General features: G+C 43.1%; 2 protein-coding genes and 1 pseudogene across 4 annotated transcripts in view; 2 read left to right on the top strand and 1 right to left on the bottom strand.

The window, feature by feature from the left end:
* The first annotated feature begins 1,239 nt into the window (after positions 1-1,239).
* Positions 1,240-9,601, top strand: LOC127228890 (serine protease FAM111A-like; annotated as a pseudogene).
* Positions 9,602-32,739: 23,138 nt separating this feature from the next.
* On the top strand, positions 32,740-64,445 carry Dtx4 (deltex E3 ubiquitin ligase 4). Of its 2 annotated transcripts, none has more exons than XM_051193995.1 (9): positions 32,740-32,798; positions 41,902-42,625; positions 47,893-47,954; positions 49,030-49,191; positions 51,268-51,329; positions 52,222-52,374; positions 56,194-56,355; positions 60,763-60,852; positions 64,032-64,445. In XM_051193995.1, exons 2-9 carry the CDS (start codon positions 42,009-42,011, stop codon positions 64,263-64,265), a joined length of 1,542 nt encoding a protein of 513 aa, XP_051049952.1. In that variant the 5' UTR covers positions 32,740-32,798; positions 41,902-42,008; the 3' UTR covers positions 64,266-64,445. The 2 variants fall into 2 exon arrangements, with proteins under 2 accessions (XP_051049952.1, XP_051049951.1); XM_051193994.1 differs by lacking the exon at positions 32,740-32,798 and adding an exon at positions 33,433-33,837.
* A 3,939-nt stretch (positions 64,446-68,384) lies between these two features.
* LOC127228886 (macrophage-expressed gene 1 protein) overlaps positions 68,385-72,089 on the bottom strand; it is a 4,975-nt gene continuing 1,270 nt past the window's right edge. For both annotated transcript variants that reach the window (XM_051193991.1, XM_051193992.1), the window contains exon 2: positions 68,385-72,089. This exon is cut by the window's right edge. In XM_051193991.1, coding sequence (XP_051049948.1) covers positions 70,773-72,089 — 1,317 coding nt within the window. In that variant the 3' untranslated portion in view covers positions 68,385-70,772.

Here is a 72,089-nt window from a genome sequence, read left to right as displayed (position 1 = left end):
TATTTAAAATAAGGGGCTTTTAAAGACAAGAACCACAACCTGATATCTTGTTCAGCAGCTGGAAGAGGAAGTTTACATAAGCAGGCATCTTGGCCTTGAGTCCTAGAATAGTTGGGTAATTTCCCATGGGATTTTTCATCAAAGACATCAAATTCAAGTTAAACCTAAAATGGCCTCAGCAGGAACACAAGATGAGGAACCTCTGCCCCGTCTTGCCCTGTCATATCTGCTTACTTTCTTTTTCTGAGTGAGTCCATCAAATGAGTAATTAGCAGATAGCAGTGATTCCCAAGCTGTCTGACTGATGGAGTAATACATTGTGCCCTCAGAAATCTTACAGCATTTGCTTCCCAACTCTTATTTCCTCAGAATTTCCAGTGTTCTAAGAGTTCTTGGTTAAGGGTATTGATAGCGGCACTAGCAGTAACATCCTCTGAGCAAATTGCAGCACATAGCTATTGTCTGAAGCCTCACCTACATTTTATTTACTATCTAATTATTTTTTGGAGAGGGTGTGTTTTATTTTGCTTTGAAGACAAGGTTTCTCTGTGTAACAACAGCTTTGGCTGTCCTGGAACTTGCTTTGCAAACCAGGCTGGCTTCAAACTCAAAGAAATCTGTTTGTCTCTGCCTCCCAAGTGCTGGGATTAAAGGTATGTGTGTGTGTCACCACCTCCCAGCTTCCTCTGTCTTTTCTATCAGAAAATGTTTTATTTTATGGCTAATGTGGGACTATTATTACTCATATCACAAGGTTGCAAGAACTGTGTAATGTATTTGTGGGAAGGCCCTTGGTATATGGCCTAGCCCATCACAGGCCTCCTCCTTGCCTTCCATGAATGTGTCTCTATGAATGTCCCAGAAGAGTCTGCCTTATGCTGGGTATTGTCCAGATGATGAGGGAATACAGAAATATTGATCCTCCTGATGGTATTTAGCACTACTAAAGGTTTCAATGTTTAATTTTAAATGCTCTCTTTTAGAGAGAGAGAGTAAAAGAAAGATACAGGGGAAAATGCCTCTTTGGACAGAAAAATATCCAAAATAACTAAAGTAGTAATTTAAGCAATTCTTTTAGATTTTTTTTTAACCAGATCTCATTTTTATATTTTTTCTTCTTTCTTTTGTCTTCAGGATACTGCCCAGTTCTTTGCCTACTTATTCCTCTGCAGATTTACCATAGCTTTACTCTCTCCTTAAAAGACCAGGGCTAAACATCAAGGTAAGTCGAAAACTTGAATTCCCTGACTACAAGCTGCTATGTGGGAGTTTTGTTTGTATTTGAATGGGATCTCTGCTTCAATTTCTAGGCTTGGGCATGTCATGCCTCTTGTCAGTGGTATACTTTCCTCCAAACAAAATCTAAAGAAAGCATGCTTTTCATGGCAATTGTGGGGCTAACGCTTACAGGTAATTTCTGTTAGAATCTCAGAGGAGTGCTTGACACATAATGTTCTTCTGTTGTTGGGGGTGATTATGCTTGGCCAGCCAGCTAGCTGCTTCCTAACTTAGTATACTGGAACACAAGGTAGGAGCTGAAGTGAGATATGGGGCCCCAGTGAGTCATTTCCTCTCTACAGATTCTGCCACCGCTGAATCATTTTGAAATTAGTGTTTCAGGTGAACCACCTGTTTCATCTTTAAGTTACCATGAGCTGTGAGGAGGGCAGGTCACAACGGGATCTCTGTGACACAAAGAAAAACATGAAAACTATGTGCCCTTATTCTCAGGTATGTCTCTATACCCTGCTATGGAATATACACTTGGTTCTAGATTGCATAGTTATTCCTGCCAGGAATACGCTTCCTTGTGTATTGTGAAATCACTTCTATTTGCCTGATTCTTTCTATTTTAGTGCATGGGATTGGGGAAGGCTTTTGTAATTCAAGTTTAAATCACATTAAAGTAGGGAAAATCCATTGTAATTTTGCCTAAAACACTAACAATGATGATAGTAAAAATAACAAATGCAATCTGTTAAGGTAAACTCTGGGAAAAATGAAATTAATACATTTTCACAGCATGGAAATATTTTGAGTACGGGTGATTTATTGAATCATTCTATGTTCTTATACTTCTTGAGTTTATAAAATGATTTTTTTTTTGTATGTTGATTCTTACTGTGATCTTGTTAGGCAGATGAGAAAGACTGTTTCCCATTTGTTTATGGACAGGAATGATGTGGGGGGGGGAATGGCCCTTTTCTGTATCTGTAAATCTCCTTGAATATATCAAGAAGGTTAGGTATTGACAGGCAATTGAGGAGGCCTCGTCAAAGCCTCTGCCTTGTTTCTTCTTATCCAAGTTCCATAAACTAGAAGACCCAAATAGCTAGAAATCCATGTCAAGCCTGGATCTGCCTCTGTCTTGTTCTATTATAGAGCAATAATCTAATAAGCACATGTACTATTTCCCTTTACTTTAAAAGTTTCAGGCCAAGCAAGACCTGTAACCCCAGCACTCTGTAAGCAGGGAGGAAATTTTCACGTTCCTGCCAAACCAGGGTTGTATAATGTTCCAAAAACAACAACAACAACAATAACCACAACACCACATACTCACAGGGAAAAGTATCTAAATTGCTCCAAATGTCTTTAAATAGTTGAAAATAATTTACAGTTCTCTACACAACATGACAGAGATATCGCTGGTAACACCATTTAGACTGCAGACATGATTTAGGGGACTTTCTTGGGATAGTCAGAATAAATTTACACTATTTTAAATTCTTTTTAATCTCTAAATCTGAGGATATTAGTATTATTTGAAATGATAACAGGTTTAATCTTTGTCATGATCCATTATTGTTACCCTTACTACCGGTGTGGAGCATTGCTGGAAGATGAACCATGACTGTTGGTTTCATTCTCATGATAACAAGACTTACAAATAAAGAACCTTTTAGACACAGGAGGCAGATGCTTTTGCTTACACTGTTTGGATCAATCCTCCTTAATCCCTGCTACCACAATTCTCTGCTTCTTGAGATAACATCTTATAAGATTGGAAACTGTGGACACAGAATTTACAAAAGAGAATGCATGGGCCAGTGGGAGATTGTTGGAAACTGAGTATGAAACATGCACACACTCAGTTCCTTTGTTGGTTATTATGTAACAAATAGGAAGGGAACTTATGAGTAAATGTTAAGTATGTCAATATGTTTATCAAGACATCAGGGAGGTCTTTTCCTTTCCCACCTATTGTAGGTGGAGTTTTCCATCTAGACAGCTGATCAGATCTGTCCTTCCAACTGATCCACAAATAACCACACAGAGACTTAATATTAATATAAATACTCAGTGGTAGCTTAGGCTTATCACTAGCTAATCTTACATTTTAAGTTAACCCATATTTCTTATCTATGCTGTGCCACGTGGCAGTACTTTGTGTGTGTGCATGTGCATGTACGTGTGTGTGTGTGTGTGTGTGTGTGTGTGTGTGTGTGTGTGTTTTATAAACACAGAAAGTTCACTTTGTTTCTCTCCGGATCTTCTAGAGCCCTCTAGACTTCTCCTCTTCTTCCCATTCTCTTTTTGTCTGCAAGTCTCACCTAATCTCTACCTGTGCAGCTATTAGCCAGTCAGCTTCTTTATTAACCCAACTACAGTGACATATATTCACACAGTGTAAAAAAAAAATTCCACATTTTCCCCTTTGTAATTAAAAACGAAGGTTTAACTTTAACATAGTAAAATTATATACAAGCAAAACAATTATCAAGTAAGAATTACAGTTACAATATCAAGTCTATTTCTATTTGGTAAAATAGAGAAAATACTCCATCAGTTGTCCTCTCCTGAAGAGTCAAGAGTATCACACCTAATTTACTTTCTGCCATGATTAGGGAGAACTGTGATGTGACTGCAACTATCTAGTCTTCAACCCCATCAAAAACATGAGAAAGATATAATATCACCTGAGTAAACAGGAACTGAAGAGCAAGAAACTTCCAAAATTAAGAGATGACAGAAACAGCTGGCTTCCTGGACAGTCACCCAAAGTTCTTCTGTAATATATATATTATGTGTGTTGTAGTTTTTCTAGGTTTATTTCTTAATGTATATAGTCAGGATTTTCGGAGGGGTCTTCCCCAATCAAATGATCCATATCAACCTGAAATGAATCCACAGCCTCTCACTTTCTATGGGCATAAAAACACAACCTCTCCCCTAAAACAACATACCTTTTGACTTCCATTTTGAAGTCAAGATATTTTTAGAATATATACAGGGCAATATACCACTGTGCTTGTCAAAGATGAGAATTATATTGTTTAAAATAATAAGCAAGACCTGAAGTACTCCATCAGGACGTTGGTAGATATAGAATATCTGGATAATACTTGTGTCTTCCCCTGTATTGGTTGGGAAACATACCATATGTAATGTGAGGAGATTATCTGACTAAGTCTGATCTTGTATTTTGGATCCCAAGTTAAACTCTGGTTATCTCTACTCACTGATTTTTTGAGATTAGTACTGAGTTTCCCATAGGAATTCTGTGAATTGTATACTAAAACTAGAAATATTAGACTATCTACCATTTATTTTTAGGTCCCCAAAGAAGAGCAGGGTGATTGCAATGCTGATAAAATTAAGGAAAAATGTAGAAAAAAGAGCAAGTGACAAAACCAACACACATGATCAATGGGCATATTCACCTAACAAATGTCGGCAAGATCAGACCACTTCCCCAAATAAGAGAATTAGCATCACATTAGATGGAAATCACAAGCAAAATAAAAAAATGAAATACAAGCTCACACATAGTGAGACAGATAACTTATACACAGCACTCAACACTCTCAGAGCTGTGAAAGAAGAGATAGAAAATCATCAGGGCAAAGAAATGCTGGTGTGTGGCAAAGAAGGGATCAAAGGCTACATAAACCTTGGCATGCCCCTCTGCTGTTTCCCAGAAGGCAGCCATGTGCACATTACTTTCTCTAAAACTGAAAGCGAGCACAGAGAATATAAGCAAGGGTTTGGTTCTCGGGAGCAGGTGTGTACAGACTGCATCAAATTTTACATTCATGCCCTTGGGAAGAAGAATGAAAGGATTCTCAAGTGTGGAGAACTTCACCAAGACAGGAACAAACTCTGTGTCTACGGCTTCAAGGGAGAGATCATTAAGGATGTTCTGAGGAAGGACGGCAGGTTTCTTTTTGCAGAAAGTGACCATTGGAAGCTCATTAATGAACTGGACACCATCATAGAAAACACCCAGCCAGTTGACGAGTTAGAGGGCAAACTCTTTCAGGTCGAAGTTGAAAGAACAAAATGTCCTCAGGCTGCAGACTCCACAGATTTAGAGAAGCCATCTTACTGCAAGTTAAAAGCACACATTGTGAAAGAGTACCCCACCTTGAAGAGAGAATGTGAAAAATTCAGAGCATACATCAAGGAAGAAAGTGAAAAACAAAGTAAGAAAACTTCCTCATTTGAAATGCATATAGCAAACTTCAGGAAATTGACAAAAAAACTCCACCCCAACTAAAGTGCTCAAACTTCTTTCACAGTTCAGTGACTCAGTTGGGCTCATCGTTTGGAACAACAATGGAAATGAGGGCTATGCCACCTGCTTCGTTTTTACAGGATTGTATGTTTTTACTTGTATGCATGTGATAAATGACATCGTGGGGGAAAGGCATAGAGCAAAGTGAGTGGGCAGAAAAATTAGTCAATGTGCAAAAGTCACTTTTGATTATGAAGAGTTCCTGGCAAGTGAAGATAACTGCTTTTCTTTTGAACCTTGGTTTAAGATATATGATGAAAGTCTTGACTATGCTGTGCTAAAACTGGAGGAAAATGGACAAGAACCCGCAGGGCTATATAATGGAATAACTCCTGTGCCATCTAGTGGATTGATTTATATTATTGGTCATCCTGATATAAAACAGAAGTTTAGTGATGGCTGTATTGTGATTTGTCGAGATGAGCACATTCCCAAAAGAGAAGCAGTGGGCGGCAGTAATCCCACACAGTATATCTATATGTACACCCAAAGAAGTTTCCAGGAAGCAGTCCGTGAACCTGGTGTGTCTACCTGTGGCAACATTTTTTATTGTGGGTCTTCAGGATCTCCTGTATTCGATTCTAAAGGATCATTGATAGCCATGCACACTGCTGGCTTCATTTGTGAGTATGAAAGTGGTGTACCCAGTATTGTAGTTTGGCTGTGCTATAGAATCCATACTCGCTCATATTAAGACAAAACATAAAGTGTGGTATGATGAGCAATGTGTGCATCAGCAGGATATAGAGATGAATAGTCTAGATTTTTGAGAACTGGAGAGAATTTAGTCTGTTTTCTTTTTAAAGAATAACATTTTTATTTGTTGAAAGGCTCACATATTTATACAATGTATATTGATCATATCTATCTACAGCCACCTTCTTTCAACTCATATAGTACCCCATCTCTATCTCATTTTCATGTCTTCTTTTTATTTTTTATTATTAATAACTGGGCCCAATTAATACTGCCCATATGCACATAACTATGTGGCCACCCATTGGGGCATAAAAACCTTACCAGCAGCCTTGTCCCAAAAGGAATGTGACTTTCCTTGTATCAGCAGCTATCAACTGTCAATAGCTCCTCACTCAGCGAGGGAGAGTGTCCGGAAGGCTCCACTTCATCCTTGCAGGAATTTTGTTTGATCTTCTTCAGGTAGCCATAGCTTCGGTGAGTAGATGCCTGCAACATCCTGTCATGTCTAGAGTCAGTATTCCAAGGCTCTCCTCTCCCTCTTCTGGCTTTTTTGTTCCCCCTTGTCCATGAAATTCCCTGAGATTATCAGGGTTGATACAGATGACCCATCCACAACTGAACACTCAAAGTTATTTATACTCAGCACTTGAACATTTTTATAAGTCTTCTCTAACCAGTGTTGAGTATGGTGCAAATCGCCCCATGTTAATAGCCTATTTTCTGCCTTTTCAAAATTCTTTAAAAATGTAAGGCATGCATACAACATATTTTGATCATATTGTCCTTTCTGTTCCTCTTCCTACCTTCTCCCCATAACTCCTCCCAGATTTACCCCACCCAACTTAACATCCTTACTTTTGTTTTTAAAGTAAAAAGTCCAATTTGTGCTACTCACACTGGCATGTGTTGGGGCATATACCAGAACATGGCTGAACTACCAGAGCCCAGAAGCTTAAGATTTTTTCCTTCCCAAGTAGTCATCAAGTGCAGAAAGCTCCTCACTAAAGGGTGGAGTGGGGGTCCCTAAGTCCCTTCCCTATCTGTTTCAACCGAAAATCAAATGGTAATATCTACACCTATAATTAACCCTACTTAAAGACCTTATGCTTTTATTTGGAGTTCATTAGCTTATACCAATTGTCCCATTTTCTGTTCCCAGAATCCATCCACATTTATATTTAATTACCATGTTTCCTTTAGGTTCTTGAAGGCTGTCATAGCCTTCCAGAGCTGCTGGTTTTGATGGCCCTGACAGTAGGAAGAGTACTGGTCAGACAGTTTTTAGGATGCACCTCTATTGGAGTTTACCTGATGTTGATGTTGTTGTTTTGGTTTTTGGAGACAGGGTTTTTCTGTGTCATTTTGGGTTCTGTCCTGGAACTCACTCTGTAGACCAGTCTGACCTCAAACTCACAGAGATCCACCTGCCTCTGCCTTCCAAGTGCTGGGATTAAAGGCGTGCACCACCACTGCCTGGCTACCTGATGATTTTCTGATGATTAGACAGAGGAGTGAGTTTTGAGGAGGCAGATCACAGTCAGGTGTCACACTATCACATCCAAGCTTCATTCATCCACATGATTCGTGCCTACTGTTATTGGCTCAGTTACCTGGCTGACGTGGTACTTGCGAGGCTTCTTCATTTTGACGGTATACTCCTTCTCCTTTCGCCACTTCCTGTATGGCACACTTGGGAAGGAAGTCTCTGTGCACAAGGAGTGGGGACCACGTTTCTCCTTCCTGGAATAGATAATCCTGGAGTACCTACATACTCCTTTGGGATGATTTTGCAATGGGAATTTCTCTCTTCCTATTCACTTAGTCATTCAGTTATTCAGGAATATCAATAAAGGCACAGAAACTGTGCCCCACTACCCTATACATGCGTGTCCCCCCTCAACTTATCCTCACTTGTGTGCAAACATGCCTACCTTGAGGAATGTGCCATACCTAACAAACCCCACACTTCTTTGCTGGAATTTGAATTCAGTACTTTATGAAAATAAGCATGTCTGTAGTACTGAGTGCCCCTGCTGGCCCCCACAAATTTTGAATAGTATATTCTTTTCTTTTGTATTTGTGTCTCCCCTATTCATGGGAAGAGTACTGTCCATTGTAAAAATACTGCATTAGAATAGGGCAAAGAAATATATGAATGTGTGATAACCTGAATAAATAGATAGGTAGATATATTTATGAATATTTGCATCCATAACCATTTGTAACTATAACAATTATCTACAGAATTATCATGGATGCCACCAAATATGATTCATAACTACATAGACCATTTCTGCCTCTTCTCAGTGCATCTCTATAAATTCTCATTCCAACTGTGGGAAATGTGAATCTACCATATCTCAGTCATTTAGTTAATTGATTAATGAGAGTATAGATAGATAAATACAGAGATTATATAGACATACAGATGGATGATAGATAGATACAAGTATAGATACATAGATAATAGCTACATATATAATTACATAGATGCATAGGTGATAAATACATAGGTAGATATATACATGATAATATACATAAACACAATATATGTATAGATAAATACATACATATAGACCCACATGTAAATAGCTAATACAGATAAACAAATGCATAGATATAAATATAGAGACATAAATTCATAGCTATATATTATAAAAACATAGACATAGCTACATGAATATATGCCTAAATATATAGTTGATAGGTACTGAACAATAGCATTTATGGCAAAATTGTTCATCTGTACTTGGATGAGAGATAACATTTCATCAACTAAATATTGTGCTCCTGTGCGATTCCTTTTGCTTCGATCTCACGTATGTCATTCCCTTCTGAAGTTGAGACAGGGCTTCCACCCACCCTACAGACACCATACACACATTAGGTGAGATTCCTTAAGCATTCAGAATAGTTACACAAACAAATAAATTCTCCTGAGATGTCCCACATTCATGCTGTCCTTTCAGTTCCTGAATGAGTTTATAAAATTGTATAACTTAAAGTTCACAGCGTGACATTCATTGGATTTAGCAGATGTTCAACGTCCCACAACTACTAGAATACCTAGAGAGTGCTTGTGGTGTCCTATCAAGTCCCTGCTCTGTCCTCTTCCTGAATGCTGGCAATCACCTTGCCTTTCATGGTCCTCTTCGTTTTATCTCCTTTAGAGTGTCACGTACGTGGAGTAGTGTGCTACGTACGTTTGAAGACTGCCAATACCCCACTGAAGTTGCTTTCATATATAGCTCATTTCTGTTCATTACTGCATAGTGATGCATGATGCATGGGTTTGCTGTAATTTGTTTATTTGCTTTCTTTTTCAAGAGATCTCTGTTGCTTCCAGCATTCAGTGGTTATGAATAAAACTGCTACAAACCTCTGTGTTTTGGTTTTTGTATGACACACATTTTCAATACTGTTGGCCAAATACCAAGCAAGCAAAGAGTATAATCGGAGTCTATACTCAGTGTTTAGCTTTGTAAAAATCTGCCAAAATTCTCGCAAAGTAATTACTATTTTGCATATTTCAGCAAAAACAAATGAGAGAGGACCTATCCCCCAACCCCAATATTTGGTATCATCTGGTTCTGTGTTGTGGTTTATTTGATTTGGATTTGAGACACACCACAGGGAAGGCTGGAGGCCTTCTGAGGATTACAAGATTTATTAAAGAAGTTGAGCCTAGTTTAGGAAAGCTAGGCAATAGTAGACGTTACAGAAACAAGAGGCTCTTTAAGTTTGAGAGGAGCAGGAGAGGACAGCTTCTGCAAAACTGCAGCAAAGGCATGTCACCCCAACTCCCTGGAGCAGAGAGAAAAGTTGTTGACAGGTGTAGATGTCTGAGGAGGCGCCATTTCTTGTCACTATGACACTACTAGTAATTTATGGAGAAATTTCAAAGCCACCATGTTAGACTCAGCTTACAAGTCAGATACTACAAACTCCTATCTGGCTTCCTTCCACAATCTTCCAAGAAATAAAATGGTTTCTACATTCCTACTTCTTTTCTTTTGTAAAATTAATATTTAATTTATTCCTCAAGGGTTTCACACACAAGTGCAATGTATTTTGATCATATCTACATCACAAATTCCATTTAACTTCTGGATCTCTCCCAACTTCATGTCTCCTCCTCCTCTTTCTTTTCCTTCCATTCTTCCTCACCCTCTTCTCCTTTTGGTTTTCATAACCCTCTGAGTCCAAAATTAGCACTACCAAAATGTACATGTATTTGAAACTATCTCCTCACCCAGTGCTTCTCAATGTTCGTAATGCTGCAACTCCTTAATACCCCCATGTCGTGGTGACCTCCAACACCAACATTATTTCATAACTGTTGCTACTTCATAACTGTAATTTTGCTACTGTTAGAAATGGTAATGCAAATATCAGATATGCAGGATATCAGATACTTGAAAGAGTTAGTCAAACCCCAAAAGGGGTCTTGACCCACAGGTTGAGAACCACTGTGCTGGAGCATGGTCAACCTACCTAGGGGCTACATCTCTTCATTTTTCCTGAACCCTGATGATCATGCTTTTATTTTATTTACTTTGTAGTTTTACCTTTTTCAAGAATGTCATACTACTGGAATTATATGGTGTGCACCCCCTCCTCCAGTAGCCATCAACTGCTAACAGCTTCTCAGCTGTAGGGGGAGTTCATTGGCCCATCTCTCACTGATACTTGCACGTGTTCTGGCTTGAACCTGTGCAAACAGTCATAGCTGCTGTGAGTGAGTTCATCAGCACAACAGCCATGTCATGTCCAGAAGATGTTGTTTCACAGCAGTCTGCTCTGACCTCTGGCGTTTAATCCTGTCTCCTCCTCTTCCACAATGTCCCCTAAGCTTTGAGGGAGGGCATAAAAAATATGTGTCCCATTTGTGGCTGAGCACTCCACAGGCTTTTGCTCTCTGCACTTTGACAACTTGTAAGTTTCTGCATTAACTACTGCACACTGCCAGAAGAAGCTTCTCTGATGGGGAATGAAAACTGGTTTTATCCATGGGTATAGAGGGATGCTTAGATGACAGTTTGTTATTACACAAGTTTAGCAAGATACAGAGTAATAGGTTCTCCTCTAAAACATAATGAGTTTTCCAACCACAGGTTCTTGGTCAAATTTACTACAATACCAAGCACGAGTTTCCTCCTGCGAAACAAGTCTTAAATCAAATCAGAAACTAGTTGGTAACTCTCATAACATACCATCATTGCACACACAGGCATATCTTATCAAACCAGTCATTGTTGCAGCTCACATGGTTCACACCCAAATGAGATTATTTCTGACTCCTCATCCCGTCAGAGACTTTCCAGTACTATGAAAGCTAACCCTCCAAGGACTAAGCTGACACTAGTTTGTTTTCTTCATGTCCTATGAACACAGTATGTTGTGTTTTTAGCAGTAGAGTCTTAATCAAGTTTCTTCAGGTAACCAAGAGCAATGGCAAAAGCCTGTATTATTTTGGGTGTCTCTGGGAACTCCCTGACCAACTTGGAAGTAGGTATTCCACACCTGGCACTCAGCATTTTGTTTACAAACTATGACTTCTGGGAGAAGCATTAGTCCGCATGTAGGGTGACTCCAGTTAAATCTCTCTCTCTCTCTCTCTCTCTCTCTCTCTCTCTCTCTCTCTCTCTCAGTGTGTGTGCTGTATCTCTCTCTTTCTCTCTATATATGTATATAGATATATGTCTATATATGCCAATATATCTGTTGATATATATGTTAATATGTCTGTATATATATGTCATATATCCCAATGAGAAAAGTATATAATATTAATGAGGGGATAGGTTAAAAAGGAAGGGGGATGGGAAGGTAGTAAAGACAGGAGGATGAAAAAAATAACACCAAGGATGTTTTGAAACACCAAAAACATCAAGCTATAATTGGAATATATATAGAATATATACATATATGCATGATGTATATCTATATATCATCCATTTCTTCCTTTCTCCTACTGAAATAATCCATGACCTACTTATTTTACATATTTGGTTGCTCTCTACATAGATATTTTAAGTGAAATCTAAAGGCTTTTCAATTTTATGTTCTATAATTTTGTTTGTATACTATTTACTCATATAGAGGCTAAATCTCAGGCTGACTTCAAGCTCATTGTGTAGCTGAGGGTGACTTTAAACTTCTCAGGGTATACTGTGTTTGTGTACACGGTGGGGGATGCTTATGTGTTGCATGAGTGAAGGCCAGAAATCTGGTCCCCTTGTATTCCTCAAACAATCTTTACTTTGTTTGAACCAGGATCCCTCCCTGAACCTGGAGACGGCTCATTTTTGCTAGAATGGATGGCCAGAAGGACACAGGAATTTTCTGTCAGCCTTCCCAGCACTTGGATAACATGCAAGTTAGGGGGCACCTAGCCTTTGTATGTTTGTTTTTTAATGGGAATTCTGGTGAATGGGATTAGGTCCTCAGGTTTACAAGGGTCTACAAGCTGAGCTTCTCCCCAACCCTTGAACTTCCGATCTTTATGCTTCCTCCTCACCAGTGCTTTCTGTGTCTAGTTTCCAAGTGCTGAGATTGTGCCAGCATATACAGTTTAGGAAATGCTAGGATCAAACCCAGGGCTTTGTACCACCCAAGCAAGCATTCTACAAACCAAGTTACACATGCCCAACTGTCTCCAAAAACCTGCTTGCCTTCCCTCCCCTCTGCTTCCCTTCCCTTCCCTTTACTTTCCTTCTCCCTCCTCTCTCCTCCCCTTTCCCTCCCCTCCCCTTCCTTCTCTCCCTTCACAAACTAACACATTGTCTAATAACACTTCATACATATTAAGTGTTGGTTGATTCTTATGCCCACACCCCCTTCCTTCCCCCTGCCCTCCCCAGTTGTCCTATGTCCTCAGGCTTTCTCTCACTTGTCATTTCTGCCATTATTATTTCCAAAATACTTGCTTTCACTACCTCACATTTACACATTTCATACCGAATCACAAGCTTAATATCATTTTGCCAAATTTCTTTATCCATATACAGTGTTTAAGATAACCAGGAAAAAAAAAGCTGAATTTCAAAAACTGAAAACAATCCCAATCTGTATACCCCATATTACTTAAAATTTTTATCTATAATTTACAAAAGAAATTAACAAAAAAATTTTAAAAAGCTAACCAATGAAGCTTGTTTATAGGGTAGGCACTTTTTATAAAAACACCATGTTTTGGCTTGAAGTCCTCACATGTGTTCCTCAGGAGTTGGGCTTGCTTGAGGAGAATGGAAGGGTGTGTGATCAGGACGCAATCTCATTACCACAATAAAGCATCACATGACACTGGAGCAAGGAGCTAAGGGAAGAAAGGAGGCTGCTAAATCAAACTCTGCCCCTTTCCACTGTCCGTCCTGCTGCACCCTAGCTGCACTTGGCCAACATCGCTGTATTCATTCCCTGGGCTCCTATGCATGGGGGGTTTCTAAGCTTCTGACTTTCCCAGTGACCCACTGGGGGAAAGAATTAGAAGTCAGCTGGCTTACCTGAGATTTGCAGTAGGGAAGGAAAGTAATGGGAGCTTTATGAACGGGACCACAGGGATGAATTCAAGTTGCTGTTGTGGGACGTTATGTTATGCGCTTCATCTCTCCATCTCAGAAGACATTCCCCTGTTTATCATTGGCTTCCGGTGGATATGTACATCACTGCCTCTCTGTGCAAACTCAAAAAAAGCAACCCATATACAAAGGATAACAGGAAAATCCCGCTGTGCTTAGTCCTAAAGGCTGCAAGTATATTCACAGGTTATTTATAGCACAATAGCACCCCTTGCGGGAGATGACCAGCAAATACATCCTTAAAAGGCCACTCTCCTGTAGAACCAACTGTTGAAATTGACTCCCAGGAAGCCTTCTTTTCCATGTGTTCTTTTCTTGGTAAGAATTACTGAGACTCACCAACTAGCAAAAGGAACATCCAAAAGGCCCTCGGTAGTTAACAGCAAATGACGTACCCAAGAGCTCAGTCACGACATTTGGTTTTGTTTTTTTAAAGGACAGTTGTCTTTCTGGAAGAAATTTTGTTCTTTATTTTACTCAGATGCTGTTAATTAATGGACTAGAGCCCCCAAACTTGCATGCATCTCAGGAGGTGAGAAATGAACCCAAGAATTATCATAAATTCACTAAGTTACCCATGCTAGGACCTTCTAACCATAGCAAAAGATAAACTATCAAATCTTGTTTACCCACCAGGAAGAGGGAATATATACTCCACGGGGCAGTGTGCCTTCTGATTGGCTACCAGCACTGAGCTGGGCCTACATTATAAAGGAGTTCTTCAGAAGCCATTGGTTGAGACTGCACTTCTGCTCTCTGGGCCTGCAGCCTGGACGCTCTGCAGGTACTAAAACTATTTGATGTCAGTAAGAGTACCACCAAGTGGAAAAAAAATCACAGCACAGATTCCTGGGGCTTTGAAGCAAGGCTGTTTTCTTTTTCCACAGGGGAGAACTTTACACTGAACCCATGGGTATTTATTTAGCCTTGGTTTGAATCAAGCGACTATACATTCAGAGATACCCATTTTGTGCAAGATTTATCAAATAATAATGTCAGAAGTAGCCAAAACACAATCTCTTAAAGATGTACAATGCAATCTCAGCCCTGAACAAAAGCAGCACAGAGACTCCATGGAGTTGTATAAGGAGCATGGGAGGAGATGCACAAAGACACACACCTGATCCCGAGAACCTGCAAGTGTGTTAGGCATCACAGAAGAGAGGAATTAAGGTTGCAAATGAAGTTAACAATGCAAATCAGTGGACTTTAAGATCGATGGTCTTGGATGACTGGGTTGGCACCATATAAGCATAGTGGAGCTTCCAGAAGGGAACGTAACCATCAGATAGCTTGATTTTAGCCTGGAGAGGCCTATATCACATTTCTGATATATCCCTGGGTAGCAAGAGATAAAGTCAGGAGAGATCCACTTATCTTTGCTTGCAGTGACACACTTCTGGTCCTTCTTCCTATTCCCCAGTGCAGAGATCTGCAGGCTGCCATGTCCTGGCCTCCTGTGGAGGGCAACACTTCTACTAGGAGACATGGAGAGATGCCACTGAACTCTAGAAGCTATAGCCTCTGCATGTCACTTCATAAATTTAGCATCTAATGATGACCAGCAGATTATCAACCCAGCTCATAGGGAGGATATAGAGCTGCTGTGACTCTGGGAGGGAAGGAAGGGATGTGACTGTCACTCGGGTTCTCCCTTTCCCATATTTGATAGTGAATTGACCGAGTTAACCACAACTGGAGAAAAATGTAACAGACAGGTCTGCAGATGGCCAAGGAAGGAAGATTTGGATCCGAACATCATGGAAGAGGACAATCCAGGAAGAACTGCTAGATAAAGGTGAGGGGGGGGGGGATGGAATGGATAACAACAGCAATGTAACTGAGATTTAAAACAGCATGTGATCATATTCCTGGGTATAGGAAGCATATGGCAAAATTCAACATAAGTTCACAGGAACTCTCAACAAACTAGAAATAGGTACAGGCTCTCCAGCTGAAAAAGAATACTAATAAAGAAACCCCTGTAGCTGTTGAAATTAATGATGGAAGATCTGAATGCCAAGATCAGATATAGGCAGTAGTATATATTCTCACCATTCTTATTCAATATCACACTAAATGTCCTAGCCAATGGAATAAAACAAGAAAAGATAAATAATAATGTGTATATTAGGAAGAAAGAAATAAAGCTATCAATACACATCCACTCTTGTCCAGGAGATATTTACAAACATCAAGGCATGAACAAAAATGTTTAAGACCCTCTGGAATGAAAAGAAATACTATTTTAATTCATTTCTGAATTCATTCTGAAGGCAGGTAATTTATAAATAGCAGATGTTTGCTGTAGAGGCTTCAACATATAAGATTTTACAGATTTGGTCTCTGGTGAAACCTTACTCTCAGCTTCTAAGATAGTACATTTGGATGCATCCCTAGATAACAGAATGTGGGAAGGCAAAGACAGAAGGGAACTAGTTTCTTCAAAGCCTTTTAGGAGATACTCATCTCACTCATGGCAACTCTACCTCTTAATGTGGGTCTTACATTTGAACATATGAGTTCTAGGGGACCCTTACATTCAACCCATAGCCATGATTAGAGCAATTGAAGAATTAACAGATGATAAACAGAGGTTGTTTTCTTATATATTGACAGAGAACAACTGGGACTTCATATTTAAACCAGCATATTTCTTTAGCAAATCTCTTCAAAATTACCTTGGTAGAATTCCCATAGGGATTTTACCATATTTATTAATCAAGCTAAAAAAAAAACTAGTAAGTTAACAAATATTGTCTTTCTGTGGTGCATAACTGCCAATTCACTTGGTTATTCACTGGTTTGGTTTGATTGCTTTCCTCACACAAACCTCATGCAGTATTTTTTAGATTTATGTATCAGTTGCCTTTTGCCAGTGAGGTGTATGGCTACTATGAGTGGATTGTCTACCTGGGAATCTCACTTAAACTGTAGTGTCAGAATATTTATTGGAGACTGACTGGCCATGTAGACGTGGCTGACTTTACTCTGCAGACACTACAGAGTCAGATCTGATATTGTGTGGCCCAAACTTATCACACAGATACTAGATAAAAGAGCCTTCCACTCAAAGAAAATTATGAGGACAAAACACCATTATCTAGTAATAAAAATATCTCACCTAGAAGACAGTAATCTTAAACATGGACACACCCAATAGCAGGGCATCAGAAAATGTGAAGCAAAACCTGTTAGAACTAAGAGGAGAAAAAGTCCACAACATCTCTTTCTCAGAAATTTGTAGGACAATTATGTAGAAGACCAGCCTGGAATAGATACAGGAGAACTAAACAAATGCCATGGCTAACACAATACAACAAACACTTCTAGGATCAACAATAGCACTTTGTTTTTTGGGTTTTTTTGTTTGTTTGTTTGTTTGTTTTTTTTGGTTCTCTTTTTTATGAGAAACCATTGCACATGGACAAAGAACACATTTCGAATCACAAAACACACCTCAATAAATATGAAAAAGTTGAATTGTTGACGAGGGATCTGACCCTCCCCTTTACCTACTTCTGCACTCAGGAAATCAGGCTCTGCACCTCACCTGGGCAGCACAATAAAGCTGACCCCTATTGACTGGGGTGCAGGTGAACTGGCCCCAATAATGCGAACATGGGAGAGCTGGCTCTGACCCTCATCAGCCATATGGTGGCATGAGCAGGAGAGATACACCCCTCAAGTCCTCCACCTTTTGCTGTCTGTGGTGGGTGGGAATCATAAAAGAGGGAGAGCTAGCTGTCCCTCCCCCTCACCACCTGAAGCACTCAGGAAAGTGGCCCCCGCACCTCACCTGGGCAACACAGCAGAGCTGGCCCTGATGGTGTAGGTGTGAGTGAGTCAAACCTGAAGGTGTGAAATTAGGAGAAGCAGTCTAGCCCCTTGTTCATTGCTGCAAAGGGTAAAGTAGCCAGGGCAATGCTGGAGGATGGGGCTGAGGATGGGGGAGAGCTGGCAGGCTGACCAACTCTTCAAATACCCAGGATCAGAACCAAAGTTGAGTTGGCCCACCCCATCTATGATCTGCTGGAGTATGAAAAGGGTAACTTTCTGCAGATCCAAAACTGCAAGATCTCCATGACTCAGGGCAACAACTGGATATCCAAGGGGAGTTCCAGTGAGGCCCCAGTATTGATGATGTAGCAGAAACCACAGGACTTGAACCAGAACAATGACTCATTGCAATGAACACTTGCAAGGAGAGATAAATGGATAAAAGGGATTGCTAAGTGACTCACTGGGTCACACTACAGTGTCTATGATGAATGTATGACCAAATTTTTCTTTTTACTTTTTTTTTATTTTATGTTTTTGGGGACCGGGATTGCAAGGGCAGAGGGAAGGGGAGATGAATAGGATCGAGATGTATGATGTGAAATCCACGAAGGATAAATAAAGAGAAAGTTAACAAAAAAGATGAAAAAAAAAGAGAGAGAGAGAAGATGTTATCCCATCCAGAAAACAAAAACAATGTTTTTTTTTTTTTTTTTTTAACTTTTTTTGTGGCATGGCTGGGAATGGTCTGAAGGCCTGGTGCAAACTAAGTAAGTGCCCTACAACTGAGGTACACCTCAGCATCCTATAGAACTTTTACCTAGCATTTTATTAAGTTAAAAGTCAATGGGTATGAATCTTCAATCAAAACTATAGTGGTCCTTGAAAAAATAAAGTGTGTACATAATACAAAAAAAAAAAAAAGCTGAATTTTATCACTCGCTTGATGACTGCAATGAAATCAAGATAGAAATTAGTAACTGGGAGATAGCAGGTCAATCTCCTCAGTGTTTTAATATTGGTGAAACACCTGCAGATAATGTGTGTGTCAAGGAAAATGTACCGAACTGAGTGACAGCCAGAATGAACACATCAAAAATTATGGGAGATACCTAAAGCAGTGTTGGGGGGCAAACTGAATGCGTAAATGCTTATATGTGAATACTAAAGTCTCAGCCTCAACCTGTAGAGCTTCTACCACAGGCATGTGGAAACAATAACTGGGGAGAAGACACTGTGGGTAAAACGCTACTGTGCAAGCAGGAGAACCTGAGTTTGGATCCCCAGCATCCACGTCAAAGTCAGGCACGATGACACATGCCATAACATGTGTCAGCAGTGGGGAGCAGTGTCAGTGGCAACAGCAGCTGTGGTGCTGAGACAGGCGGATCTTTGAAGATCATTGATAGCCAGCCTATCCAAATAGCTATAGGGCCAGGGAGAATACTTGATTCCAGAAATGAAGCTAAGAATGATTAAGGAAGATATTTGAAATAAGCTGTGACCTCCATATCTGCACATACACAAGCATACACACTTATAGCCACACACAGGATAAAAACATGCACACACAGAGAGAGAGAGCTTACAAAAAAGGAAATAATAAATGGACATATGAATGAACAATTGCTACTGATACTACTACTACTATTGATGATGATGATTAATAAAAAATGGGAAATATATAAAAAGATATGAATTTCCAATTACATGGAAGGAATCATATATATAACAAAGAGGGGCTGTGAAAAACTTCACATACATACATTCCACAACCATTCCATAACTTCAAAGAAATGAACTAAGGCCTTAAAACCTACAAGCAAAAATAAGAAAACAAAAGGAGATCAAGGGAATACAAATTGGAAAGGAAGAAGTCAAGGAAGATAGTTTACATAAGTGACCTGAAAAATTCTACCAGGCAGCTCCTACAACTGATAAACACCTTTAGCAATGTGGCAGGATACAAGATTAACAAAAAAAAATAAATAAATAAATAAATACAAATAAAAAAAATAAGTATCCTACTATATATAGATGATAAGGGGGCTGAGAAAGAAATCAGAAAAACAGAGAAACATCACCCTTTACAATAGTCACAAACCTCCAAGAGAACTCAGAACATCCAGAGTTACAGACATCAAACACCTGACCCACCTACCCACATCAGGAGAGCAGGGTAGAGAGAGAGAGACTCCACCTGTACCCACTGGAAGAAGCGATGGGAAGACTTGGAAAGACGGAAATACAAGAAAACATCCAACAGAATATAGGGACTTTACACCAACTAGACCTGAACACAACAAAACAGATGAAGCAGAAGAGAATGACCTAAAAATAACTTCAAGAAGATGATAGAGGCCCTCAAAGATGATATAAGAAAATCACTTAAAAATGGAAAAGAAAAAAAATTGGAAGAAATAGAGGAAAAGACCAAGCATAAAATGCAAAAAATGAACAAATCTCTTAAAGAAAGCAAGGAAAGCCAAGAAAAAAAAAAAACAATCAAACAGATACAGGAAACAATTCAAACAATTCAAGACCTGAAAACTTAAATAGAGACAATAAAGAAAAGACAAACCAAGGCAATGCTGGAAATAGAAAACCTGGAAAAAACAATCAGGAACTACAGATGCAAGCATACCCAACAGAATACAAGAGATCAAAGAGAGAATCCTCAGGTGCTGAAGATAAACTAGAGGAAATAGGTTCGTCGACCAAAGGAAATCTTAAATTGAAACAATACTTAACACAAAACATCCAGGAAATGTGGAACACCATGAAAAGACCAAACCTAAGAATAATAGGTATAGAAGAAGGCGAAGAAGCCCAGCTCAAAGGTGCAGAAAACATATTCAACAAAAAACGTTGAAGAAAACTTTCCCAATCTGAAGAAGGACATGCCTATGAAAGTATAAGAAGCATACCAAACATCAAATAGGCTGGACCAAAGAAAAAAGACCCCTCGACATATAATAATCAAAACACCTAACATACAGAATAAAGAAAGAGTATTAAGAGCAACTAAGGAAAAGGGCCAGATAACATATAAAGGTAGGCCTATCGAAATTACATCTGACTGTTCCATGGAAACTCAGAGCTACTGTACCCAGTAAAACTCTCAAACACTATACACGGAAAAAAAGAAGATGTTCAATGACAAAGCCAGACTTTCACAACACGTATCTACAAATCCAGCCCTACAGAAAGTTCAGGGAGGAAAACTCCAACCCAAGGAAGTTAACTATACCCACAAAGACATAGGCAATAGATAATCCTACTTTACCAGAACACAAAAGAAAAAGTGGGGCAAATTTACTCATAATACCACCACCACCACCAAATCTAAAACAAACAAGAATTAACAATCAATGGTCCTTACTTTCCCTCAACATTAATGATCTTAATTTGACTATAAATAGATACAGGCTAACAGAATGGATACAAAGACAGAGTCTATCCTTCTGCTGCATACAAGAAACACATCTAAGCTTCAAAAACAGATACTACCTCAGGGTAAATGGTTGGGAAAAGATCTTCCAATCAAATGGACCCAAGAAACAAGAAGGTGTGGCTATCCTAATATCTAACAAGTTAGACTTCACTAAAATCAATCAAAAGAGATTAAGATTGTCATATTCATCACAGGAGAAAACCATCAGTACAAAGTCTCAATTCTGAACATCTATGCCCCAAATACAAAGACACCCACATTTGTAAAAGAAACCCTACTAAAACTCAAAGCTCACATAAAACCTCACACACTCATAGTGGAAGACTTCAACACCCCACTCCCACCACTAGACAGGACCACCAGACAGAAACTTAACAAAGAAACAAAAGAACTAACAGAAGTTATGTCTCAACTGGGTTTAACAGACATCAATAGAACATTCCATCCAAACACAAAAGAATATACCTGCTTCTCAGCTCCACGTGGAATCTTCTCTAAAATCAGCCACATACTAGACAACATAATAAACCTCAACAGATACCAAAAAAAAAAAAAAAAAATTGGAATAGTCCCCTGTATCTTATCAGACCACCATGGTTTAAAGTTGGAATTCAAGAACAAAAATTACAGAAACCCTACAAACTCATAAAAATTGAATAATGCACAATTCCTGGGTCAAGGAAGAATAAAAAAAAGAAATTAAAGATTTCCTAGAACTCAGTGAGAATGAAGACACAACATACCCAAACTTATGGGACACTTTGAAAGCAGTGCTAAGAGGAAAGTTCATTGTACTAAGTGCCCATATGAAGAAAACGGAGGATAGTCACATTAGAGAATTAATAACACAACTGAAAGCCCTAGAACAAAAAGAAGTAAACTCACCCTGGAGGAGTAGATGCTAGGAAATAATCAATTTGAGGGCTGAAGTCAATAAAGTAGAAATTAGGAAAACAATAAAAAGAATCAATGTAACATAGAGTTGGTTATTTGAGAAAATCAACAAGATACACTAACCACTAACCAAAAAGCAGAGAGAGAACATGCAAATCAGCAAAATCAGAAATGAAAAGGGCAACATAACAATGGACACTGAAGAAATCCAGAGAATTTTCAGGTCATACTTTGAAAACCTGTACTCCACAAAATTTGAAAATTCAAGGGAAATGAACAAATTTCTGGATAGCTATACTTACCAAAATTAAATCAAGAACAGATAAGCAATTTAAACTGACCAATAACAACTAATGAAATAGAAGCAGTCATCAAAAGCCTCCCAACCAAAAAAAGCCCAGAGCCAGATGGCTTAAGTGCAGCATTCTACCAGAAATTCAAAAAATAGCTATATACCAATACTCCTTAAATTGTTCCACACAATAGAAGCAGAATGTTCATTACCAAACTCTTTTTATGAGGCTATAATTACATTGGTACCCAAGCCACACAAAGATACAACTAAGAAAGAGAACTACAAACCAATATCCCTTATAAACATTGATGCAAAAATACTCAATAAAATACTGGTGAATGGAATCCAAGAACACATCAGAGAAATCATCCACCATGACCAACTAGATTTCATTCCAGGGATGCAGGGATTTTCAGCATATGAAAACCTATCAATGTGATCCACCATATAAAGAAACTGGAAAAGAAAAATCATATGATCATCTCACTAGATGCTGAAAAAGCCTTTGATAAAATATATTACCCTTTCATGATAAAGGTCTTGGAGAGATCAGGGGTAACAGGAACATACATAAACATAGTAAAAGCAATATACAATAATATAACACCCAACATCAAACTGAATGGAGAGAAGCTCAAGACGATTCCTCTAAAATCAGGAACAAGACAAGGTTGTCCACTTTCTCGACATCTCTTCAATATTGTACTTCAAGTTCTAGCTAGAGTAATAAGACAACAAAAAGAGATTAAGGGGGTGCAAATTAAAAAAGGAAAAAGTCAAATTTTCACTATTTGCAGATGAAATGACAGTGATAAGTGACCCTAAAAACTCTACCAGGGAACTCCTACAGCTGATAAACACCTTCAGCAAAGTGGCAGGATACAAGATTAACAACAACAACAAAAAAAAGTCAGTAGCCCTACTACATACAGATGATAAAGGGACTGAGAAAGAAATCAGTGAAACAACATAAAATATCCTGGGGTAATGCTAACCAAACAAGTGAAAGACCTATATAATAAGAACTTTGAGTCTTTAAACAAAGAACTTAAAGAAGATACCAGAAAACGAAAAGATGTCCCATGTTCTTGAATAGGTAGAATAAACATAGTAAAAAGGACAATCTTGCCAAAAGCAATCTACAGATTCAATGCAATCCCCATCAAAATCCCAGCACAATTCTTCACTGACCTTGAAAGGATAATATTCAACTTTATATGGAAAAAGAAAGGATACAGGATAGCCAAAATAACCCTGTACAATAAAGGAATTTCAGAAGGCATCACCATTCCTGACTTCAAGCTCTGCTATAGAGCTACAGTCCTGAAAACAGCTTGGTATTGGCACAAAAATAAACAGATAGACAAATGGAATCAAATAGAAAATCCCTATATTAACCCACACACCTACAATCACCTGATATTTGACAAAACAGCTAAACTTATACAATGGAAGGAGGAAAATGTCTTTAACAATTGATGCTGGTATAACTGGATGATGGTGTGTAGAAGACTGCAGATAGACCCATATATATTACCATGCACAAAACTTAAGTTCAAATGGATCAAATCCTCAACACAAATCCAGCCACAGTGAACCTCTTAGAAGAGAAAGTGGGAGGTATCTTTGAACGAATTGATATTGGAGACAGATTCCTGAACATAACACCAGTAGCACAGACATTGAGATCAACAACTAATAAATGGGACCTCATGAACTGAGAAGCTTCTGTAAGGCAAAGGACACAGTGGACATGACCAAACGGCAGCCCACAAACTGGGAATAGATTGTCACCAACACCTGACATCTGACAGAGGGCTGATCTCCAAAATATACAAGGAACTCAAGAAACTAGTCACTAAAACACCAAATAACCCTATTATAAAGTGGGGTACAGAACTGAAGAGAGAATTCTCAATAGAGGAATCCAAAATGACTGAAAGACACTCAAGAAAGTGCTTAACATCCTCAAGGAAATGCAAATCAAAATAACCCTGAGATACCATCTTACACCTGTCAGAATGGCTAATGCTGGAGAGGATGTGGAGAAAAGGGAACACTCCTCCACTCCAGGTGATAGTGCAAACTTATACAGCCATTTTGGAGATCCACCACAGGACCCAGAAATCTCCCTCTTAGGCATATACCCAAATGATCCACATCCATGCAACAAAGACATCTGTTCAACTACGTTCAGAGCAGCATTATTTGTAATAGCCAGAACCTGAAAGCAGCCTAAATGTCCCTCAACTGAAGAATGGATAAAGAAGATGTGGTAACTTTACACAATGGAATACTACTCAATGGAAAAAAAAATGGAATCTTTAAATTTGCAAGCAAAATGATGAAAGTTGAAGAAACCATCCTGAGTGAGATAACCCAGTCACAAAAAGAGGAACATTTTATATACTAACTCATATATGGATTTTAGACATAAAGCAAAGGATCACTAGCCTACAATTTACACCTCCAGAGAAACTAGGATACAAAAAGAAACCTAAGATATTCATACAAGATCCCTCACAGAAGGGGAAAAAGAAACCATCTCCTGAACATATTGGGAGGCGGGGGTGGGTGACTGAGTGGAGAGGGAGTTAAGAGAAAGAGAAGGAGAGGAGGGGAGGAGAGGAGAACATGTGGGACCAGGAAGATTGAGTTGGGGGATGAATGCACTAGAGCAAAAAAAGAAATACCATAATAGAGGGAGCCATTATAAGTTTAAAGAGAAAATTCACTCTAGAGAAATGTCCAGAGACCTACAAGGATGACCCCAATTAATAACCCGAGCAACAGTGAAGAGGCGGCAACCTTAAATGCCCTTCCCTGATGAGATTGATAACTACCTTATATGCCATCCTAGAACCTTCATGTAGTAGCTGCTGGAAACAGTAGCAGACATCCACAGCTAAACATTAAGCCGAACTCCTGGAATCCAATTCCATAGAGGGAGGAGTGATACAAAACGGGTCAACCCAAATAACAATTTGAGCAACAGTTGAAAGGCTACCTTAAATGCCCTTCCCTGATAATGAGATTGATGACTAACTTATCCACCATCATAGAGCCCTCATCTAGTAGCTGATGGAAACAGAAGCAGACATCCACAGCTAAACACTGGGCTGAACTGGAATCCAGATGCAGAGAGGCAGGGCAAGACCAGGCTGCATAAACACATACAGACAGCTGACCGGAACAAGGAGGTGCTGATGGGCCCCAGACCAACACTGGACCGACTCGGACCCACTGAAAGTGGGTATCATTTGGAAGGCCTGGGCATTCTAAGGAACCTCTGAAGGTGGAACCAGGATGTATCCCTGGTGCACAGAAGGACTTTGGGAGCACATTCCCCATGGAAGAAATCTCTCTTGACCTACCTAGAGACAGGAGGGAGGGGCTAGTCCCTGATCCATATGACTTGACAGATTTTGTTGACCCCTCCTGGAGGGCACCACCCTCCCTGTGAAGTGTGGGGGAGTGGGATGAGAGGGTAGGGGGCATGAGAGGGAGGGAGGAAGGGAGGGATGGAGGAATGGAGAGGGAAATGAGATCGATATGTAAAATAAAAAAAAAAAAAAGAAAGAAAGAAAAAAGAAAAGAAAAGAAAATGGGCCAAGACCAGGCTACAGAAACCCACAGAGACAGCTAACATGAATGAGGGAGAACTAATGGACCCCCAGACTGATAGCTGGGAAACCAGCATTGGACTGACTCAGACCCCCTGAAAGTGGGTCTCAATTAGAAAGGCCTGGGAAGTCTATGGTACTTCTGACAGTGAAACCAGGATGTATCCCTGGTGCACAAAAGGACTTTGGGAGCACATTCCCCATGAAGGGATACTCCCTTAGCCTAGAGACAGGAGGAAGGGCCTAGACCCTGCTCTAAATGACTTGACAGATTTTGATGATCCCTTCTGGAAGGCCTCACTCTCCCTGTGGAGTGGGTGGGGAATGTGATGGGGGGGGTCAGGGGGCATGGGAGGGAGAGAGGGAGAGGAAGCTGAGATCAATAATATGTAAAATAAGAAAAAATGATAAAAATATATTTTAAAAAAAGATCTCCAATGCTCTTGGATAGGTAGGATCAACATAGTAAAAAGGGCAATCTTGCCAAAAGCAATCTACAGATTTGATGTAATCCCCATCAAAACCCCAGCACAATTCTTCATAGACCTTGACATACTCAATTTTATATGGAAAAATAAAGGACCCAGGATAGCCAAAGCAACTCTGTACAATAAAAGAACTCTCAGAGGCATCACTACCCCTGACAAAAATAGTCAGGTAGACCAATGGAATCAAACTGAAAACCTTGATATTAACCCACACACCTATGAACACCTGCTTTTTGACAATGAAGCTAAAATTATACAATGGAAGGAAGAAAGCATCTTCAACAAATGGTGCTGATATAACTGCATGCTGGTGTGTAGAAGACTGCAGATAGATCCTTATCTATCTCCATGCATAAAACTTAAGTCCAAATGGATCAAAGACCTCAACATAAATCCAGGTATACTGAACTTCTTAGAATAGAAAGTGGGAGATACCCTTGAACGAATTGGTACAGGAGACTGCTTCCTGAACTTAACCAGTAGCACAGACACTGAGATCAACAATTAATAATGGGATCTCCTGAAACTGAGAAGCTTCTGTAAGGCAAAGGACACAGTCAACAAGACAAAATAGCAGCCCACAGAATGGGAAATATTCACTAACCCCACATCTGTCAGAGGGCTGATTTCCAAAATATACAAGGAACTCAAGAAGCTAGTCACCAAAACACCAAAAATAATCCAATTAAAAAGTGGGGTACAGAAGTGAAGAGAGAATTCTCAATAGAGGAATCCAAAATGACTGAAAGACACTCAAGAAAGTGCTTAACATCCTTATCCATCAGGAAAATGCAAATGAGGGCAACTCTGAGATACCTTCTTACTCCTGTTAGAATGGCTAAAATGAAAAACACCAATGACAGTTTATGCTGGAGAGGATGTGGAGAAAGGGGAACACTCCTCCTCTGCTGGTAGGAGTGCAAACTTTTACAGTCACTTTGGAAATCAGTATGGTGGTTCCTCAGGAAAATGGGAATCAGTCTCCTTAAGATCCAGCAATTCCAAAAGATGCACATTCATACAACAGGGACATCTGTTCAACTCTGTTCATAGCAGTGTTATTTGTAATAGCCAGAACCTGGAAACAACCTACATGTCCCTCAACTGAAGAATGGATAAAGAAGATGTGGTACATTTACACAATGGAATATGACTCAGAAAAAAAAAATGGAATCTTGAAATTCAAAGGCAAGTGGATACAACTAGAAGCAACCATCCTGAATGAGGTAACCCAGTCACAAAAAGACAAGCATGTTATGTGGTCACTCATATATGGATTTTAGACATAAAGCAAAGGATTACCAGCCTACAATCCACACCGCCAGAGCAGCTAGGAAAAAAAAGGAGGACCCTAAGAGAAACACACATGTTCCCCCAGAGAAGGGGAAAGGGACAAAATCTCTGAGCAAATGGGGAGCATGGGAGGAGGGGAGAGGGAGTTAGAAGAAAGAGAAGGGGAGAAGAGGATAGGAGAGGAGGACATAAAGGAGCAGGAAGATTGAGTCAGGGAAAGAATAGAGGAGAGCAAGAAAAAAGATATCATTATAGTGGGAGCCACTATAGGCTAAAAGAGAAATCTGGCACTAGGGAAATATCCAGAGATCTACAAGGATGACTCCAACTAAGAATCTAAGAAATATTGGAGAGGCTACCTTAAATGCCATAATGAGATTAATGACTACCTTATATGCCATCCTAGAGCCTTCATCCAGTAGCTGATGGAAGCAGAAACAGACTCCCACAACTAAGTACTGAGCAGAACTCCTGGATTCCAGTTCCAAAGAGAGAGGAGTGATGAGCAAAGAGGTCTAGACCAGGCTGGAGAAACCCACAGAAACAGATGACCTGAATAAGGGAGTGTTCATGGACCCCTACTGATAGCTGGAAAACCAGCCTAGGACAGACCAAGACCCCCTGACTGTGTGTGTTAGTTAGGAGGCCTGGGCAATCTATGGTGCCTCAGGTAATAGATCAGTATTTATCCCTAGTTTAGGAACAAACTTTCAGAGCCCATTCAACATAAAGGAATACTCTTTCAGCCTAGACACATGGGGGAGGGTCTAGGCCCTGCTCCAAATGATATGACAGACTTTTAAGATCCCCCAATGGAAAGCCTCATTCTCCCCGGGGAGAGCAAAGGGGATTGGATAGGGGCCTGGTGTGGGCCAGGGGAGGAGGAAAGGGAATAAGAACTGGGATTGACATGTAAAACAAGCTTATTTCTAATTTAAATTTTAAAAAGAAAAAAAAAAAACCCTACAAGCCAAGACAGCTCCTTGGATTACCCTATAACAACTAAGAAAATTTTATTTGTAGCTAAAATGTTTCTAAAAGGAAATATCCACATCTAGATATTTTAGAGAAGAATTCACATCACTCTTCCAAGAATTAGAGGATCATAGATTTCCTTATATTATGAAGCTCATATCATCTGGATTCCAAAACACATAAAGACAGTACAAAGAAGAAAAAAGAAATCAAAAATTGAGAAAAGTGTCTTTCATAAATACATGTCACCAACACCTTACCAAAATATTAAACAGAATTCAGCAATACTTTTTAAATCACACACTGTGAGTAAATTGGTTTTATTTTAGAGAGGCAAATCTACACTTCATTATTTGAAAAGTCATCATATCACAATCACATGTCATAAAACTCAATTCCTGTTCATAGTTTTAAAACCCTCAGATTAGAGAAAACAGCCTTCAGTTTGAAAAAAAAAAAAAAAAAAAAAAAAAAAAAAAGAATCTAAAAGAAACACCCACAGCTACTATTATTCTTAATGATGAAACACCAACTGCTACCTCTCTAAGATAAGAACAAGGCATTATCAGTGTAGTGCTGAAAATCTAAGTAATACTTTCACTTTGGGAAAGACTCCATAAAGAATGTGGAAGTTACAATTTGATAAGTATTTTCAAGCCAAGTATCTGAAGGATTTTGTTTGAAAATCTGGAACATTCTCTAAATCTTTAGGCCTTCAACAGTAAAAAGAAAACAAACAAACAAAAAAAGAACCTAAGACATGAACAGATATTTCAGTAAAGAAAATATATAGATGGCAAATAGTCATGCAGGGAGTTATTAAACATCCCTACTTTTAAATACACATGGGGAGGGGTTGCAGAAGTTACATACCTATCAAAAAGTCTAAAACAAAATACATTAGCATTGAATGATACTGGTGAGGATGTTGAGACATGATAAATATTTGTTGAGAGGAAATACAAAGTGGAAAACTGACAGTGTTAAATATATATATGAACAGTGAAACTATTTTATTATCTTGGGAATTATAATCCAGACTATTTACCACACAGATATGGAACTTAATGTTCACTCAAAATCCTATATGAGAATGTTCATAAACGTTTTATTCATAATATCCAAATTAAAAATAAGCCACAAGTTCTTGCATGGTAAACAGAAAAATAATCTGACATATTGAACAGTATTTGGCAATAAAAATGCACATGTCTGATAAACATAACTCAAATAAATCTTTAGAGAATTGAACTTAGTGTGTAAACCCAACCCATCAAAGATTAGGTACTCAAGTTTCCATTTACATAACATTCTTTTAAAACAAAACAAAACACAAAACCAGAGGTTAGAGAGATTACTCAGCAGTTGCTGCTCTTTCAGAGGGACCTGAGTTCAGTTTCCAGCACCTGTGTCAGGCAGCTCTCAATTGTCCATAACTCTAGCTTCCGGTGATCAGATGTCTGTAGAATATTTGAGCACCTGCATTCACTCACACACACACACACACACACACCTACCCATCATTAAAATTTAAAAATTAGATACGTGGAGAGTGTTTTGGTGATGTTGGTGACAGCCACAGACAGGATGACAGTGGGAAAGAAGTGGGCGTGATTAGAACATTGCAACATGGAAGAAATACAGCATGAGGGATCTGCTGTATATTGTATGCAAAACATAAGATATACAATGTATAACACAAGGATGAACCATTAAAAATCATGGAGCAACTTTTGTATTTTAATTGTGTCGATATCAGTAGTAATGCATATTATAGTTTGTAACTGTTGGATATCTATAATTTGATAATAAGGAGAAAGGAGATACATGGAATCTGTCTTTTCAACCAAGGCTTTTTATCTGGGTCTCACTTAGCTGGAACTTCTTTGCACTGAGGATGCCATCGGCATTGTTTAGGTCCTTGGGCAGAAGCTCTGTGTGAGCAATCAGATGACAGCATCTGTGAGTAGTCAAGCCTAGCAGACTCCAGCCCCAGCCACCTGATTTCCAGCTGCCTGCAGCTAGCTAAGTCTGTGTGAGCCAGACTAAGTGTCCTCAGAAGCCTCTGTAGAACTGCAGATTTGGTGCAAAGGAAACACTTGCTGCTGTTTTTAGCCACTAATTTCAAAGTGGTTTATTGCATAGTGGTGGGTGATGGGGAGAAGATGACGTTTGCTATGAATACTCCATGGAAAAAGAAAAGTATATCTTCACTGAGACTTGTGGGAGCAATGATGGCATTTTAAAAAGCATTGCCAAATTGAATAATTCAAGCCTGGTTTCATTCCATTAAATCTCAAGGAGGTTTCATTATAACCACCACAACTCCAAAGTACATATTGAGTATGTATGAGGAGTTTTATACCACTTATGTCCATAAGACACAATCTCAGTGATTGATGTGTGTGTGTGTGTGTGTGTGTGTGTGTGTGTGTGTGTGTGTGTGTATGATGCTCAAGTGGGATGTTGTTTGAATTTTAGGAATTTGTGGCCCAGATTAGCTGACGTTGGGATACCTTTGAAATATTTTTAAGATATCAACAATACATAATTATTATTGACTTATAATTAGACATGATTATTTGAGTGCTGTCTCAGTGGTTAAGAGCTCTTTCAGAGGACCCAGGTTCAACTCCCAGTACCCACATGGTGGCTCACAACTGTCTGTAACTCCAGTGCCAGGGGACCCAAAACCCATGGCAAAACACTTATGCATAAGACAACAACAACAACAAAGAAAATGTTATTTGAAAATTGGTTTTATAGACTATATGTTAATGTGGCTTGTTAAAATACATGCTTTTGCAAGTGTATATTTGTCAGTTGTTTGCCTTATGCCTATGATAAAATATCTGGAAGACAGGAGGAAGTGCTATGCTTGATTCATAGTTCAAGAGTACAGTTCATAACATCAGGGAGGTAACTGAGGGATCTGGTCACATGACAAAGAAGGAAAAAGAGTGATGGGTACTGCACTCAGCTCGCATTCTTCCTTTTGTCTTGAACTGCAGCCCATGGAATGGTGTTGCCTACAGCTATGTGGGTCTTCATGCCTTGATTATAGTGATTCTAGATAAGTCCTTACTGGCATTCTGGAAAGGTTTTCTCCTGAGTGACTTGAGATCCTGTCAAGGTAACAATCAGTATTGATTATCACAACTAATTACTGATGGAAACTCATCTGTATGTCCACTACCTCTGGCCAATTAGCCAGGCTACAAATGCCCTTCTGTGTTGTTATTCATTTAAATTCTGCTGTAATAACCTGCCATGTTAGCATGGTAGGCACAAGAAGACTAAATGCATAATTACAATAGGCACAGGAAGTAGTGGTCTATTTTTTTTTTTTTTTTTGCTTTCTGTTTATCTTTCAAGCAGTCATTTAAATATTTCTTAATAACCCCTCCCCTGCCTAGATTAAGCTTGCTTTAGCTGGGAATTCCCAGTTTATTTGCTCAGGAGCAGTTTTCTGTTTGTCCCCTCCAACATAAAAAGAGCATACAAAACTCTGTAAAAGCTATTGTAAAAAAGATTCATAATCTTATTACCCATATAAAATTATTCCAAATTCTACCTTCACTTTGTCAGGATGAATTCCTGACACCGAGAAATGAAGTGTATTCACTGATGAAATTAATATGTAATTCTCTTTAAAAAAAATGCTAACTTATTTTTTGAGAGCTGGTCTGGATATGTGGCCTGAAATTCTCATTCTCTTATTTTTTTGAGAGCTTGTCTGGATATGTGGCCTGAAATTCTCATTCTCTTGCCTCAGCCTCTCAATTGCCGAAGTTACAAGTGTAAGATACCATGCCCAGCGATAATGTGCATTCCACACTTCAATCCCCTTTAGTCAGAATGCAGTGAAGATTCATGATCAAATAAGAGAGTCTAGCTTAAGCTTATTCTGCTGTCTCATGGTTTTATTCACAGAGATACTAAAGGATGAGCCTTCTAACTCTAATAATAGAGAAATTGCCCGACAAGAACTTCTTTACTCTCTACATAGGCTGCATGAACACATGAATTTTTTTGGTACTGGTTGGTTGGTGGTCACTAGTGTGTGCCCTTTGACCTGCACAAGAGATTTGCGACCACCAGGGGGCGGGGAAGCTCTAGAGCTCTTGGTGCAAGCTGCCAGGGGGCGTGGCTTCTGCATCTTTGACAGACAGCAAAGGAAGGATGCAGGCGAGGATGAGGTAATAGCAGGCTGAACGAGGAGGGCGTGGGGTTGTCCGTGCGCGTGTGTGTGTGTATGTGTGTGTGTTTGTGTGTGTGCGAGTGTGAGTGTGTCCGTGCGTTCGCAAGCCGGAGGAAAATGCGAGCCTCGGAGCTCGCGTCGCGGACCCGGCCAGCGCTGCGCTGAAAACAAAAAGACACAGAAAGTTCCATCTTTGAAGATACTGCAAAGTTAAAGACCCGGCTGTGGCCGCCGGGGTCGGGATGGTGCGCGTGCTCTCGACACCAAGGGACTAGGGAAGCATCTGCGGGCGCGAGCTCGCCCTGGCGCACTGCCGGGGAGGGGCGACTCCTTCTGGAAGCCACTGAGCAGAGCCGCAGGGAGGGGGAGCTGTACCGCCGCGGTCGCTGCGCTCAGTACGGAGAGAGGGCGGAGGGCGTGACCGTGCGGTGCGATCCACGCGGGCGCCCGCGGAGCCCGAGGCGCAACTGGTGCGAGGCGGCTGCAGCGTCGCTCGAGCTGGCCGCGCGCCCCCGGGTGGCTTTGCAAGGCGGGGCGGCGAGTGCGCAGGGCCGGGCCTTTGCATGAAGCCGCTGGACCCTTCGGAGAAGCAGAGGCAGCAGTGGCGGAGCCCGGCGGCGCGCGATCGGAGGCGGGCGGACCCTGGGTCCGCGTCCCGGTGCCTGCACCGCTGCGGACTTCCACATGGGCAGCAGCTGAGGCTGCTTGTGGCTGCGGGGCGCGGGGCAGGGGGCGCGGTCCAGGCCCGGAGGCGCCGGCGCCGGAGGAAACGCAGGAGGCCCGGCCAGCTAGGCGGGCAGCGCTGCGCCACAGCCCCGGGCTCGCCATGCTCCTGGCCTCGGCCGTGGTGGTGTGGGAATGGCTGAACGAGCACGGCCGCTGGCGTCCCTACAGCCCGGCTGTGAGTCACCACATCGAGGCGGTGGTGCGCGCGGGTCCCCGCGCCGGGGGCAGCGTGGTACTGGGCCAGGTGGACAGCCGGCTCGCGCCCTACATCATCGACCTGCAGTCCATGAACCAGTTCCGTCAAGACACGGGTGAGCCGCCCACATACCTTGTCTATCCCGGGAGCTACTGCCCTCGTGGTTGTGGGTTGTGGGCAGTTTCTTTTACTGGCGTCAGCGATTGGTGTTGAGGGCAGGTGCTTCCTTCCTTGGATCCCATCAGGATTCCATGACCACCTCCAAATAAATGTCCTTCCAAGTAGTTTATTGATTATGCAAACTCAGCTACAGTCTAGCCGCAGGAGACCCGTCTCTACCCCCTTTCAGCCCCTAGTGGCTCTTTGTGCAGGAACTCTAGGGCTTTACAGCCCTCCCCCCCACCCCCAGGCAATGCTTACCAAGCAAGACATTGTGTAGCCCGATGGCTGCTCACACCTTGGCTGAACCTGCTTTGTCTCAAGCACACTTGGGGCTACCATATCCTACCCCCCTTAGTCTTACTGTCTCTGGTTCTCTTCTATAGACCCAGCTTTCCCAGTGTCCACTCCTGGGTATGAGACTTGGGAAGGCAGAGGGATCCTCTGGCTCTATTTGCAGTCTAGTGTGTGAAAGTGCTGTAACATAACTAGGAAGAGAGAATGGAGCCAGGGTTTCCAAAGCTGGAAACATCCTGGATGTGGTGGCATCCACAGATACCTCTGCTTGTATACTCCAGTCACTGAAGCAACAGGCCAGAGCAGATGGAGAGAGGAGGGGGAAGGACTGGGCTCTGGAATGCCTGGCAGGGAAGCTGCTCCCTTTGTCCATGGAGGAGGAGGGAGGAGTAGGTGGAAGGCTAAGAAGAAACTGTCCCCAGATTTTTTTCTTAAAGTAGCACACAAGGGCCACTGTGGCCTGCCAAGGCCCTAAACTCTTGTCTTCACATAAAAACCAAGCTGCCAGCAAAACCACTACAGATCTCCCAGCTGTGCATCCTTTAGCCAGGAATGGAACTACAGAGGTTAGAATGTGGGTTGGGAGTCACTGGAGGGAAAGGAAATCACAGTTGCTCTGTTTCTGGGTCTAGTATGGTCAAGTTTAACTGGTGACCTGGGACAAGTTTCTGTCACCAGAGAGTAATCTTTTTAATTGGGAGTCATTTCTGGAATTCTGGCTGGCCTTTCCCAAGGGTGTAACTGCAGAGCCTGGAGAAGCAGGTGTGGTTGGAGGAGAGGAGGATATGAGGAGGAGGGCCCTGTGGCTTGGGGAACAGCTGCTGGACAGGTCCTCTGAACTTCCTAGGAAAACCCTCACATCCTGTGTGCTAATTGGAATTGTCATGGGAAAGAAGTATAGTTCCTCCCTCTTGTAATCTGTAGTCATAACTCTGAACAACCTCTTTGCCAAGAACTCTATGACCCTGGCCAATGGAGGAAAACTTTCTGGGAAGAAAAAAATTCCAGAAGTTTTAGCATCTGGCGGGAGGAGCTGAGAGAATAAAGAGCCATGCAGGGAGGTGGAGAAAGAGGCTTAAAATGTAGGAAGAAGATGCAAGATGCTGATGTGGCTTTGGGTAGAGGATGTGGAAGTGAGGCATGGAGTGAGGCCTCAGATGGAGGGCATGTGTGGAGTGTGTGTGGAGGAAGCATCTGAGCCATGGAGGTGGGATCAGCAGACCACCTGACAGGGAGTTCCAGGCCTGCTCAAAATAAAACAGCAAGTTTAGCTCTTCTATTTCAGACCGAGTCTGTGCAGCATATGGAGATGCATTCTAGTAACAGGCAAGCCCCATCCTCTGCCCCACCGTTAGGAAGTCAGAGGTTTAATCTGCATTTGGGGTCATTTAAGATGGACATAGAACTAGGAGCAGCATGACCTAGATGGTGTTCTTGCCAAAAGTGAATTTTTAGAGAATCTGGAATGAATGACCATATCTCCTTCCCAGGATCTGACTGCTGGTGGCTCTTCTCAGGGCAGTAATCTATAGCCTAGTAGTTATAGCGGGTCACTCAGCACTAGAGCTTCTTCTGTTTCATGTCTGAGAAATAGCCACAATCCCTGGCAAGACTCTGCCACTGAGCTGCTCCTTCTGACTCTGCACCTCTTTAAAAAATATGATCTAGGTATTTGCTTCAGGTTGGCCTCAAACTGGCCAGCCACCTGTCTTAGCCTCCCAAGTGCTGGGATTGATTACAGTTGTGCATCACCTCCTCCAGCCTGCATCCTTCTAAAGATGGCCTGTGTGTCTCACATCCACACTACTTGGCTTCATCCCCCCTTTCCTGCTGCAAGATCACTTTCCTAGGCACCTCTCTCCTCCATGCCAACTGTTAGGCTGGGATACTAAAGGCATACATAAGGTTGAATTCCTAGAAAGGCTGCCAGGGAGCTTGTCAGTGCAGATTAGAATTTCTTCATGTCAGCTCTGACCCCCTTTTGCTCCCTTCTTCATCCACACAAGAACTCGGTCCTCTCAATATAGACCATTGATGAGACTAGACATAGTAGGAACTTTAAGCCACCAGCTCCCAGGCAACCTCAGCCAAGCCCTGACAATGTTTAATTAAATTATTCACTGTCCCCAAGCCACACTGTAAAGCTGGGAACAGCAACAACAACAAAAAATCCCTATAAAGGCAGACTAGCTGGAAGTTCCCTGCCTAGAGGCAATTCCTCTTTCTTTGGTTGTCTTGTTTTATAGGCATTTGACATGAGAGCTTTCTCTTTTCAGAGTTGTATGCCTGGATACCTAGTGAGCTTGGTCTCTCAGAGCTCTTGACTGCATCCAGACTGTCTCCAGGGAGATGGCTGGGAGGTTGCAGACACCCATCTGCCTGCTTCTGTTTGCCCTGGGTTCTCCTACCCCAGACTTTTGCAGATAGGAGCTGATTTGCATCCTATAATACCTTTCTGTAGGCATTTGAGCTGGAGAATATTGAAGAAGGTAAGGAGGGAGAGGGTTCCGGACCAGCCTTGGTGGAATCCTCTCCATCCAAAGTCCTCTACTGTCATTTTCCTTTTCTTTTGTAGTGAGGCCTTCCTATAACTATTCAGGCCTTTTCCTTTGTAGACTGAAGAGAAGCCTTCAGAGTCCCTTTCTTCCAGCATAGACATCTGCAGATGTGTGGCCCAAACCCCCTGCACCAGCAGCCATGCTAATGAAAACAGAATGATATAAGAGAGAAGTATTTCCAGCTCCAAGTTTTTAGTACTACTTGTCTCTTTTTATCTTTAGTGTAATGAGAAGGGTCCAATGGAGTGAGTGGGATAACAAGATTAGACAAAATCTCTCCTATTGCTTACTACCTAGTGTGGGCACAGGAATGGAGGAGGTAGATTTTATGATTTCCATGTGGATGCTACAGTATAGAGGAGATGTGTCTGTGACATGCCAAGCACATTGCACAGGTGTCGTGTTTAATCTTTCCAAAGATTATATAAAGACCGATTATTCCCGTTTTATAGAAAAAGGAGCAAGTTGAAAGAGTTTAAATTGTTCAACAAGAGTTAAGTGACTTTGTCAGTGACAGAGCTAAGAGTTCAATGAAGTATCCCACGTCTGCTTCCTGCATTTATGAACATTGTGGACTGATTAAATGTGAAGTGGCAGGTGTGTGGGGCATATTGTTAATAGAACATCCAAGAATCTGTCCTTATGGAGCATTCTACACTGAGGATGAGGTAAAGTCGTGTTGATAAGAGAAGCTGAGTGTTTGTAAAAACACAGGTGTGGATCACATGTCAGAGACATCAGCCCATGCCTGGAGCAGTCTTCTAGTTCCCAAGAGACAAAACATCATCAGTGCTTTTGGATTCTGGTGTCTCTGTAGCTGGGAGGAAGGCATTTTTCCTTCTCTTCCTTCCTCTTTAGTTTGTGAGCATCCTCTATGCCTACCATATTGGAAACCTCCTCCTTGGGACATTGCACCATAGGACAAGATGGGACTTCTTCACACTATCTAATCCATGGTCCTGGTTGTAGCATATCCCAGAGCTAGTATATTCCAAATAGAACAGACTCTAGGAATAAAATCTCATCTTCTCTCTTAGGTTGTATATTTTTGATGACTACCCTGTGGGGCTCAAGTAAATTCAGCAACTTTCTTTGGAAAAAAATGAGCTCATTTTTACATTCCTCTGTTTGCTACCATTTTTCAGTAACCTTGAGGTCAGCCTCAGAGTTCTTTGACTCCTTCTTTTATTCAGAGCCTGAGTGGCTAATGTGTCCAGGAATGCAAAATGTGTACCCCATTGGTTGAAATTTTAATGAGCACGAAGAGAACTGTATTCCAAGACCAAGGCTCTTGGGCCTTGAGGTCATTGCTGGGCCCCTCAGACCTGTGAACAAGCGGCCTTGAAACCTTATTTGCAGTGTGGGGCTGCCCATGCTCAGGTCCTTCCCAGACCTCTCCATAGGGTCTCCCTACCTCTCCTTTTGCTTTCCCTAACACCCACCCACCCACCCACTCTGAACTGATTGGAGAGCAGTTTTGGTCTTGTCATTTACACTAAAACTCCCCACTAGTTTTTCCTTACCCCAAAACAAAGCCCATCACAGCTTGATGTTCTAGACCTTCCATGCCCTGGCTCTGTCTTGGTCCTCTGTGCCTTGATTTTCCCAATAGCTCTGAGATTTTCTTCACTCCACCTATTCACCTAGTTTTCCCTTGAAGTGATACACCTTCTTTCCATTTGGCTATTGAAATTCTCTTTATTTTTCAAGCCTTGTGTCATTTATTAGCTTTTCTTCTAAAGTTCTGCAAACCATCATCACTTCAGTTATTAATCACATTTTATTGAGCCCCTTAGGCTCAATAAATGTCAAGCCTGTGGAACAAAGCTGGGGCAAACTATTTTATTCTTACTGTCACCAGATTGATGATCTAGGGAAGGAGGCAAGTCTGCATCCAACTAGCCACATAGGTAAATGTGCAAACTGCACATTGAGATTAGTGCTGTTAAAAAGTGGGAACAGGATTTGACTTGGTCATAAAATTTTCCTTGGGGTGAAATGAGTTCTATTTTACCTGAATGAACCAACAATGGACTTACTGAGTGATTAGGAGGGAGGGCCTAGCATAGTGAAGAGTCAGAGAATAGCAATGGAGGAGACTGGAGGCCAGTGTTAAAGAAAAGCGTGCAGAGTGTGTGGGGGAAGGAGGTGCAGAGGTTGGTGAGGCAGGGGATTTTGATCTTGGCTTAAGAAAAATTCTGAGACTATTTAAGCCAAGAAGGTCTCCAGTAATTTTTCTCTAGTGACTTGTGTTTCCTTGGTGTCCTTTTGGCTCATTTTGCATTATAGACAACCACTCACGCATTTGCCTTCTAACTTCTTTTGAGTCTGCACTCTGCTTAAGGGATGCTTGAGTTTTGCGTTCTCCATAGCAACTAATGGGATGCTGAGCAATATTCGATCAATGAGTAAATATGATAGTAGCCAGAGTCTTCAATCAATGGTGGCACAGTTTATGGTGCTTTTGTAAGTGCCAGACATCGCATTAGGAAGTAGAATACAAAGAGCCACACTGCTATACCCTATCCCACTCAGTACCTACAAGAAAGGGTAAGCTTAGACACCTGAAAACAGTCAGTCTAGTTCTGCACCTAAAACTTCCTGAACACTTCAAGAAGTAGGTGAGTAGTGGCCTGAGAACTGAGAGAACTTCAATAGGTGAAAATGACAAGGGGCTCTAAGTGGAAAGATTGTGATACGGTTGAGGAGCCACAATGGAATGCAAGAGAGCTAACAGATTCTGTACTTGACAGAAGTAGTAGAAAATGCAAAGGATAGAAGGAGATAAACTAGGAACAGGTGAATGGAGCCACGCCATGGTCTAGAGAGTTCAGAGACAATGTTCAAACTTTTCCAGGATTGATAACGTTAATGTCTAAAAATCTATCGATCAAATAAACAAAAATGCTTTTTAAGTGCGTTTGTAATTACTAATGGAGTGCTTTCCTAGAGGGGAGTTCTAAAGATGTCATTAAACTCTCTGAACTTAATTTTCTTATCTGTAAAAAGTGTTTATAGGATTGCCATGGAAGTTGTATAGAATGGATGGATACCCGAGAGTGACCAAGATTAAAAACTGTGCACACAGGCCAGGGTGATTTCCTATTTTTTTCTCCACCCCCATTTTTGCCCTCTACACACACAGAGGCACGCGCGTGCACACACACACACACACACACACACACACACACACACACAGAGGCAGGCACACTCACACACACACAGGCACACTCACACACACACAGGCACACACACACAGGCTCTCTCTCTCTCTCTCACACACACACATACACACACAGAGGCAGGCACACTCTCACACACACAGGCACACTCATACACTCACACACACACAGGCACACACACACAGGCTCTCTCTCTCCCTCTCTCCCTCCTCTCTCATACACATACACACTGTGTCCTCTAAACTGTACTTTCCTATAACATCCCAAGGGGGAAGTACAATAATGATCACCATTCATTGAGCACTTGCTGTGTGGCAGTTTCCTATTTGTAGTTCTGTGTTTCATATAATCTTCAAATCCACCTGTTAAAGCTATGTAGAAACCCAAGAGATGAGGAGAAAAGGCTTCCTCCCACAGCAGGAAGGGATGGACCCTCCTCCATGGACCCTGTGCTTTGTTCCCCAGAAAGCTGACCTGCTTGATGAGGAAGGAAGTGGAGGCTAGCCCGGGAACTCCCCCCTCCATCCTGATACCCCAGGGCCCCCACAGAGGTCCTGGCATTGAATGGAGAATTGTTGTGCTTCTCCCTTGTGCCTCTGAATGTTGATGTTTTGGGTTATTAAGGGGCTTGGAGATGGGATGGGGAGTAGGTTATGACCCTGGCAAAGGCCTGAATAACCATTGTTCCTTTCTTTCCCCCTTGAATGGAATTCTGTCCCAGTCATGGTGTCTCCCTCTGAGTTGGGGGAGGGGGTGGGTCAGAGGCCAGGAAAGGGGAGCCTTTTCCCACCACTTCGTCAGATAGGACTTAAACTGGCAGATGCATCTCAGAGCCCTCTTCAGCCTTGAGCCCCGATATTGATGCCATAAAAAGAGTCCTGGTTGGAGATAGAAGTTGGGATTGGGTTGGGTAGAGGAAAAAGGTGGCGATTCTGTAGTCCAGGTCTCTTGTGGACCCTCTGGGTCATCTGTGCTGTCCCATTACCCTGGCCCTTCCAAACCCACAGGGAGACTATTAAAATAAACAGGATGCTATCTTTAGAAGGGTTGAGTTTCTTGGAAGAAAACCTTACATAATTATGAAATAAATGTTGTTATTACTGATGAAAGACTTAATTCTGGGTAATGGATGAGAGTCCTCTCAAGATGATGCCCAATTTTCATCTTTACATGTATTTGTTTTGGAAGGACAGGAAATGGGTTGAGCCATGGCATGTGTGTGGAAATCAGTTGGCAACTTATGGGAATTTGTTTTCCCTTCCACCATGTGAGACCTGGGGACAGGATTCGGGTCAATGATTTAGGATCAAGTCCCTTTACCGACTGAGCCATCTCAGCACCCAGTTCTCTTTCTAACGCCCTGGGAAAGAACCATGGTCAGCTTCACTGCTACAACCCCTGGCCTTTTAGATGGAAGCAAGTTGTCCTCCTGTCTTCTGGATTCCCATTGTTCTTTGTTCTTTTCCTCTATAGCCCCTGGGGCAGGGCTATTCAGATGGCATATGAGTACTTCCCTGCATGAGGACATTTTCTCTCAAGTGAGAGTTACCAGAGAAATCCTGGCATATGTGAATTCATATACATTTACTACATAATCGCCTTTAGTGTCTGTTTGTTGTTTACAAAACCTCCCAGGGGGGAGTTACCCTGTTTTTCTGAACAAGAACTGACTGAGGTATTCTGTATTAGCTGGAAAGTGGGGCGATTTGTCTGCAATTAATATACCTGGATCCTGCGTTTGGAGGTGTGTTCTGCTGCCTGGAGGTGCTTCCTGTGCCCTCCGTGTGGCTTCATCTGCTTCTACGCTGGATTGCTTGTAGACTCCTGAATATGTCTTGTTCAAAACGGAATCGTATTCAGAACCTTACTAGATAGTACAGCATCCACCACAGAGTAGGACTGCTATTAATGTTTACCTGTGAATCAAATACAAATCAGTGATATTCTCCTAGTTCTGACCCTTCCTCTGTCTTACTTTGACAGGGACTCTACGTCCAGTTCGCCGAAACTACTACGATCCATCCTCAGCCCCTGGGAAGGGTGTGGTGTGGGAGTGGGAGAATGACAATGGTTCCTGGACACCCTATGACATGGAAGTGGGTATCACCATCCAGCATGCGTATGAGAAGCAGCACCCCTGGATCGACCTCACTTCCATCGGCTTCAGCTACATCATTGACTTCAACACCATGGGTCAGATCAACAGGCAGACCCAGCGCCAACGCCGCGTCCGCCGCCGACTAGACCTCATCTACCCCATGGTCACCGGCACTATGCCTAAGGCACAGTCCTGGCCAGTCAGTCCTGGAACAACCACCTCCCCCCCAGCACCACCCTGTTCCTGTCCACAGTGTGTTTTGGTGATGAGTGTCAAGGCGGCTGTGGTCCAGGGGCGCACTGGGCCCCATCAGCCTCCAGGAACACGCAAGAACATGGCTCCCTCTGGAGTGGGCAAGCTGCCCCCACCACCTGGCCCTGGGGCAAAGCCAGTAGACTCTACAGGCACTGTCCGGGGCCCAGGGAAGACTGCCTCATCGCAGGTGATTCGCAGACAAGTCTCTACTACACCAGCTGGGGCAACTGTGGGCTCCCCCACCAGCCCACAAGGAAGCAACAGGAAGACAGGAAGGGTGGCACTGGCCACTTTGAATCGGTCCAGCCTGCAGCGACTGGCCATTGCCCAGTCCCGGGTGCTGATTGCCTCGGGGTAGGTGTTCCCATGGCTGCCACAGAGCAATTACCCACCTCAGAGATAGCGTGTGACTCATCTCTGGGTCAGGCAGCAAGAGGGACTGGATAAAGCAGGCAAACCTAGTCTTCTCAGGCTGAGTTGCTCTGGTAGGTGGAAGCCAGCAGGGTGTAGACAAGGAAGGATATCACATTTGGGTACTAAGAGGTCTGGACATAACTGAGGCTTTGCCTCTTAGTTGCCATGTGGTCTGAGGCAAGACCCACACGTCAAGTTGTAATTTCATCATTAGTAAACACTGCAGATTATACCCATGTTACAGTCTCAGTGAGGGATACAGATGACTGTGCTAGGAAGTCTTAGCATTAGTTGAACTTCCACTGTGTTCTGGTTTAATGATTTTTATAATCTTTATAATGACTCTGCAGACATTATCCCATTTCACAGATGAAGGTAATCAGGTATGTTATAGGAGTTTGGCCTTGTGGTATTGCTTTCCTACCAGGCATTTCCATCAGTACAGGTATACAGTAGGTACCAAACAAGGATTGCTTCTTCCATGCTCCATCTCAGCATTCTTATGATATGCTGGTGCTGTTGGAGGTCCCATTAATGTTTCTTAGGTTCTTGATAACCCTCATCCACCAAATGGGAGTGCCTGCAGCAGCCTTTGCCTGACATGCTGGCTTCTTGTCAGCCCATCACACCCAACCATCCCCCTTTTTGTCTCCAGAGGTCTGGCCCTGCTACTGTCCTGTGCCCCAGATGGTTGAGATGGCTTCAGAGCTGGAATAGATCCCTAGACTGAAAATCCAGGCTGCCCTGAGGCAGTGCCATAGATGCTCAGCTGGGTCTCCAAACATCTTAACATAGGGAAGACTTAGCACAGGGAAAGGAAGGAAAGGGAAAGAAGACATGCAGCTGGAGTTGGGAGCACTAGGCTGGAACAGCCTCTATTCCTGCCTCTCATTTGTATAAACCCTTGGATCTTGCAAGGATCAGTGGCTTTGTGTTTCAAAGACCATCCCAAGTTTGTATAACCTGCTTATGGGAACATTGTGAAAACCTCTGTGGATAGAGTATACTCCTTGACAAGTTCCAAACATGCTTTCCTGTATTACCCACTTCTTTTACTGATGTATTTTAGGTATGGGCACTTTGCTAAGATTTATCTATCTTTGGAGGGTCACCCAGCTCACATGGTACAGAGTCGTTGGAACATAAGATTTTGTCCACTGTTGCATCATTGTTTTGTCTATAGCCTCAGTGACATGAAGGTAGCTTCCAATGCTAGTAGGAGGCAAGGGGTTCTCCTGACTTCCTCCATGGTGACAGAGGGGAAGAAGTGCCTGGATCCTGCTGCTCCTGTGCTCCTCTATCTTGGATTGCAGCAGAGTGCTAGATGCTCTAGCAGAGTTCCAGGGCGATTGCCAGCACACAGGAGGAGGCTCTGCGTGCACTTGGGAGTCCCTGATTGATGGACTTGAACTCAGGTTCCTTTCTGCTACTCGGAGTAGGTTTTGCATCCCCCGTCTTCAGTGTTCTTAGCTGCTGAGTGACTTTATAATAGTACTTCAGTTCTAGGGTCTCACAAAGGTTAAATGAAGCTTTCAGTTTAGAGACTGCCCAGAGGCCAGTGGGTAATAGCTGCAGGTGATGATGATGATGATGAAGAAGAAGAAGATGAACCTTTAGATATAAAGGTTATACACCTTTTCTAGCAGTTTCCTAGAAGGAGGGGCTCAGACTCAAATAGCTAAGGCCTTAATAGCAGAGGATAGGTTTTCTGGGGTTATTCAGTTCTTAAGGAACTGAAGTCAAAGCTGAACCGATCCAATTGACACCTCATTTTTGTCCCCCTTGATAAATGCCCCAGTGACCCCATGCTGTCATGGAGACAGATGCCCCTTGAACTGCCCTGAGTCTGAGGAAGTCAGCAGGGTTCATTTCTTTCCTTTATTCCTCTACCTAGCTGGACAGAGCAGTGAGTCTGACAATGCACTTTCAAAGGGCTATAGAAATGAGTTGCTTTTGCTGTCTTCCCGAAAGGGAATGCCCTCCCACCTCTGTGAGTCTTCCAGCCCTCTCCTCTCACCTTTCTCCACCTCCTACTCCCTGCTGCCATCTTCTTTTCCAGCTTTTCTTGGCCACTAATGAGCGTGTGTTATTCCCTTTGTCTGGCATTGTCGTCAGCCTTCTGTCATTACACAGCCAGTCCCCATCCTCTCTGCCCATGACCTCTTCAAGCAACACTTTCCCACAGCTGGGGGGTGGGGGAAGGAAGATCAGGGAGGGTAGGCAATGTGGGATGAAAGTCTTGGCAGGGAACAAAAGATGCTGTGAATTATTCAGAGACACAAGCAGGAGGTGCTTAAAAGGGGTGGGGAGGCCTATGCAGGGCAGCAATCACCCCTCTACCCCCAGAGTCCAGGTTTCTGTACCTCCAGCTAGGCATGGTTGTTGGTTGCCTTAGAGACAAAGCCATTGTCCTTCATGAGGCTTCCTGGGTTGGTGAATAACTTAGAAAACACTAGCTTTCTCACCATGAGGTCTGCAGGGATCCCACCCCCCTCACTCCCATTCAGGCTGCCCTCCCATTGCTGTGGTAGCTCCTCTCTTTCCTTGGTTTTATTTTATCAATGGAAATAAAAACGCGGACCCCCCCCCTATAACCGATAACAGCCCAAGAGGATGGGGGAAGGGCTATCTTCTGATTGGTCAGCACATGGCTAAGTCCAGGGGCTTTGGCTGAGTTGCCTGGAAGATATGAGAAGCAGTTTCCTAGAAGGAGGGGCTCAGACTCAAATAGCTAAGGCCTTAATAGCAGAGGATAGGTTTTCTGGGGTTTTTATTTTAACCTGGAACCATGGGGGAAGGGTAGGCAGGTGCAGGTGTTGCCTGCACACAATCCTCAGAACTATGCCTCAACTCTGCCCTTTATACCTGATACCGTGTGCTCAAGAATGTGAGAAAACTGGATTATTAAAGCAGGAAGTGGCAGAAATCAAGTCCTTTGGCAATTGGAAAAGAAACGTGTAAACAGTTGCCCAAATTTGCACAAGGCTCCACTGTTTACCAACTACTTGACCTAGATCCTGCAGCCTCACAGGGTCCCCGAGGGAGCAGACATTTATCAGGTTTTGTTTACAGCTGGAGTAAAAGCAGGCAGATGTGATCTCAGAATACCAAGGAGCTGGCCAGCACTGCCACAGGCAAAGCAAGCTGAGTACAGATGGGGCAGCCACTTTCTGTTTCTCCCTCCATGTTTGGAGTTTGGTGAAACACAGCCCGGACTGCACCGAGCTTCACTGCTGTTCACAGATTGTCCCCTTCTTGACACACAGGGACAGGGTGGTCCTACCAGTTGATCCCAGTTTTCCTGGGTGTTCAGGGGTTCCACAAGCAGATGTCCCCTATATCTCTTTAGAACCCCCACACTCCACAATTCTTAGGTTGCTCAGAGGATTGGAGTATTTCCTGGTTGACCAGATAGCCATGTGGAAACTTGCCAGTCCAGTTTGTGGGAACAAAGGTGGCCTTTGTCACTCAGATCACAGTATTTTATCAGCTGAGGTGGGAGCCATGGAGATGGTGAAAGGGACAGGTGCAGGGCTGTGCTACCCATGCTGTCCTCCCTGTGGGCAGCCAAGAAACATACCACAGTAGGTAGGCCTGCTCTTCAAGCCTCTTCAGGTATAGTCAAGTAGTTTAATGGGAAATTGCCAAGGGGACACGTTCTAACCCCAGACTACTGAGGCTTATTATTTGCATATTATTTGCAGTGTTTGGCCATTTACCAAACCCAGAATCAAGTCTGTTCCTTTTTCCATGGTCTAGTGACTCATTTAAAGACATCTCTTCCCTCCCCGCATCCGGTCTTGCTTTATTCAGGGAGAAAGAAAAGTAGCTTCTTGGTTTGTCCAGATATATAAACATAATGTCCTTTTATGAGCTTCACTACTTCTGTCTTCATCCTGGGCCTGTGCGGGACAGAGAGACCTGGCTGTTGGGCCTCTCTTCTGTCCTAATGGTGGCTTTGCTCAATACAGCATGCTGGCAGTGGAGAGCTTGGCATCATGGGCAGCACAGTGGACAGACTCTGGAGCCAGATACTGTGTGTTGGACTATTAGTTGCAATCTCGGTCTAGGATCTAGTCGTCCTAACCTCTGAGTACCCAACTCTGTTACCTATGAAATGAGATTGATAGTTATACCTCTAACATAGTTTGTTGGGAGGACCGAGTGGATTTGTCTGTTGTAGGCACTTATGGTTGACCCCTAGCCAGATCTGAGTTCGTGACTCATAGCCCATAGAGGAAGAGCCAGGGGTGTTATATTCACAGCTGTACTCCCAATGTTAAGCATAATTGTCCCAAAGTGGGTTCAACAAGTTCTTTTCAAATAGACAAATAAATAAATAAATATTGATTTCTTTCTACTGACTTCCCAGCACAGCCCTACCCCAGTTGGATTCTCAGGCTTCCTGGCTCCCAGAGGCATCTGTCACCAGCGCCACTGGCTTCTCCAAGCCAGCTGTGGAAGCCTGGGTGGCAGAAGCCTGGAATGGCACAAGTCCCATCTCTATGTGTCTCGTATTTTCTGTCGGTGCTTTCACTGTGGGCGGCCTAGCCTTTCCCAGGCAGCTGTGCGGGCTCCTCTCCAGAGCTGGGGAGGACGGGGGAAGGGGTGATTCGGCTTGTGTTTATAACTTTGTGGGACAAGGAGAAGTGACAGCTGTTCAAGCAGTGGTTTCCAAATGCTGGACCAGGGATTGCTACATCTCCACTCTTTGAGGAGCTTTGGTGGAAGTTGGGAGGCAGATTCCTGTGGTGCATGAGTTTGGGAGGGCAAGGATTATGACTCTAACCTTGGCTAAAGATCTGTGTTTTAGCCAGCACTAAGAGGAGTGTAAGTGGAAATGGGCCATGACTTGGAAGAACATCTTAGGTAGAAGAAACATTTATAAAGGTGCTTAGGCAGGAACAGGACTGGCAGGGGCTAGGACCAGCAAGAAAGAGTGAAAAAGTGTTGAGAAGAGGTTGGATGAAGGCTAAGGAAATTAAGATGGAGGTATTGGCAGATAAAGCAGGGCCAGCAGCTGTTGCTTTGACTGGACCCATTCTGGGCTCTCAGGTTCTGAGTGGAGGGTGTTGTGATTGGAGTTCAGTTTTGAACATCTTACCTCCCACTGATGTGTTAAGAACCCACTCACATTGGTAGGTTTAAACACTGGTTCATTTTGTTTTTTGTCAAAGCCATATTATATCTGCCCTTTCCTTCCGCAGGGTCCCCACTGTGCCTGTAAAAAATTTGAATGGGTCCAGCCCTGTCAACCCTGCCTTGGCAGGTAAGAACGAACTAACTGGGGCTGGACTGGCTGAGGCTGAAAAATCAGCCACAGAAGAGCTAATGAACACTTATTTATAAAGAGGAGAGAATTTTGGTGCTAAATGAAGAAAACGAGATCTGGGGAGTTCAACAAGAAGACTTCGGGTGGTGCTAATAGCTCAGCATGTCAAGGGTCTTGGGAGGTAGCTCATATAATGAAGTCTTTGACAGGCAATCATGGGGGCAACAGTTCCATCCCAGAGCCCCTCTTTAAAAAAAGAAGAAGAAAACAGTTTGGGAACAGTAATGTGTGTGTATAATCCCACTGCTTGAGAGACAGAGATGAACAGATTTCTGGAGTCTGCTGGCCTCCAGTTTCCTGATGCCGTCCAGACCAATGATACCTTGACTCAAAAAACAAGGTGACCATCCCTTCTAAGGTTCAAGGAACATCATGGAAGAGGTGGTGTGAAGAATGTAAGATGTGGAAGATAGGAGAAGGGCTGTAAAATTATACCTTAAGTATATTGCAGGCAGTTCAGTCATGATCTTACATTAGCTGTGGCTGCCTACATTGGGCCTGCATAAGAATGGGCTTGTCACTGATCGGGCATGGACTGGGGAGAGCCTCAGAGGAGCCTGCATGTCCCTGTTGAACTAGTGGTTACTGATAAATTGACAGATTCTGAGAGAGGGAGAGTTGTTACCTTCAGTTATATATACCCCATCAAGCTCTAATGGTCACACAGAAGTCCCTGGTCAGAATTAGTGGTTCACAAAATAGACATGAATGTGGGGCATAGACTTTTTGATAAAGGGAGAGGGAGTTAAGAGAGTGGGGGATTAGAACAAAGGTATATTTAATTTTTTTTTTTTTTAAGTGAGGTGGTTGGCTTTTGAGGAACAATTTACAAAGCTGTCTTCTGGCCTTCATCCAACCACACACCCAAGCATGCAACTGCATATGTAGAAAATTCATAAATTATAAAATGTGTCTGCTGGAGAAGAGGAGAGTGGGTAAACAGGAGGGAGGGTGTGGGAATCTCGGAAGCACATTCTTCAGCTCTTCCTCACCCCTGCCCTGCCCCTTCTAGGAATCACCGGGATCCTCATGAGTGCAGCGGGATTGCCTGTGTGCCTCACTCGGCCACCAAAGTTGGTCCTCCACCCACCCCCTGTCAGCAAGAGTGAAATAAAGTCCATCCCAGGGGTCTCTAACACAAGCCGCAAGACCACCAAAAAACAAGCCAAGAAAGGTACAGGCCTCTTCTTCTGATTAGGTAGCTGGAGTGGAAAGCTGGGCTTGCAGCTCTGGCTCTGCAGGCACCAAGGTCAAAGCCATGGCTTAGCCTCCTGTGCTGCCGCTTCCTCATCTGCTAAGCCGGCCTCACTAGTAGACTTTGAGGAGTCTACCAAATGGGTTGGGTGGGGCTCAAAAAGAACTACTGGGACACACATAAGCATGCAAAACAATAGTAGCAGAAACATAAAAACACTAAGTGTTGTACAAAGACGGTATGTTAGAAGAGACACTGAATCAAGACGCCCTAACTTGGTCACTAGCTAGTAAGTAGGGTGCAACTTATACTTTCTCGTCTTCGTAATGCCCACAACCAGCAGGTATATCCTGGAATATGCCAATGACAACTGGAAAGCAAACACTGTCTTAGATCTCTTTGGAGCTTCTGAACCTTTGGTCCCATGAACCCTGATTCAGAAATCACTGCGTACCAGTCCATAATCCAGCTACTAAGGGAAAGGGCACCTTCCTTGATGCCAGCAGCTCTGGGTTGGCTCTGTGGCTGATGGTCCTGCTGGTGCTGTTGGTTATGAAACAATCTGCTTCTTCTTCCAAGCCTTCATCTTACAAACTTTTTAGGAACTTTTAGTCAGAATGGATGTGTGTAAGTAGCACTTAGCCTGGGCCTGGCAGTAGAGAATAGGCTCTCAATTAATAGAAGCCTAATTCTTTCAAGAGAAGCAGAGCATTGGGAGAGAAGGGCCTGCATCTCAGCATTTGGCTGTTGTCTGCTTAATTTCCTCAAACCCTTGTCCTACTTTTCCTGTCTATTTCAATTTCCCTGCTTCAGTGAACTCACATGCCTTGTTCTTCATCCAATAGGTCAGGGCAGAGGTTTGCACTCCTGCTCTCTTCCTGGCATTATTAATAACACATACTGTCTCCTTCTCTGGCAAAGTACAATTGGGCAGTGCATCCAGCAGCCAATTAGTCGTCAAAGCACCCACTGCAGTAGGTGCTATCAATTGTCCTTATTTTATGGGTGAGAAAACAGCTTGGAGAAGCAGGGGAATAGCCCCAGATTCCATGGATTTCTTTGCTCTGTGGCTTCTTGTAAACCCATGTGTACCTCTTCTGCCTTCAGGTTAGCTTACTTCCCAAGGATCCAATGCCTGAAGATCCTTAACTTCTGTGACTCTTAGCATGCTTCCCAGAGCCTTACCCTTTCCCCACGGCTGGACTGCATCTCCTGGCAGGAACATCGCTGGTGAAAGCCAGGGAGAATTGTCCTGAAACTGGGGGTCACAACTTCCTGCTTTCCCATAAAAATAATTTGACTGTGACACCATGTTACAAAGCTGAGATAGGGCTTAACAAGTTGTTGAAGGAATGCAATCCGACTGACTGGTGTTTGCGGAGCAGGGCAAAGGGTTTTCATTTCTCTTTTCTCAAGGGATCATGTGGGCAAGTCTAAGTTCTTTGGTTATCACGAAGAGAAACTCTGTTTATCTCAGTGAAAAATGCAGATTTGCTGAAATAGGCAGACATGTCAGAGAGTGGGCTGGAAGAGGTCAAGGCAAATAGGAACATCATCCTTCCTCAAACCGCTCTGATCTGGGACAACCTCTATCCTCATTCAAGCTCCTTAAACCATTGCAAAAAATAATTTGACCTCCTTATCTAAGCTCCAACCCCTTTCTTGTGTGTGAGTGTGTGTGTGTGTGTTTGTGTATGTGTATGTTTGCAAGTATGCATATCTGTACACCGAAGGTCAGCCTCAGTATCATTCCTTAGATGCCATCTACCTTGTTTTTTTGAGACAGGATTTCTTATTTGCATAGGGGCTTACCAGTTGTGCTAGAGTGGCTGTCTGAAAACCCCCCAGAGATCTTGGCTTTTTCACCTGGTTTCTGAGGATCAAACTTAGGTCCTCATCCTTGCAAGGCAAGCACTTTAATGACTTAGCTTCCTCACAGTCCCTTTCCTCTTGGAACTTACATCTCACTCTCCTTTCTGAAGCACAGAGGATGGCAAGACTAGTTGATCCTGTCTCTTTGGCCTTGATGACATAGTGACTCTCCTGTCCCCATAGGTAAAACTCCAGAGGAGGTGCTAAAGAAGTATCTTCAGAAGGTCCGGCATCCCCCAGAAGAGGTGAGTTCAGGGGGCATAGGGCAGGGTCACTTTCTCCATCACCAACTTCCCCATGTCTCCATCACCAACATGTCCCCATGTTCTACACAGTGTAGCAGGTGCTGCTTTCTAAGTTCGGGCTGGCATAGAGCAGATTTAGCTGATGCCTTCACTTCAAGGTTCCTATAGTCACAGTTTAACTTGCCCCATTTAGCAGAATTATAAATGTTTGTAAGCTGCCTTCCATGCCTGTCTGAGCTTAAGCAAAACAGTGCGCCAAGCCATGTGAACTCCCTCTAGAATGGATTTGATATGGACCAGTGATTCTCAACTGAAAGGATTACCCCTGAGGGAACATGTGGCCTTGTGTGGACATTCTCTGGGTTGTGGTGATTGACTAGTGAGTGTGCTGCTAACATCTAGTGGGTAGAACCAGAGGAACTCCAAACACCCTATAGGGCCTGGAACAGTATCCACAGCAAAGCATTTCCTTACCACAATGTCAAAAGTGATGACATTGGGAAATAAGCCATAGATATATTTAGATACAAGTCCCCTCTATATATTTGCAATACAATACCTTTACAGATATGCTGCATAAGCAGAGCTTGTCATGGTATCTGTTGACAAGCAAATGAAAGACACCAAGCAAGGGCAATGTCACATCAAGATTATAATGTAGTCATTGAGTCCAAGTTTAGCATTTTGGGAATTATTTGAGAAATTTCTCTGCTGTATAAAGCAAGACACATTTAGACTATATTTAGAATCACCCCCAACCACAGCACCCCTGATTTGTGGACTTTATAGAAGAGAACCACTCGTCTGATGTCTGCCGTCATATAGGAACCATTATGCTGTGGCTGTCCTGGCTGGGTGAGAGTTGATGCCTGTCTTATTTTTCATCTACCAGGACTGTACCATCTGTATGGAGCGTCTCACAGCGCCCTCTGGCTACAAGGGCCCACAGCCTACAGTCAAGCCTGACCTGGTGGGAAAGCTGTCCAGGTGTGGCCACATCTACCACATCTACTGCCTGGTGGCCATGTACAACAATGGAAACAAGGTTAGAGTCCATGGGTTTTGGAGGGGTTAGTCAGCCATGATTTATCCCTAGGTGTCCTTGTTCTCCCACAATATGGCTTGGAACATGTAACCAGTACTCTAGGTATATTTGCTACTTGACTTATTGCTGTGACAAACTACTGGCAGAAACAATTTACAGAAGTGAGGGTTTATTTTGTCTCACAATTTAAGACAGCCTTTCGTGGTGAGGAAGTCATGATAGTGGTAGAAGCTGGAAGTAACTGGCACATCCATGTCCATCTGTAATGAGGATGCAGAGAGTGATGGGCGCTGGTGCTCAGCTCACTTTCTCCTTTTTATTTGGTTCAGGACCCCAGCCCATAGAATGGAGCTGTTTACATTTAGGTTGCTACAGCCCAATCTAGAAACTCCTCGAAGCCTTGGCCAGAGGTTTGTTTCCATGGTAAATCTGAATCCCACCAAGTTGGCATCAGGATTAACCTTCACCTCAGAGCAGCAAGAATGAACATTTTAACTGTTTGCATCTTTGCTGTTTTCAGCATTAATTAGCCCCACATTGCAAAATCTGTCTTCATTTTCCCTTTGGGCCAAGATTCCCCTCCTGTCTAGTTTGGGTATGCATGGTAGTCTAGCAGAGGTGAGCTTTGTGAAGGTTCGGAGGGAAATGGTTCCTGCACTGGGTGAAGTGGGTTCCCACCAGTGAAGGAAGCCTTCATCACAGTGCTGCACCTGAAATGAGAATTTCTTCATTCATGACACTGCAAGTAGGCTCCCAATAGCTTTTATTCTTCATGCCTGTGGCTTGAGTTGAAAATCATCTCTGAACAATGTCAAAACCTTGGATTGTCCCTGCAAAGGCATTGTCAGAGTACCTGATCACCCCAGCATCAACTGTCTTCTCTCCATTAACCAACATAGGGCACCCCCAATTGTAGTTGTTTTAAAAAAAAATCTGCATGTTTTTCCTTTCCAGTGTCTGGGCTTTTTGAAGTCATTGACTCGCATGCTTGCCCAAGCCTAGATCCGCTGTCACCCCTTCCCCTGTGAGTTTGAGTACTACTCATGTCTCTGGACTCAGCTTACTTTGCATCCAGGTCTGAGATTTTCATGATGTCTCTCAACTTCTTCCTCACTCAAGAACAGTCTGGATTTTAGGGACTGCTCCTTCTGTCCTGTGTAGTGGGGAGGAGCAGGGGAGGTATAACAGGAAGCACACCTGCTTAGAAATCTTGGCTTTTGAGCTTAAAGACTGGAAACTTCTTCAAGATTTCACTTTCCATTTCAAAAGCAGAAATGAAACAGTAGCTGCTGCTCCCCTCTGTGAGTGGTGTGTGTGTGTGTGTGTGTGTGTGTGTGTGTGTGTGTGTGTGTGTGTGTGTGTGTGTTCATGCTTGTGCATGAGGAGGCTGGAGGATAAGCTCTGGTGTTATCTCTAGAACACTACTTACGTCTTTTGAGACAAGGATGTCTCATTGCTCATGAATTAGGCTAGGGTGACTGGCCACCAAGTGCCAGGGACCCTCCTGTCTCCATCTCTCCAGCACCAGGCATTCTAGGGATGAAACTCAATGCTTGTAAACAAGCTGCTTACCTTCTGTGCCAACCCTCCCCTCCCCAGATCTGTGGCTGCTCACAGATGTTATGGCTGCTATTCTCAAAAAGGCATCTCCTTTTTATTGTGGCTCTCATTTTCTCCTTTTTGTGTTTACATGGAGTTGAATTTGTCATGAATTGACATGTTCCATGGCTTTCAGATGCCCTTCATCATTGGTGAAAGACTCAATCTTCTCTTTCATAGCCCAGGGCTGAAATCTTTTATTAGAGCCTCATCGTTTAGAGGTTATTTGGAATTTTTAGGGTGTCTTAGCACATTTATTTCCTTTTCAAAGATTCTTCAAGACTGGCCAGTAACTCCATGTCTTCAGGGCTACAAGCCACTGTCCTTTGTTCTCCATTTCAGTGTTACTTTGAATCATTTTTATTCTCCTAAGCACACTGAAGGAAAGCATGGAAGAGAATGGACTCATTTGCCCCAGGTCTTGAAACAAATTGAGGCTAGTGGAGAAAGCAGGACCCTGATTTCAGAGAGCATGACGATGAATATGAGCTGTTACTTAAAGCAAGCCAAGCTTGGATAGGAACATGCCTAAAGAGTCCTGAGAGGGTCTCATCTCCTTTCCAATAACTCCAGGTGTCTGTCTGGCAGGGCCTTGGCCCAGCTGAGCAGCATCCATTCTACATCCATGCTTGCTGCCCATGCCTGCTTCCTTCACTACTCCCCTACCTTGTCTGTGAAACTGAGACTTTTCTTTGCTGTCTGGGACCTCTAGCAGGTCATCATCAGCCCTACCAGATCCTGCTGTGAAGTCACAACCATTTACATCACTGCCTCCATGACCCACATTCAAGTCAGTGTTTATGATTATGGCAAAATATGTGGAAAACCAACAGAATAGGAAGGAATGGCTTTGTTCTTGTTTTTAGTTAGTTTGTTTTGGCTCATCATTTCAGGGGTATAGTCTGTGGTTGTCAGACTTCTTTGCTGTGGGCTTATGATGAGGCAAACCATGGCCACAAGCGCATGAGGTGTGAATGGAAGAAAGCCCTGCATGGGTTTATCATGTAGCCTCTGTGTGTGCCCTCCTGCCCTCCATTGCTTCCTTTTCTTCCTTCCCTTCAAACCTCCTGGCTGCCATCAAATCACTCTGCAGAGGCTCATCAGTGAACCACCAGCCCTCATATCTGTGAGCCATGGAGGACAGACCTGTGAGGACCTGCAGTGTGATGTAGTGCAGAGGATGGGGAGGGTTAGGGGCGTCACTGGAATTCCAGCCCTCCCTGGTGGCAAGTACTTCTCTCTTGATGTCCCTCTGCTCCCGTTACTCTTAAGGGAATCTCAGTTGCCTTTAATCCCAGCACTTGGGAGGAAGAGGCAGGTGGATCTCTGTGAGTTCGAGGCCAGCCTGGTCCACAGAGTGAGTTCCAGGATAGGCTCCAAAGCTATACAGAGAAACCCTGTCTCTGGAAAAAGAAAATTAAAAAATGAAAACAAAAAAAGAAACTTTTTTTTTTGTTTTATCTATATAAGAGTCCCAGCTGTTTAGAACTTGGTCTGTGGACCTGGCTACCTTAGAACCCATAGAAATCCACCTGCCTCTGCCTCCAGAGTGCTTGAATTAAAGGTGCACCATTGCCCTGCAAAAGCCATTGTCCTTAAAGCCACTTGTGCTCTTTTCCAACACAGGGCCCAAGCATGGGTCTCTCCATAGGTATCATAAGCACACTAAAATAGCATTAAATATGACATATGCTAAGTATCTCACTTAACTTCCATTAGCCCAGTGAAAGAGGAGAATTATATTTCTTGTCTTACAAGGAAATTGAGACAGATTGATTTGTCTAAGGCTACAAGGCAAAGCTGAGGCTTGAATGCAGGCAGAGCTCATACTATGAACTCCTGCACTTCCCAGGCTCCAGATGTCTTTAACTTTACAAAGTTTCCCGGGTGAGTCTGAACTCAGCAATCGGGCAGTTGTTGCTCTTGAGCAGTTACTGTGTGTTCTACCCATGTTAAATTGCAGTTCCCTGTGTAAGCTTCCTGCCCTAGTTAGCATTTCCTTTCAAGAACAGAGGTGTCTCATCTATGTGTCTCAGCTACATGTGTCATTTTCTTCCAGCTATTTTAGAGCTTAAATAGCTAGAGAGGTTTTCAGATCTGTTATCCATTGAGTGAATTTCGTCTTTTGAAACTTTGGTCTCTGGTGCTTTAGGGGCTCCAGGAAAAGTCATGAACAAAGTATTTTCCTAATCTGTCTGTACTGGAAATGTGTTTCCTTAGGATGGGAGTTTACAGTGTCCAACATGTAAGACCATTTATGGTGTCAAGACGGGCACCCAGCCTCCAGGAAAGATGGAATACCACCTCATCCCCCACTCCTTGCCTGGCCATCCGGATTGCAAGACCATCCGGATTATCTACAGTATCCCGCCTGGCATTCAGGTGAGGCCACCCTTGGATGTTGTCACTTGCTATTTCAACTTTGAACGTTTAGGGGTAAAATACTATACTAGTGAAAATCTCCTTCCCATCCTTGTCCCCATCCTGTGTCTCACTCCCCTGGCTCTCCTCCTTCACTACCATTGTCCTTATTTTTCTGTACCCTTCCAGCATTCTTTGTGTACACTCCATGTAGACTGCCTGCTCCCCTCCTATTTTTGCACAAATAGCTACATTTAGGCACAGTGACACTCTGCCTCTTTCAGCTAACAATATGAACCTTACTTTTTCTTTCTATGCTCGTATAGAATGTCCCCATTCTGTCTATGTCTGTGTAGTAATCCAGTGTGTGTGTGTGTAATATATAATCTAGCACCTCCATTAACCGCCTGTTTAGATTGTTTGTAATCTTTTACTACAGCAGATAATGTTATCACTAATAACCTAGCATACCTGTGACCATATCTGAAGCAGAATTTCCTGGAAGCAGAATTTCTTGGACAAACAGTTATTTGCAATTTTTTTTTAAAAAAATGATGGTTATGCTTTTTGTCTTTGGCTGCGTTTCTTTCCTCTCTGGTATTTGAAAAACAGCCCTCAGGAACAATGTGACTAATAATCCCACCAGTCAGTGCAATGCAGCCCTCCCCTCACACAATGGAGCCTTAGGTGTTCCGGGGAGCAGACTGGACTCATCCCTTAGCAAACGCCCCTTAGCTCACCCTCTCTCATCCCCACCCATGTCTTCCTGCTTGTCTTTCTTTTTGTCTGGCACATGTTTGCTTGTGGGTTATGCCCAGGTGTGTGTGTTAAGTACGTAAAACAGTGTTTGAATTGGTGCAGTCTTTGGTCCCTGGGGCCAGGAGGGCGACAAACAAATAAATGACAAAGTACTTCCATGTAATGGAAAGTTATGAGGAAATAAAAGAGAAAAGTGTGATAGTTCATAAAACGTGTGTTTTCCCCGGGGGCACTTGGTAGCCATGCAGAGCAAGATAAATGCCTTTCACTCCCAATCTGGAGAGCAGAAACGGGTGTGCACCAGCGATGAAAGTGACACAGACAACAGGAAGCGCAGAGCTTCAAAGTCTTATGACCCCGGGTCCCACTTCCTGTCTTCAAGGTGCCTGCTTCCTCCTAGATTCAGTTTTTTTCATCTGTACTGCTGGGAATCTGCTAGGCAGAGGGCCAAGGATGGGAGATCCTATCTGTATACATCTCAGGGTCCACTACCAAGGGGCTCAGGACCTTGTGTCTTGCTGTCTGATTGGCTGATTTATTAGGGTGAGGAGCAGGTGTTTATGGGTGGTCTATCTGGAAGGTGGGAGGAGACTTGGTGGTTCTGGACACTCTCTAGTGAAGCCATGAAAGACATAAAGAAATGCAGAGTGCATATTTAGCTGGAGGAGGCAACAGTTGTAGAGAAAAACTGCATGTTTATGGACTGTAGAATTTATTCAGTTGGGAAGCTCAGACTTGCAAAAAGGTATAGGAACTGGTGAGGATGTAGGGGGAGGACTCAGAAGGCCTGGAATGCCAGGACCAGGCATGAAGACTTAGGTTATGGGGAGCCCCTGGAGATAGCTTGTCTGATGAGGTTTATGAAGCACCATGTAATTGAATTGAGCTTTAAGAAGCCAGTGTGACTTCAGAACAAATGAGTGGACATATGACCACTGCAGCACTTCAGGCTCCTGAATAAGGGGAGAGCCAGGGTAAGAAAGTAAGGTACAATTCAATTGGCTGCTGCTCAGGATAGATTGGTAGAATGGTTCTGGGGCAGCTATTGGAGTGGTAGGGAAGAATGAAAATGTGGGAGTGGGCTGGCTCACTGGCTCACTGGTAAGGGTGCTTGCTGCTGTCATGACAACTGAGAGCCAATCCTGATAACCCAAGTTCAATCCCCGAAACCCATGAGTGGAAGGAAGGAAATCACTCCTGCATGTTGTCCTCTGACCTCCACACATGCACTGTGGCACGCAGGTACACACACACACACACACACACACACACACACACACACACTAAACAAATGTTAAAAAGAAAATGAAAAGGGTCCAGCAGCAGGGGTTAAAGTAGAGGTAACAGCCAAGGTGGGCCATATTTTTAAGCCTCCAGAGTAAAGGAGCAGAGAGAGCCTCTGTAGAGGGGCCAGTGCTGCCTATACCGGGCTTTAGCAACACCCTGGCTTGTGAAAGGAAATGCACCCCTAAAGAGTCAGATGCTCTGCAGACTTGTTCCTGTGAGTCAGTAGCTAGATGCTCGGTGCTGTGTCCCTTGAAGCTCCAGGGATGATGCGGGCTTGAGCTTCGGTGAGCTGAGATCTTCAAGCTCCACTTTCACTGCAGAAAGTGAGTCCCTTTGGGAGTAGCTTTGGGCCAGGCTGAGGCAGAGTCGTGACTGCTCTACCTGGCGACAGGCCCAGAATGCACAGCCTTACTGGGTCAGTGCCAGACAGGCTGAGTTGGGCATACACCCAGCAGCCCCAGGCATCAGAGAGGCAGTTAGAACTATGGTCAGGCTTGGGCCCTCAGTGATGAAGCCTGGCTTAGAAGAGTGTGGCTATGGGAATGTTGTACATTTGTCTGGATGTGAAGATTTAGTCTGAATGTGAAGTGATAACTGTCAGATTCTTTTACTCTAAAAGAATGTCACTCTTCTTTTAGCTCAGAGTGACATTTGCACATTTTAAAAACATTTTTCTATGATCAAAATATACTGTGTAGATATATAGAATTCTCAAAGAATAAATAAAAATATACCTTTAAAAGTTTTTAATATTTTTATTCTTTGGCAGTTTTATATATGTGTACACTGGGTTTGATCATTTTCAATCCTGTTGCCCTCACCTACCAAAATCCTTTCACCCAACAATCCCTCTCTCTTTTTTTGAGTCAGTGAGTTTAATTTCATTCATTTATTCATTCATTCACTCACTCATTATATAGCTGGCATGCATTTATTGATCTCTGGAAGAGCATCTCAAACAGCTGCATAGAAGTGTCAATAATTTATGGCTTGGACTTATAAAGAGTTTTAAATAAGGTTCTGCTTCCAAGGGGTCAGGAATGTTCAGAAATTATAGACAAGCATTTGCATAGGTGGAAAGCTATTGTGTCAACCCTCATAAACTTCTCAAAGTGACCAATGAATGTGCTGGGGCCTGTGATAGTTCTGTCAATGTGATACAATTGAGAATCACCCAAGAAGAGAATCCTGTGAGCGACTGAATACATTAGTTTGGTTTATAGGTATGACCATTGTGTGTGTGGGGAGATTTCTTGATTACACTGATTGAGGTGAGAAGACCTGCCCACTTCGAGTGACATAATTACAGGAGATCTGTAATATGTAAGAGTGAAGAAAGTGAGTCTGTCATGCCTGTACTACATCTTTGCTCTATGCTCTTGACTGTGAATATAATGCTGGTTTCACTGGGCAAGATCTCCTGGTACCTCAGCTCATGACAGCAAATAGACAAGCAAATGCACTCAGAAGAGGAAGACAAAGAGAGGAGAGCAGCCTTGCTTTGTAAGCAACATGCTTTCCCAACAACTAACCTGGTCCCTTGAGTGCAAGATGAGAACTCTCAGAAGAAAGGCATTCATCCCTACTGACAACCTCATCACCTCTTATGTGCCTCAGCTGCCCACAAGGATGCAATGGAGGCCAAATTCCAGCAAGACTTTTGGAGGAACAAACCATACCCGGTACCATAGCATCTGGGTTCTGACTCAGTTCTCCTTGGATGTCTCTCCTACTCAGTGTCTTTTGACGGGCTTGGGTAATAAAGGATTGGGTGGTGATTGCTTCAGTGCCACAAGATTTTCATCCGTGAACATTGCAGTCTGTGCTGTTGAATAAGGAAGTGAAACCCATGAAGACAAAGGAGAAAATCCACAGGAATCATGCAGAAAACTGACTGCATGTCTTGGAGCCCAGAGAACTTTATTATTCTGAGTAATTGCTTTGAAAGTCCAATGCGCATGCCTCAGAGAACTTGAGATTAAGTTAGTTTTGGTAAAGCCAGTTAGCTTCTGTGGGCTGTGGCTTTTATCATTCACAAAATGGTAGAATAGGTGGTGTTGGTACTGATGATGATAAAATTTACTGTGCCTTTCCTGGATATGGGCACCTAGCTCCCTGAGCATTAGTAACACCCGGTAAGGTGAGTATTCCAAATCATTCTTAACCAAAGAGGGGAATTCCATAGATTCCAATAGAGAGCTAGCAGCTGCAGCTGTACTCCAAACTCAGATCACATGATGTGTGTGACAACTTAGCCTGACCTTTTTTTTGGTTTGTCCTCTGTGTGAACTCTGTGGCTCTTGTTATTGTCCCACTAAGCCTGTATTAGCTTCTCATCAGAAATGTTTTTGCAAGATGCCTTTGTTTACTTTCTGCTTTCAGGGACCAGAACACCCAAATCCTGGGAAGAGCTTCAGCGCCCGTGGCTTCCCACGACATTGTTACCTTCCAGACAGCGAGAAAGGGAGAAAGGTAAGAGCAGATGTTCTGTAGCAGGAGTAGGGATTGATTCTGTTTCTACAATGTACAAACCATAGAAAAGAATTAGTATCATTGGTATGTTGTTTTGCTTGTTTGTGTGTGTGTATGTTACATGTGTATGATATTTATGGGATGCAGGCACTCATGTACCACAGTGTGTATATGGAAGATTGGAGACAACTTGTAGTCAGTTCTAGTCTTTGTTTTGAGGCAGGGCCTCTCTTGTTTCTTGATGCTGCACTGCCTACTCCAGACTAGCTGGCCTGATAGCTTCCAGGTGATTCTTCTGTCTCTACCACCCACCTCCCCTCAGGAGTGCTGGCATACAGATGTATGTCATTGCATCTGCATTTCAGCATGGGTTCTGGGGATCTGAACTCAGGTCATCAGACTTGCATAGCTGGTGCTTTCACCCACTGAACCATCCTATCAGCCTGATTAGACTGCTTTTGCAGGTGGTTGGGAGTGGAATGGCTTTTCCCCTCTGCTCAGGGTATTGTTGGCAATAATCCACTAATTATAGGATCTTTATCTAGAGCCCTGCTGCTTAAAGCTGGTCCTGGAGAAACACTAGTCTTAACTCCTAAGAGCTTAACTGAAACTCCGAACTGGAACCCATTTCATCTTCTCAGGATCCCTGGCTGTTCTATTCTGAACACACTCAGAAGCATGAGCAGGGTGTTCTGGGATCTTAATTGGTAGCAAATTATTTCATTTGTTTTCTGGATTCCTTGCAATTCATCACCAAGACTTTTAAATATTCTAATTGGAATGACAGGATTTTCATACTTTTGCCTGATGCCAAGAGGACTAAGAACATTAGTCTAGGGGACATGTTGGGGAAATGAAAGAGACAGGCTTCCTTTCCAGATCTGAGAAGCCTACTCAACAAATGTCTTTCTTTCTGCATTTTGTGTGTTAATGGTTATGCTGCTATGTCGGATTCAAGTGTATGTGAACATATTTGATTTCCAGCAAACTGCCACAGACCATAGACAGAGTGGCTCATGAGCAGCAGGTGTTTATTTCTTACAATACTCGGGTCTCTGAGGTCCAAGATCAAGGCGCTGGCAGATTCAGAATCTGGCAAGGGTTCACTTCCTGCTCATAGACAAAGCCTCTTCTCTCTGTGTCCTCACCAGGGTGAAAGGGCAAGAATTCTCTTCCCAGTCCCTTCTTATATAAGTGTTAATCTCATTGATTTTCATGACATAATGAACCTCAGAAAGTTCCATATTCTAATACTCACTTTGGAGGCAGTGACAGGTCACATGGATTTAGGGGGTGCATAAGCATTTACTCCCAAACCTCCCATGTATCTTCCTGCTTTGGAAGCCAGACTGGAGGGTTTCCCAGAAACATAAATGAGACCATAGAATGGTCCTTCAGGGCATCTAACAGGATTCCAATTGATGAGGATGCTGGAAGGCAGAGTGTCTTCATGATAAACAAAATTAACAGTTTGAGATTCCCAGAAAGTAGTCAGGAAAAGATTCCTATTCAAGGAATCTTATGGGTATATATCCCACCTGTAGCCTGGCTTATTGCTATTTTAACATTCTTATTTGAAAATACATCTGTGCAAAAGAAATATCTCTGTGTGTGCAACCTTTACACCAAATGTAAGTTGTGCTGTAATTCTTGATTTTCAGCCAGCCAGAGGTTTCAACTAGACTCCAATGTCAAGGGCTGTGAGTATGTTTTGTCCTTCCAAGGAGGAAAAGGATAGTTTGTAACAAGGACACCATCAAGAAAGATGCACTAGTGCCACATTCTCAAATCAGAGTGAGAATTAAGGCAGGCAACTGTTTTCCACCTCAGCCCAAGACCTGCAGCTGAAGGTCTTCCCTGTAAAGTTTGCTGTTAGGACTGCAGTTGTGAGCTGAGGGATTGATTCTGTTGGTAGAACACTTGCCTAGAATGTGGGCAATCCTGGCTTCCATCCTCGGCACTTCTAACCAAGTACCTTACACTTGCCTGTAATCTCAGCACTGAACCTACTGAGTTTGAGACCAGGCTGGGATATGTGAGACTGTGACAAACAAGACTACCCTCATGTTGCTGAGAGCTACTCTCTTTCTAGACCTTCCTCTTTATGTATCAACAGACCCCAAATCCTTTCGACCCAGGCTATGCACGTGACCCAGGCTATGCACGTTCATTAACTTGAAGTTCTTGCTTTCAGTGACTAAATACACTCAGCTCATTGTTCCCTCTGCATTGCCTTCCAAGCCACTTAGCCACTTAACCCTCTGCTAATCCTACAGGAGAGGGCTTCATCTTTTTCCTGATACTATGTAAGGAAAAACACAGTGTCTGGCATCAAGCTCCTTTGTTTAAAAGTAATTAAAATTTAGAATAACATATAGATGTTTCAATGGCCTTTCCCTTCATTACAAAGTATACTTGGTGTAACATAAAAAGTCTCCACCTTAAGGCCTCACCCTCCCTGGGGAGCAGAAAGGAGATGAGATGGGGGTTGGTGGGGGGAGCAGGGGAGGAGGGGAGGGTGAGGGAACTGGGATTGATGTGTAAAATAAGCTTGTTTCAAATTGAAATTTAAATTAAAAAATTATCAAAAAAAATCTCCACCTTACAGTAAGGATGTAAACCATCCCCTCTCACCAGTTCCCTTAAGTACCATTATTAGTAAGTGTCCTTCATATGCATAGGTCCATGACCCTAACCTTGGCCTTTGTTTCAGGTTGGGTAGAATAACAAAAAGGTCTGTTCATACTTTTAGTTCTGCCACTTAACTAGTGATGGTTCAGTGAGAGACCTGACTCAAAAAAGAAAATGGGCAGAGAATACTACAATAAAACACACAGCTTCATCCAGTGGCCTCCAAGTACACAACACATTCAGTTGTGTGTACCCAGACATGTATGTACACATGCATACAACCTTTGGGTGGGTGATTCCATTGCCATTTTGTAAGTAAACAAATTAAAGCTCAGAAAGATGTTTGAAGTAGTCAGAAGTTACACAGCTATTCAATGCCAGAGCCAAGATTCACTCTATAGTGCCTAGAGTTCAATTTCAGATCTCTTTCTCTTTGAGTTGTTTAGAGCATCATGATGAAGGAAGGACTGGGGACCTTGGGATGAATCCACCATCTGAAGACCAATACTTAACAACTGCTTATGGTCTCTCAACCTTTGCTGCCCTAGGTTCTGAAGCTGCTTCTGGTGGCCTGGGATCGACGTCTCATCTTTGCCATTGGAACCTCCAGCACCACGGGCGAGTCCGATACTGTCATCTGGAATGAGGTGCATCACAAGACAGAATTTGGATCTAATCTCACTGGCCATGGCTACCCAGATGCCAACTACCTGGATAATGTGCTGGCTGAACTAGCTGCCCAGGGTATCTCTGAAGATAGCGCTACCCAGGAAAAAGACTGAGGTGGGAGGGTCCTGGGGACAAATGGGAGAAAGTGGAGGGAGTCGTGGTGGAAGTTGATGCCATCCATGACTCCTGACTCCCTCATTTCCCTTCTGGTTCTGTCTCTACCCCTCAACCCTCTCAGTCACAGAGGGAACTAGATTAAAGTGATGTCATTCATAAATTTTTTCCAACACAAACAGGATGTGGGTGAGGCCACTCCCCCATTTGTCCCCATGGTGTTTTCAGTGCTGGGTAGGTAAGAACCTGCATCTCTGCCCTCCCTTAAGTAGGGGATATGGTCAGCACACGTAAGGTCTGGGCAATGTTGAAGCACTCTATACCCTGGCCTTGTGAAGCTGAGATTCCTTACCTAAGCTGGCTTCTTGCTGCTTCCACTCTGCTTTGAGAGCAAAGTGCCCCCCCCCCCCCCGTCTACTGGAGTCAGGGAGCTCTCACTGTGCAAGACTGGGGGGTGGGGGAGAGGTGTAGACTGCTGTGACATCAGAAATGGGATGCCTTGGTGTAAAGTAAGGAAGCAGTTGTACTAAGAGGGTCAGAGTCAAAAGCCTCGAGAGCATGTTCAGCTCTCATTATCGTTCCTGGCTTCTCTGGGCACTCCCCTCCTCCTGTCATTGACCTGTCCTAGGCATCTGGTTCTCTCAAGTGGATGAAAGTACTCGGGGATTGCCCTCTGGGATGGCATCCTGTGATGCTGTTTCCAATCCCTCTCTGATCAAACCAGAGCCTGCATCCCATTGAGCATCTGTACTATCCTCAGGGAGAGGAGCCCACAGCCTTCTTCCCAATTCATCTCAGACCAGCTCAGTTTCATGAAGTCACTGTGAGTTGGAGCCTATACTGGGCTCCATGTCATCTGTGTATGTGCATATGTTTGTGTGGGTGTGTGTGCATCACTGGGCTAGGTTGTTGGGAAGGTCCCATTGTGTCTTTGAATTCTGTTTCACATGCCAAAGCCCAGTTCTATTGGGGATCCAACAGTAAAGGTGTGGCCCTTTGATTTTTCTCACCCTTTGCCAGCCCAGCTCATGAAAAACTTGGACCCTGATTACACAGACCTGCACTTTGGAAGATGTGTTGACGTGAGAGCGACATTGACCCTTCACTTTCTTAGATCAGAGGCAACCTCCATCCAGTCTTGTTTATATGAGAGCTCAATTCAGATTCTCTAATTCAAGCCAGAGATGTTACTGGTACCCCTTTTTCCATGCCCCATCGAGTGCAGACTGGCCAAAAACATGGTGGTGGAAACTTCTTTAGCTCATGGTTAGAAATGCATTCTAGTCTTCTCTAAGCTACATCTGGGTGTTGTCCCAAGATGCAGTCTATCCTTAATATCTTCTCACTTTTGGCTCCATTAAAGAATGGATTAGGTGTTTGATACGAGAGAATGAAAAATCAAGAAGGGAAACCAATGTCTCCTTTGGAAGTGGTTTCTTTGAATTGTGTTTGGAAAAGTTTCTCTGGATATTAATTTGAATTTATGTACCTCATGATTTGAGGGTTTGACACACACACATATGCATATACATATGTGTATATTGTTCATAAGATTTGAAAGGTTTTGATGCTTGAAGGAAAAGGGGAGGGGAAATAAAACATCCTTCTACAATGGTACTTGAGTTAGAACTGGAGTCCACACTTTCACAACACCCCACTCTTTTTGGGCCTCCAGCATTGTTGATATTGCTGTGACCAGTAGAACCACTCTAGTGCTTCCTCGCCCAGTTCCCTGGAACAAGCTGGTGCTGAATTTCCTTCCACTATACAAATGGCCAATGAAACTTTAATTGCTTCCCCCTAGGGGGAGCTGTGGTAGGAGAGAATGTTCTGCCATTTTAGTCCAAGCCCTTCTATCAGTAGGAGGCCATTTTGTCTCACTGGAAAACCAGGAGACGGCTGAGGTCATTGAGCCTTGGGGAAAGCTTCTACCACTATAGAGAAAGAAGCGTGGGAACTAAATGGAAGACATATGTCATGGAATTTAAAGTCATGCCCATGCGTTTTATGAGGTTAACACGTTTCAGAAATTATCAGAGACTGATTGAAGGCTTACAGTCATTTTTGTCTTCAGTGCCCTTGTCACCTACCTGCCCTGCATCTTGGCAACAGTGATGAGTAGATAGATGGGAATCCATGGGTAGGAAAATGAGATCGTGGGAAACAGAGATGTGGAAATGGGCAGCAGGGGACATTCTCACAAGGCAGGAGAAACAGGACCCAAGAGGACTTCTTAAGGGAATGATTGTTCTTGAAAAAAAAAAAAAAAACCAGAACAAATAGTTTGAGAGTTAGTCTTCATGCCTTCAAGAATTTCCACAGGGTACTTTGAAATATATATGCCTCATTTCCTTCTTCTCTGTGGATGCTCTGAGGGGCTATCCCACCCTGGTCTTTTACTCTTTCAACTTTCTGAGCTGAAGGAACCTTGGAATTCTCAACAGTATACTACTGTCAGTCAAAGCAATGGCCAGTACCTGGCTCTTTCTCTTGGCCAGTACCCAAAAAAGACAGAATTTATTTCAATGTGATTGGGCCCTGGACACCAGCTACTTTGTTTTCCCAAGAGAAGCCCCTATATGCTCCTGCACCAAGCAAGGGTCTCCACGTTTTCCCTTTCATCGTCTCAGCACCAGGACCTATGTTCTTCCTCCCTGAGACTCCGGGGTTGGAAATGGGATTGGAGACACGCCTTGTGAGATGCTGACCCCTTGAAGTTTTGTGGTATATCTGTGGCTGTCTGTGCCTTTGTGTTTCCATTCCCTTCTCCCTTTTGTCAGATTCAGACTTCTCTGTGGTTTTAAACGTGGTCAAAAGTACTTGCCCTGGCACTGCACTGTTGTGTGCAAGAGAGGTTTGGGAGAAGGCTGGCATGGCTCAAGAAACAACCACTGCCCCCTTTACTCGTCTGTTATCAACACCATCTGAATGGAGGTTTCTGGGAGAGGGCTGGTGAATGTCCAGATGTCAGGTGTTCTGTTTGTAACTGCTATGATTTGAAGTTCTTGGTGTTGTTCTACGAGAGGACATCGCCCCCTGGTGCTCATGACGTGTATGTGCAGAACAATAAACTGCAAATGAACAAGCACAAATTGTTACTCCTAAGGGCCTGCTTTTGTAGAAGTGCTTTGGCACCTGTCTCAGAAATATGTGGGTTACTTCCTCTATGTGTGGGAAACCTCAATCCAACCAGCTAGAGAAAGGGAAAACCCCTTTCTTTACTAAAATTTCCACATCTCTTCTACCCTCCCAACACATTTGACCTAGCTTGACTCTGCGTTCCCCTCAAAGAGACAGACATGCATAGCAAGGGAAATGAATACATGAATTTTGGCTGGGAAAGGTTATCCTGAAAAACATGGACATTGGCTTCTTGTGTGTGAGGGGATGCACGAGTATGTGTGAGGGATGCATTGAATGTGAGGGGGTACATGTAGGGGGTGCATGTGTGTGAGAAAATGCTTGTGTGTATGGTACAGGTGTGTGTGAAGGTGTGCTTATCTTCATGCACACATACTGAGGTCAAAGGTTGACATCAGGTATCTTCCTCTACCATCTTCTGCCTTATCTTTTGAAGCAGGGTTCTCTCAATGAACCTGAAAGTTACCATTTTGGCTAGGATGGGCTGGCTAATCAACGAGCCTCACGAGCAGTGTGTTCTTACCTGCCAGTGCTCCTGTTACTGGTTCATGCCACCATATATCTCTTACATGGATGCTGGAGATATAGACTCAGATTCTCATGACTCAGTAGCAAGCACTTCACTAAACCATCCTCCCAGCCCTAAACACTGACCTTTAAAAGGTCCCTTCATTTTCAGACAGTTTTTTATCCCTCAAATGAATAATTTTTATTGTGCATCTGAGTAATCATAGGAATACAAAATTAAGAAGCACACATGTAGTTTCCTTTGTCACCAAGGAGTATCTCCATCTCTGATATCCCATGGAGTCTGACTCACGTGGAAACCAGCCCCGGTCTTTCTGTAGACCCCAGCCTTAGAAAGTAAGAACCTAGAAGAGCCCCGGAGCCTCACCCAGGATGTAGGGAAGTGACTTGAGTGTGAACCGGAAACCCCAACATTCTGACTTCCTACAGATGAACACCCACACAGAAGGTTGCTGAGTACACATTTTAATGTATATTTACACACATTTTTGTTAGTAGAACTACATGTTTATGGAACAAATTTTTAAAATTTCATTAGGAAGTTTGTGCAGTAAGGTCTAGGAGCCTCCTGTGCCTTGCTTTGTAGACTCGGGAATTCTTATAGAGAATTTACACAGGAAAAGCTGTTTTGAGGCCTCTGGTTTCTGCTACACTATCGATGCTGGGCCCTCACTAGGAGTCTTCTTGCATATCCTGTTGTTGCCCTGTGTTGAGATGCTGCAGCTTTGGGTCTGTAGGTCAGGTCAATTTACATGCTCTAGCAGGTCAGAGATGGGGTGGATGTTGGGGCAAGCCAAGAACCAGGCAATGACTCTTTCCAATAAACACTTACAAGTAAAGTTACATAGACAAAGGGATTTACTGTCTGACTCATGGTGTCACATTGCAGCTTTCATGACAAGCGCTTTAATTGATTTTCTTGTTTTCTTTTAAATCTTGTTTTATTTTGGGTGGGGGTACAGGAGCTGAGGGCAAAGGGTTGGAGAAATGAATGGGATCAAGCTATCATGATGTAAAAGACACATAGAATACATTTTCAAAAAGTTAAAAATAACTGGCAAACTCCCCACAAAGATGATGTGGTAGTATACTTATCCATACATAAAATAAAACTGGCTGTTGGATACATTAAAGAAAAAGAAAGTTATTAGCTTGACTGAAACGTACAGAATTCACTCAGAGCCCACAGTGAACATTTTAATACTGAAACGGGCAGGTTTGGTGAAGGAAGCCTCCTTCACCTTGGCTGAGCAGTAGGGCAGTAGTAGTTCAAACTCAGTTGTTCACTCCTCTGTATCTCAGCTGGAATTGGATGAGTAATTCTCCCCACATTCCCAAAGGCTGAGACACTTGAAGCTCTTCAGAAGGGCCTACTGTTTGCCCTGATTGTCAACATTACGGAGAGAACACATTATCTTCCATACATGATAGCCCACTGGTGGTGTCCTATGGTGAATAGATACATAATTTCTAAAGCAGCTGTGGAGGAATGTCTATGTTGCAGAGAATTAAATCAGATATTAAAATTGAGTGAAACCCCAACTACTGCCAGGTGTCAATCATGTATCCTGACAGATGCCCCGTGAAATTCATTTTGTAATTGAAATAAATGTCTCAGGTAGTTCTGGATGCCTTTTCCAGTTAACTTAGTGACATAACTTTTTGTCACATCAACCCTGTTTCTAGCAGTGAAAACCAGAAAAGCCTAAAGGGACAGAAGAGGGTGTTTCTGTGTAGTTTTGGTTTTAGGAAAGAAATGATACTTAAATAGAGGCTTATTTTGACTTTTGCATTTTTTTTCACCACCAGGAAAATGAAAGTTTCTTGTTGGAATATAGGGAATGTTTATGTGACTGTACTCACACTCATGATAAGAAGACAGGAAGGAGAAAGAAATAGGAAGGATGAAGGAGAGGGAAGGATGAAGGCTAGAGAGAGAGGAAAGATGAAGGGGGAGAGAGGAAGGGGTTATATATTTGAAACATAAACATGAAACTATAATGCTTGGTCTTTCCAAAATGCAGCTCCACTCAGTTCTTATTTATAATACTATTAGTTGACAGATTAAGAATTCAATTCTGGAATAGTAGCATTGTCTCCAGAACCCCAGGTTTTATCCTTAATTTCTTATTTGTTTCCCTACAGTTCCTTCACCCCTCATCCCCTAACAGAAGAATGTAAGTTAAAATATTTTCTGAGAACTTAACACTGTTCAAAAACCCAAGACTGATCTAAACTAAGTGCTAATTGTGGGGCAGTTGGGGAAAATGGAGGTTGTATAAGCCCTTTGCATGCCTGTGAGATGACTCCAGGAGAGGAAACCCTGTAAAGCAAGACAGAGTCCTTAGAGTTAAAGGGTAGTGGCTGTGTAGGCTTCCTGTGGCATTTTAGGGTCATGTCTGCTTCTTGGTTTATGAAACCCAGAGAGCTTCTTTACAAGCAAAATGGAAGTAATAAGGTACCTAGAGCACAAACCCCTCCTGCTCACAAACTGGAAAACCTTTTGACTTCAGACTAAATCCCTAATCTCCACCCAAATGCAGTCTCCACATCTCTTTTCATACACATGCATTCAGGTAAAGACAGGTATGAGAATGGATGCACACTCCCTTCATGCCTTGGTCCCAGTCCAGCTTTTCCTGACTGAATCACCGCCCCCCCACACACACCTCCTTAAACAGTCCCTTTAATTTCCTGGTGCAGAGGCCTAAACAAGAAGTCCCACAGCTGTAATACCTGCTTTCTGTTGCAACTGTCACTTCAGTACTTAGGAATGTGCGAAAAGTGTGCTTGAAGCTGTGGCTTGAAATGGCAGAGACTGTTTCCTTTGGAGACAATTAGGCTGGACTTGGATCCTGTTCTCCGTTAGAGGCTGGTGATGCATCTGTTGCTAAATTTCCAACCAAACTCTCTCGCTCCTCAATTGCCTGGTATTCCTTCTTCTTGTACTTCCTGGTACTGTAGATGGCCAAGGCAATGACAACCCCAAGTGCCATGATGACTCCCAAAGTGATTACAGCTGCTTCTCCTCCTGACATACCACTGCTGTCCCCATGGATGACTGTCATGGCTCTACGCAGCTCCAGTGGCTCTCCCAGCTTCCACTGGTTGGTTTGGGGGTCTTTAATCCAGGATCTGGCAGTCTCACTACTGGTCACTATGACAGTGTTTGTGGCAGCTTGGCTCATGAGGGGTGGTTTGGTGTAAGGTGGGAGCCTTACAGGGAGCAGAGACCCTCCAGTAAAGATCCCAGCCTTGACACAGTAGGACACTTGGCATCCATCACTGATAACCGCTAGGTGTTGGCTGAAACCCCCAGGACACTTTTTCAGAGATGGTGCTCCTATGTCTTTGGATGTATTAGAATCAACCAAGGGGTTACCCATTATACAGCTAAAGAATCCACCAAAGGGGACTGAAAACCTGTACCCCAACTCATAATCCAGAGAAACGCATACCTTGAGGTTCTCAAACAGCCTCAGTGGAATGTAGCCAGCTGGGCATGACTGTGCATTTGTCATGGGGTTGATGCTCTTGTCAGTGAAGACTCCCCCAAAGAGAAGTCCTGAGTTTTCAGGTACCTGGCCAGTTGCTGCACACCAGTAAGCCCTGAATTCAGCCCTGGCCACTCGGAAGACATCTTCACACACTGTCTTGCAGAAGATTTTGAGGGTGCATTTCTTTTTACATTCCAGGCGACTGTAACCCTCCTCATGGGTCTGAGAAAGCAAATGGACAGGAGAGTAGCCAGAGGGACAAGAGAAATCACCAGTGAGCAGATTCTTCTGCTCTAGGTTTTGGCAAAGAACATCCCCCGACAGTTCAGTGCATGCCTGGTAAACTCCACCAAAAGTGAAGTTGGTTACTTTCTCATCACATGAGCCGTCATCCATATTGGCTTGAAAATTGAAGTTAGGGGAATCTACATTTGTGCAGCCAGGGTGGGTGTTAAAAGTATAATAGTGTCTCACTGCAGTTTCCACTGTCTTCGACAACTTCTTCACCAAGGGACCTGGCAAGCCAGGCAGCTTGTCAGGCTTGATGAAGAAATGCAGAGGCAAACCAGCACGGTCTATTGCCACCAGGTGGTTACCGATGCCCTTCTGCCAGGTTTCTAAGGTGATGCCTGGGTAGAATGGAACCCCACCCATGCC

The sequence above is a fragment of the Phodopus roborovskii genome, unplaced genomic scaffold (assembly GCF_943737965.1).
Source record: "Phodopus roborovskii unplaced genomic scaffold, PHOROB, whole genome shotgun sequence".
NCBI lineage: Eukaryota > Metazoa > Chordata > Mammalia > Rodentia > Cricetidae > Phodopus > Phodopus roborovskii.
Note: the sequence above shows the minus strand (reverse complement) of the source record. Positions and strands in the feature narration are given on the sequence as shown.

What these genes read in the sequence shown, in the direction of transcription:
- Dtx4 (XM_051193994.1), top strand. Translation starts at nt 33,627, where the DNA reads ATGCTCCTGGCCTCGGCCGTGGTGGTGTGGGAATGGCTGAACGAGCAC. An exon ending in CCAGTTCCGTCAAGACACGG is followed by an intron (nt 33,838 to 41,901) that starts GTGAGCCGCCCA and finishes TTACTTTGACAG; the next exon opens with GGACTCTACGTCCAGTTCGC. An exon ending in TCCGGCATCCCCCAGAAGAG is followed by an intron (nt 51,330 to 52,221) that starts GTGAGTTCAGGG and finishes TTCATCTACCAG; the next exon opens with GACTGTACCATCTGTATGGA.